The 72,089-nt window shown below is 48.7% G+C and overlaps 1 protein-coding gene across 1 annotated transcript; it reads right to left on the bottom strand.

The window, feature by feature from the left end:
- Positions 1-8,103: 8,103 nt before the first annotated feature.
- cfap161 (cilia and flagella associated protein 161) lies at positions 8,104-56,459 on the bottom strand. The gene is made up of 7 exons (XM_038813831.1): positions 56,112-56,459; positions 40,250-40,339; positions 32,425-32,663; positions 30,231-30,312; positions 29,934-30,092; positions 19,711-19,784; positions 8,104-8,662 (listed from the first exon to the last, which is right to left on the bottom strand). Exons 1-7 carry the CDS (start codon positions 56,178-56,180, stop codon positions 8,443-8,445), a joined length of 933 nt encoding a protein of 310 aa, XP_038669759.1. The 5' UTR covers positions 56,181-56,459; the 3' UTR covers positions 8,104-8,442.
- Positions 56,460-72,089: the final 15,630 nt, after the last annotated feature.

Raw genomic sequence — 72,089 nt, forward strand, 5'->3', positions numbered from 1 at the left:
GGCATCACGTCTGCACCTGCGTTGTTCCAACATGCCATGGATCAAATTCTAAGCAGGCTAGGAGTCCAGTGCAACTTAGATGATACCTTAGTTACTGGAAAGAATGAAGAAGAGCATCTTCAAAATTTAGATGCTGCACTTCAGAGACTGGGAGATTACATACGATGAGTACGAAAGATGGGGCACGACATCGATGCAAAGGTACTGCAAAAATCGCTGTCAAAAACAAAAGCCATAACTGAGACAACTGCATTTCAAAACGTAAATCAACTTTGATAATTTTTGGGCTTATTAAACTTTTACGGAAGATGTATGCCTAATTCAGCAACTATTCTGAAGCCTTTACACAATTTATTGTGTCAAATCAGGAAATGGAAATGTGTGGATCAGTACGAGAAGGCCTTCATACAAGTTAAGGAGACACTACTAAAGTCAGAAGTCCTGACACATTTTGAATCAAGCATTTTTACCAATACCTAAATGAAAGGAAATTTACTTTACTCACGGATCATCAACCACTGACAACGATACTTAGGCCGCTGATGAAGACTGCTGTTGTGTTAATGTATTCTCCGATACACTTAACTAGGCAGAAATTTGCACTACACTTCTCGGGTGCGAAATGAAATTTTATTGGTATCTATTGATTATAAAGAGAGAATATAATCTTCCCGTGTTACAAAATCAAATGTTCTTAATACAGGCCCCTGCAGAAGGCTTTACTTGAGATGATTATACTTAGTAACTTACAGAATTACTTGAATTTAAAATACAATAGCAGTAATGGTTCTTTGCTCAAAGCAAACAGCTGCGCAGGTTAGAAGTGGAAATGGAAAATATGAAACAAAGATAGTAGATAGCTAAGCAAACAGTATAGGATGATTCTAGAATGGAAAATGATAGCCTAAAACGATTACCTTTAAGGAATATGTTATCAGTCTCCTACCCCTGTGTCATGGGAATGTCACTTTAAGAAATGTTTGTCTGCTCAAGTGGCTGCAGTGATGTCAGAGTGTGGGTGGAGCTGAGCTCTGGCTCTGATTTTTAGTTTCGCTTTGAGGAAAAGCTTGGGTGTGTCTGTGTTTTTTAGTTTTGTTTTAGTTTTGGAGAAGCTGCAATCACATCAGGATGTGTGTGAATCTCTGCAAGCTTGAGTGTCCATTTGGTGACTTCAACGTGGTAACTGCTCTCAGTATAGAATTTAAACCTGATGTGCTTCTGTAAAAACAATTTTTGTCTTATGGATGTTAAAAGGACAGTTTAAGGATTACTTAGAGTGTTGTATTCTTTGGCGGTTGTATTTGAATTGATGGTTGCTAAGATGTTCACTGTATGTTTTAAACAGGTTAACTGAGTTCGTAGAATAAACATTGTTTTTCTTTAAAAATTACTTTTAAATTTCTGCTGCACCACACCTGTAGAATGGGCCATGTGCTCCCCATACCACAATCTAGTAAAAGTTGTGGGTCAGGTGAACTCCATGATACAGTTTGAGGTTCTCTAAACCCTGGCCAATAACATGGTCGTCATGATTTATTTCATGGTCGTCATGAGACTTTAATTCCAGATTTCTATTGGATTCAAGTTCCACCATCTACCATGGTGGGATTCAAATGTGGGTACCAGACCAATACCCAGGGTCCAGTGACAATACCACTACACTTCTGCCTCTCTATCCTCCTATAATAGTCTTTTCTAGCCCATGTTGCTTTGCCTCTCTATCATTCTGTCTTCATTTCCGGAATTTTTTGTCCATCAGGTATGCGCACTGCGCAGGTCCAGAAGCGGGTGCAAAACATGCTTCCTGTCACGATTGGCCCTGGAACACAATTAATTTGCTAGCCAGCATGAAACACATGTTGAGAAAAGCTCCGTGTTGCCCAGGAAGGTGGGAAGAGGGCAGGAGCCGCGAAAAGGGAGGGCGCGGGCTGGCGTTTCTAGTGGGCTCCCCCTGGGGGACTGCCGCTGCCAAGCTCTCTCTGGGAGCTGTGGACCTTGATGGAAAAACACTGCACACAGTGTTTTGGCAGCACATTTAAACACAAATCCCAGTCCCCAGACACCTTTTTAAAATTTTACTTCAGTGCAGACATTTTATCCCTCTCTGGATTGAGGTTACAGCCAAAACGTAAAGGCCGCCCTGGCCAATCAACCTGCCTGTCAGCCATAAAAACAGATGGGCCACGTAAGCTAGCTTTCAATTGGCCCCTTAATGAGCTAAATTGACCGCTTGATTGCCAGTGAACGCGTTTCCACCTCTCGTGTGTGCCCGCTGGCCGAAATATCACTAGTGCGTGATGATGTCGGGGCACGGGTCTGATGTATTGTCGCGTATCCAGGTCGGGTGTGTGACATTAAATTCTGACCCTCTCTTATTTTCCCTCTCTGTACCGTTAGTCTCTCACAGTCTCAGGTCCATCTCTAAATCTCGAAAACAAGGAACTGGCAACATCATGTGGTGAGTAGCAGAAAGTGCAGAGAGCGTTCCCTCAGCAATATTTCTTAGTCTATGGTGTAACCTAGCTGTGAGTTATTTTCTTGTTCAGTGCTGGTGCAAAGTGAGTATTTGAGGTGGCCGTGATCATCCATGCATTTCTGGCATCATTAATTACAACACAAGTAAATCCCGCAATTAAACAAATCTTTCATCACTTCCTATTCATTGCAACAGGAAAAAGTCTGGAAGAAGTGTTGGCAATTATTAGCCTAAATGTTGCCACGGTTTCATTACTCAGCTGTCAGCTACGGTAACATTGTCACCTAAGCCAGAAGATCATTGGATCAAGTTCCCCTCCAGAAGCCCAAAAATGATAATCCAGCTGAGATTCTAGTTCAGTACAAAGAGAATATTCCCCCACTTGGGTTGGAGCCCAAATCTTGGCGCCATCAATATAAGATTGTCACTAATAAACCCAATAGTGAAGTCAGGAGAAACATTTTTACCCAGAGAGTAATTAGAATATGAAACTCAGTACCATAGGGTGCGGATGGGGCAAATCTCATTTGAGGAGATGCTGGATAATGCATGATTAGAAATTTATTCAGAAAGAATAAAAGGTTATAGAAGGGTTGGACGAAGAATGAGGCTCATGTGAAACATAAACACTGTAATGAATCTGTGGGGGCAAATGGCCTATTTCAGCATTTGTACATTTTATATAAACAGTGGAGTTTCATGACAGCGTCATCGGGTCCCCAGCTGCAGCGATTCAACCGCTCCCAAGGCCGGATCGTGAAACCCATCACGATATCAACAGACCGGCGGCCAATTCGGCGGTCCCGTGATTGACGCGCCGCCGCCGCAGCACATATTGGATTCTCCCCCTCCCACGCAGAAGAGTTGCAGGCAAGACGGCCGCAAGGAGGGCAGCGCCGCGATTCCAGGACGCCGAACTGGAGACCCTCCTTGACTCCGTGGAGGAAAGGAGGCTGGTGCTGTACCCCAGGCCGCCCCCTCACCCCCATGACCCAGGAGGTCATCAGGTGCCATTGTTCGCCGTGCCTGGGCAGACGTGGCTGCCGCCATCAGCAAGCTGGCCTGGACTGGTGACCAGTGCAGGAAAAAACTGCAGGACCTCTTCAGGGCGGCCAGGTGAGTACCCAGGACTGTGCCCCGGCCACCTACCCCCCACACACGCGATCCACCCCCCCCCCCCCCCCCCAAGGGGGACAGTCACACCCCACCCTGACCCACATGGCTGCCCCCACACATGCCAGCCACAATGGGCATGTGCCCTCGCCACTGATGCCATCAGATACCCAACCCCTCGGCTACATGCGTCGGACCGTCTAACACTGTTGCTGCTTGTGTTTGTGTCCCCCCCCCCCCCCCACCGGACAAGGGTGCGCACAACAGCTGGGAGTGGGAGAAGACTGGAGGGGGAGGGGGAACGTACTCTCACTGTACTTGAGCAGAGGGCACTAGACATTGTCGGCGGGCAGGAGGAGAGATAGGTTGCCGACGTGGAGGTCAGAGGCACGCCACGAAGTGAGACCCCCCCCCGCCTGGTGGCGGGTTCTCACGACAGATGTGTGGCCACCCCAACCACAACCCCCCACACCCCAACTCCCCACACCTCAATCCCCTTACCCCACACCCCTCCATACCCCAACTCCCCCACACCCCAACCCCCTAACCCCACACCCCTCACACCCCAACCCCCCACACCTCCCTTCGCACCCCACGCCCCCTCACCCCCATGCCCCAATCCCCCCAAACACAACCCCCCACGCCCCCCCTCACCCCCACACCCCAACCCCCCTTTACCCCACACCTCTCCTCACCCCAACCCCCCTCACCCCAACCCCCCTCACCCTCAACCCCCACACCTCCCCTCACATCCCTCACCCCAAACCCCTACTCCCCTCACCCCCAATCACCCTTATCCCCAATCCCCACACCACCCCCCTCACCCCAACCCCCCTTACCCCCAACCCCCACACCTCCCCTCACACCACACCCCCTTACCAACACCCCAACCCCCCCTTACCCTACACCCCACCTCACCCAACACCCCCCTCACCCCAAACCCCCCTCACCCCAAACCCCCCTCACCCAACACCCCCCTTACCCCACACACCCCCTACCCCAACTCCACTCACCCCAGGCCTCCACCTCACGCCTCACCCCCATCCGACTGTCTAACCATACATGCTGGGCGCGATTCTCCCAAAACGGGAGAAATCGTAAAGCTGCCGTAAAACCCGGGCGGGTTTTACGGCAGCGCGCCCCTTCCCGACCGGGGACCGATTCTGGTCCCCGGTCGGGGCTAGCAGCCCGATGCCGTAGGCTCCGGCAAGACGGGCTTAACGAAAATCGTTAAGCCCGCTTGCCGGATTTAGCGCCGGCTGACGCGTCATATGACGTCAGCCGCGCATGCGCAGTTTGGAAGACTCCAACCCGCGCATGCGCGGGTGACGTCATCGCGTTTTTGCACGAAACCCGCGCATGCGCGGGCCGGGTTGCCCTTCAGCCGCCCCGCGAATGGATACTGCGGGGCGGCGGAAGGACATGTAGTGCGCGGGCATCGGGCCCGCTGCCCGCGATCGGTGGGCACCGATCGTGGGCCCATGGCACCCTTGGCACGGCCGTGGTACGGCCGTGCCAATCGGTGCCATGGTTATTAATAGCGAGTTTGTGACGCCGTTTTTACGAACGGCAAGACCAGGTGTGTTTGCCGTTCGTAAAAACGGCGGAAAGGGCTGGGACTTCGGCCCATCTAACAGCTGAGAATCGCTGCCGGCCGTAAAAAAACGGCGGCAGCGATTCGGGTCGGGACTTCGGCGGGGGGGGGGGGGGGGGGGAGAATAGCGGGAGGGCGGCAAAAATGTCGGGAAGGCCCTCCCGCTATTCTCCCACCCGTCGTGGGGGGCGGAGAATTTTGCCCGCTGTCTTGTGTCTAACAGGACCAACTGGTGATGGTTCCGGCCCAGCCCCCAGCCAGTGCCCCGCAGAAATCCAAGCACCGACGGGGAAAGCAGCCGGAACACCAGCCCTCTGCCTGAGACGACCCAGGGACCAATACCCAGGAGACCAATACCCAGGGGACTAGTACCCAGAAAACCACCACCCAAGAGACCAATACCCAGGAGACCAATACCCAGGAAACATTACCCAGGAGACCACTACCCAGGAGATCAATACCCAGAAAACATTACCCTGGAGACCACTACCCAGGAGACCAACACCCAGGAAACCATTACCCAGGAGACCACTACACAGCGGACCAATACCCAGGAGACCCCAGAGTTCTGGTCGGGTGAGGACATAGACTTTCCGTCACAGCTGTCTCCAACACCCTCCACCATCTCAGAGACTATCACCTCGGTTGGGCAATTTAGTGAACAGGCTTCTGGGACACTCACTGGTGCGCACCACACAGCTGTCCCGGTACAGCAGGTGGAGGTAGGAGCAGTCGACGGGCCGGATGGCACCCCAGCCCCAGCAACCAGCTGCCACCCAGACGGGTCCCGGGTTCCTGGAAGATCCAGTCCTACCCATAGTTCCGGTGCAGGCAGAGACCCAGGGTCGACGCACAGGGCAGACGCAGGTGGAGGAGTCCATCTGTGTGCAGGAACAGGGTTCGGTGCCGGTCATGCGTGCCACACAGGCCGAAACCGCATGGGTGGCGTACGCGGTGGAGGCAATGGGGGCAACGGTGTCGGGCATGGGTCAGCGTGTACAAGGTCTGGGGCATTCCGTGTAGGCGGGGCCTGTGTCCCAGGAGAGGACTGCCCACTCACAGGCAGCCAAGTGCCAGAGCCAGCTGCAGATTGCAGCGAAGCTCCTCAGTGTGGCCCAGTCACAGCAGGCCATGGCTGAGAGCATTGGCGCCATTGCCCAGGTGCTGGCCGGCGTCGCACAGACCCAGAGGGATGAGGCCCAGTCCCAGAGGGAAGTGGCGCAGTCCCAGATGGAGATGGCCCATTCCCTGTGCTCCATGGCTGCAGCATACAGACCCTTCTCGATACTAGAGCAGGCATCCAGGACTGACAGCGCCAGGTGATGGGGGGTTGGCTCGGGGGTTTGCTCCGCTCGCACCCCCGTCCCATGGAGAAGCTCGGGGATCCTGAGGGAGGAGGTGGTGCTGGGGCCCGTGCCGGTGATTCCTGCAGGGAAAGTCCCAGAACAGTGCAGCACTTCAGACTCCCCCCCCCCCCCCCCCCACCACCCCCTGTCCCTGGTGCATCTGGTGGGCAGCGGGCAGAACTGGGTAGCACCATGCTACCCGGGTCATCCGAAGAGCAGCCGGGCCCATCCATCCAGGCAGGGCCACCCCAGGAGACGAACACCAACGGGGCCCCTCGTCGCGGGCAGGAGTCACAGCAGTCCGCCTCCACTCCTGCTGTACCGTCCAGGGAACCACCTAGGCTTAGTGTTAGGGCCCGCAAGGCCAGAAAACTAGACACCAGTTAATTTGGCACGGGTGCAGGGCACAGTTTAGTTATCGGGGCTAGGAAACAGACTGTATATACCTCTTCACATTCAACACGTTAACACCGTTGAAACCTGCCTCTGTGCCATCATGAACGAGTTATGCACACTGCCCGGGAAAATCGGGTGCAAGGTGTCCTGCCCCACTCCCCTGCGGTGCCAGGTGTGCCATCATATGGCAGATGTATCGGACAGTCTCCCGGCTCATCCGCAGTCTTCTCCTGCAGGCCAGGTCCGGGAGGTCCTCAAAAGACATGAATGCGCTAGACGTGTGGCCTCATCTGGTGCCTCCTTGGCACCACCACCACCTCCTCCTCCTCCTGTCGGGCGGGCGATCCTCCAGCCTGAGCGGCTGCCATGTACCCCTCTGCAGCCCGCCACTCTGCTGCATCCTCCGCCGCCTCTTTGAACCGCCCCCGCTGGCACTGCCACAGGGTTGCATGCCGGGCAGCGGCTGCCGCCACGGTGGCCAACATCACTGGTTGGTGACCAAACATGATAATCTGCAGGGGGTGAGGTGCACAACCGGGTGCCGTGGGCTACATGGTGGCCCTGGTTGTCACCGCGCGTGGCCCAGCCATGCATGTCCCCCACCACCACCCTATCAGTGCCCCCAGTCCTGGTGCCCGTCCCTGCTGCCAGGGCCACCATTTGATGACACTGCAGGCTGCCATCAGTGCAGCCCTGGTTGTTCGCCCGATGGGTGTTGCTGGTTGAGTGGGGCGGCCAGGGGAGGAGGGCGGCACCCACACCCTTATGGTTGTTTTCTCTGCGACCAACCAGGGGCCGATGTGGGTGGACAAGATGTGCGCCGTAATGGCACTCGTTGCGTGGTCACCGTCCCTGTCGTATCAGGGGCTCCCCGGCTGCTCAGACTGTTCCCCCTCCCCCCGCAGAAAGCACGGCCGGTGTCCGATACGGGAGCCCACAGCCCCCCCCACGCCAACTCCTACATCTTCTCGCAGCCGCCTCAGCTAGGAGAGAGAGAGCCGGTTTCAGTTCCTGCGATAGCAATCAGCAGCCAGACGCATAATTATTGGTTTAATCCCAAGAGCCTAATGCACCAAGAATTCTAAGAAATCCTCGTTGACAGCCGTTATTGACAAAAATCAAATCTCACTGTTAACTTAGCAACTCAATTTGTTCAAGGTGCAGAATCCAAAACATAATTTCTCTTGGAAAACTAGCTGATTTATTTAAAGAATAAGCACAATCATACACTTCTACATTGGACAGAATGTAATCTTTGCCTGATATTCCTTATATTTTCTGTCATCTTGATCACATTAGAAAAGTTTAACATTGAAGGTGATGACATTTTGCAGGAATTGGCAGAAGCTTACAGATTTTGCAAATGTTTTGAGATTGATAATATCTCACTGGGTTCAAATGTGGCTCATGTATGGAATTGCCCATGTTATTTACAGACTTTCTGGCTGGCAGAATGGGGAAGATGAAATTATGATGGTTTTCTATATTAGAAGGTGCATTAACTAAAGCTTGGTAAATTAACAATTGGGCTGTTGAGTTGAAAGGTCAGGTGAAGCCCGATGATGCTTATTGGTTGGGTGTTCATCGTCACAAATAGGCGGAGGTGCCTGAAACAAGGTCCCATGTGGGACGCCGGGATTTCCAGTGACAATAACCCAGTGGTTCAAGTCCTCTTCAGCTCGATGGCTGTCATAGTAGGTGTTGGTGGTGATTTCATGCTCTCTTCCAAACGCTGTCCTGCAAAGAGTACATAAAATATTCTGAGCGGTTTAGGTTTGACCATTCAGTCCTTTGTCACATGAACTCAATGATATCAATTTTGCTGAAAAGAAGAAGAGGCAGCTGTCAAAGCTTTTCATCGTGCACTCATCTGGATAGAATCGCAAGTCTACCAAATCTCAAAGGGAACAAACATTTATAATGCATAAGAGGGTGCTGCTTGGTGGGCAACTGGATCCTGATTGGTCAAGGCATTACCATGAGGAATGAACCTGGGAATAGCTGTCACCCTCGGTTTTTGGTTGGTTGCAAAAAGAGCAATGCTCCCATTGATTCTGTCTACACCTCCCGCTGCCTCGGTAAGGCAGACAGCATTGTCAGAGACTCCTCGTAGCCAGGTTTTGCCCCCTTCCAGGCCCTTCCATCAGGCAGAAGATACAGAAGTCGAAGGCCCGCACACCCAGCCATAGGAACAGCTTCTTCCCCACAGCTACTAGACTCAATGATTCTCCCTCGGACTGATCTGTTCGCTGTAAGACACTATTCACGACGCCCTATGCTGTTCTTGCTCATGTCGTATTTGCTTTGTTTGGCCCTTGTTTCGCACTGTAACCAATTACTTATCTGTCAATGTACTTTGTTGATTATTCTTTTTGTCTACTGTGTATGTTCCCTTGGCCGCATGAAAATACTTTTCACTGTTCTTCGGTATATCTGACAATAAATCAATCATTCAATGCGTGGAGATGTTTTTCTGTTTGCAGAGGACAGGGCCCTGTGTGTGACCATATGTAGATTCTGTGCATGGATATATTGGCCTTGGAGGGTGCAGCACAGACTCATTAGGATAATGTTGGGGCTAAAAGGATTAAACTATGAGGACAGGTTTCATTCACTGGACTAGTATTCCATCAAATTTAAAGATTAAAGAATGGTCAGTTGAGGCTTTTAAGATGATTATAGGAGTTGACAGGGTAGTTAGAATGAAACTATTTCTGTACAGACTCAGAGCTGGGGATCTGTTTGCTCCCTGTTTGGTACTCTACTGCCTGGTAGCTTGGTGAGGATTCTCATTTCAGAGTAGGTGTAAGCGAGGTCCTGGGCTCGGGGTGAGAGTGCAGGTTTTGGGAGATGCCCTGGGTTTAAGAGGAGGACTTGGTGATGTTGTTGGGCAGTGGAATTTGCAGGGAGATTCATGTTAATTTAAACCTTATAATTCCAAGATCCAGAGGCAAATCAGACCCACATGACACCAGCCAGTGTGACCAGGTTTTGCTGGAGGTGGAAGAGGTTGCACAGAATTGGAAAAAGGTTAGCCCAAGTTGGATCTGAAAGTGATGATAAGGGAAAAGTCTGCCATTGTTATAAAGGAACTGATTGACCAGAACTGGCCATACTCAGTGCACAGGGCTGTGACTTAATGTATGGATAACTGTGATTGAGGGGTATCCACGCCATCAAGACTGTTGCGAGCTGAGCTGAGGTGGCTCTGCAGAAGTGCGCCATTTTGGTGAAGAGTGCGCGTATGCAATGCAGGTTGGTTGGGAGCTGCTGTCAGATGACAATCAAAGAACAGGAGCTGGAATTCAGGGGCGGCACGGTGACGCAGTGGTTAGCACTGCTGCCTAACGGAGCCAAGGACCCAGGGTGGATCCTGGCCCCGGGTCACTGACTGTGTGGAGTTTGCACATTCTCCCTGAATATGCGTGGGTCTCACCTCCACAACCCAAAGATGTGCAGGTTAGGTGGGTTGGCCATGCTAAATTGCCCCTTAATTGGAAAAAATAATTGGGCACTCTAAATTCATTAAAAAAAACAGGAGAAAGAGCTTCCGATGGCAATCGCGAATGGAGCGGCCGCAGCAAAGAGGCTCCCGCAGATCCACAAAATCACGGCTTTATTCGGGGGTTTTCCCGGTGGGTTTTTAAAAAAAATTAAAGTCCCGCAAAATCGACCCTGCCTCCCTCACCCTGCCCAGGCACCAAAGCTCTGCTCCACGGAGCTGAGGAGAGAAAAAAGAGGAGACTGGTCCCGGTATGCTGCACGTGGAGGAGTGGGGATCGCAACGAGAAACTGCTTGAAAGTTGGAGCACGGAGGGGATAAGACAAAAACAAAATAATAATTTTTTTATTCAACCTCTTTGTTTTCCTCTCCTGAAAATTTAAAAAGCTTTTTTTTTAAAAAAAACTTTCCAAACAAAAAAAGTTCCTTTTTTCGCACCAAAATCCAGGAAAATAAGAGAAAGGCACAGAACAGAAATATGCCTGCAAATAATAATAAATCGGGGGGACGGCGAGATGCAAGAAGGAGCAGCAGCAAAGTAGAAAGAAAAAAGCAGGAGCTGCAGCTGCACAGGCAGACGGCCCCACGGGGCGAGGTGGTTCAGGCGAACCAGGAAGCGGAAAAGCTGGCGAGCCGAGCAGCGGAGCAGGCAGGAACAGGACGCGGCGACCATCCCACCAACCCCCCCCCCCCCCCCCCCCCCCCCGCACGGAGGGAGAAATGGAGAAGCGTGCTCAAAACGGAAATAAACGCTATAAAGGAGGCGATAAAAACGGAGATAAACGCCATGAGGGAGGCACGCAGGACGGAGCTGATTAAGGAGATGCTGCCAGAGACAACGGACAAAATGCAGCGAACCATCGATGGCCTGGAAAGGAAGGTGGAGGCACAGGAGACTGGATAGTAACTCAGGGAACCGAGGTGAAAAGGTTGGTAATGACCCAGGGGAGTCTAAGCGGGAAAGTGGAGGACCATGAAAATAGGTCCAGACAGCAGAATGTTAAAATAGTAGATCTGCCAGAGGGGATGGAGGGCAGAAACCCAACAGGCTACGTCACCCAAATGCTGGGCAAGCTAGTGGGCAGGGAGAAATTTCCAAACCCCCCAAAAATCGACAGGGCGCACAGGTCGCTCTGACCCAGGCCCAAAGCCGGGGAGCAGCCCAGAGCCCAGAGTCTTCACCCATCTAAGAAGCCTAAAAGCAGGCATAATCTACCTACAAGACACGCACCTGAGGGAGAAGGACCGACTGCTGGTAAGAAAGGGCTGGGTAGGACAGACATACCACTCATACTACGGGACGAGGGCTAGGGGGGTAGCAATATTAATTAGCAAGAAGACGAGGTTTACGGAAACCAAGACAGTTGTGGTACCAGGGGGACGGTACGTCATGGTCAGCTGTGTCCTGGAAGGGGCACCAGTCGTACTGGTAAATGTGTACGGTCCCAACTAGGATGACACAGAATTCATAAAGAAGACCATGGCAGAAATCCCCGACCTTGACACACACCGACTGATCATGGGGGGGGCGACTTCAACTGTGTACAGGACCCACTGAACCCCAGAGCAGGGGAAAAGACTGGCATGGCTAGGGAACTAGGAGCATTTATGGAGCAGATGGGGGCGGCGGACCCATGGAGGTTCCTGCACACAGGAGAGAAGGAATTTTCATACTTCTCACAAGTACACAAGGTATACACCCGTATTGACTTTTTTGCAGTGGGGAAATCGGTGCTTTCAGGGATCACGGGAACGGAGTACTCCATGATCGTTATCCCTGACCACGCTCCACACTATATGGATGTGAGGTTGGAGACAGGCCATGCCCAGCTCCCCAAATGGAGGCTGGACACGGACCTCCTGGCCGACAAGGCCTTCTGTCAAAAAACATCGCGGGTCATAGGCGACTACGTTAGTAACAACCAAAATGGAGAGGTCTCACCCTCCATGTTCTGGGAGGCACTGAAGGCCGCAATTAGAGGAGAGATCTTAGCCTACAAGGCAAGTAGAGATAGGGAAGAGAGGGTGGCCAGGCAACAACTGGTGGACTCCATCCTGGAAGTTGACAGAAAATACTCTGAGGCCCCGACCATAGAGCTGCTGGCGGAGAGGAAAAAGCTGCAAATGGACTTTAACCTGCTATCCACTAGGAAAGCAGTGTACCAACTCTGTCAGACACGGGGGACCTTCTATGAACACAGAGACAAGGCTGGCCGCCTATTGGCTCACCAGCTGAGAAAGCAGGCAGCCACAAGGGAAATAGCGCAGGTAAAGGATAGCAGAGGCAGACTGGTAACAGAATTAAAGGAGGTCAATCGGGCATTTGAGATCTTTAACCGGGGACTATACGCCATCAGCTCCATGCAGGCGGGGAAGGCACCGGGACCTGACGGGTTCCCAGCACACTTCTACAAAAAATTTGATACCCAAAAAAGATAAAGGCCTGACGGAATGCGGATCATACAGACCCATTTCACTGCTGAACGTGGATGTGAAAATACTCACAAAGGTCCTGGCCCAAAGGCTGCAGGACTGTGTACCAGAGGTGGTCGCAGAGGACCAAATGGGCTTTGTCAGGGGTAGGCTGCTCACAGCGAACATCAGGCAGCTGCTGAACGTAATAATGATCCCTTCCGGGGAGAGAACACCAGACGTTATCGTCTCCCTGGACGCAGACAAGGCCTTCGACAGAGTCGAATGGAAATACCTCCTCGAGGTACTGGAACGGTTTGGGCTAGGAGCTGGGTTCACCACCTGGGTGAGGCTCCTGTACAACGCTCCCAAAGCGAGCGTCCAAACTAACACCACCAGCTCTGAATACTTCCAACTGCAGGGAGGAACAAGACAGGGCTGCCGCCTGTCCCTACTCTTGTTCGTGCTAGCGATCGAACCCCTGGCGATAGCCCTGCGGGACACAAAAAGCTGGAAGGGAATCGGGAGGGGAGACAGAGAGCAGAGTCTCACACTATGCAGATGACCTGGTCCTCTAAGTCTCAAAGCCATAGGAGGGACTGAAGGCAATACTTTAAATACTGAAAGAGTTTGGAACCTTCTCGGGCTACAAACGTTCACTGGGTTCACTGGGAACCCAAACGGGGAAGGGAGAGAGCTGGAGGGGCTCCCGTTCAAAACAGCCCAGAACAGATTCCGCTACCTGGATATCCAGATACCCAGAGACTGGATACAGATCCACAAGTGGAACCTGACCAGTCTGGTGGAGGAAGTAAGAAGAGACCTTCAAAGGTGGGGCTCACTCCCACTCTCTCTGGCGGGGAGAGTGCAGACGATCAAGATGAACATACTGCCAAGGTTCCTCTTCCTGTTTAGATCCATTCCGATCTGCATCCCCAAGGACTTTTTCCAAAATGTAGACAGTCTGATCAGGGGGGGGGGGGGGGGGGCGGGGGGGTGTGAGAACCCAAGAATTCCCAAACGGACACTGCAAAGAAGGAAAATCAAAGGGGACTTGGCCTTACCAAACCTACAATACTAGCACTGGGCAGCAACGGCAGAAAGAGTGAGGGGATGGGTACAAGAACCCAACACAGATTGGGTACAAATGGAGGGGGCATCCTGTAAAGGAACGACCCTCTGGGCCTTGGCCACAGCACTCCCATCCTCCTGAACAAGATACACGAGCCCAGTGGTAGTGGCCACGCTGAGAACATGGAGCCACAACAGTTTGTGATAGCCAAAATGTCCCCCATGGCTCCCATATGCGCAATCACAGATTCCCCCCAGCCATGCTGGATACCACCTTCAAAAGATGGAGGCGGGAGGGGGGCACATTGACGGTCAGGGACTTCTATGTAGGGCACAGACTGGTGACATTAGATGAACTGACGAGGAAATGGAGGCTAGCAAAAGGACAGGAAATGAGGCACCTTCAAATAAAACACTTCCTCCGCAAAGAGACAGTAGGGTACCCCGGGGCCCTAAGAACCACACTACTAGATGACCTGATAGGCACAAGCAACAAGAAGGGGGGGCTATGTGGGAAAATATATGGACAGCTACTGGACAGAGCCCGGACTCCACTGGACGAGACCAGACAGAAATGGGAGGACAAACTGGGGCAGAGGTCGGGTGGGGACTCTGGAGCGAAGCACTGAGCAGGGTGAACTCCACCTCCTTCTGCGCAAGGCTAAGCCTAATGCAGCTGAAAGTGGTGCACAGAGCGCACCTGACCAGAACCCGAATGAGCAGGTTCTTCCCGGAGATGGAGGACAAATGTGAGCGGTGCCAGAGGGGCCCTGCCAACCACAACCACATGTTTTGGGCTTGCCCCAAGCTGGCTGGGTTCTGGACTGCCTTCTCCGAGGCAATGTCCAAGGTTGTGGGGGTGAGGGCGAAGCCATGCCCAATAGTGACAATCTTTGGGTTATCGGAGCAGCCAGAGCTACACATGGAGAAGGGGGACAACGCCCTCGCTTTCGATTCCCTAATCGCACGGTGGAGAATCCTGCTCGGCTGGCGATCGGCAGTACCACCCAAAGCTGCAGACTGGCTCGCTGACCTCTCGGAATTTCTCCATCTGGAGAAGATTAAGTACGCCATCCGAGGGTCAGAGGAAGGCTTCCTGGATACTTGGGGGCAGTTTGTCGTTCTGTTCCAGAACCTGTTCGAGGTCAGCAACAAGGAGTAACCTAATAAGAATTATTTTAAAACACCAAGATAGATGAGGTACCAAGAGACTGCTCAACCCAGGGGGGGGCACACGGAAGGTGGGAAAACCGCGAGAGATGAGGGGGCTACCGCCCCCCTTTTTTTTCATTCTGTCCGGAAAAGATAAGCACAGCCGAAGCCAAGGGGGGGGGGGGGGGGGGGGGGGGGGGGGGGGGGGGGGGTTGGAGAACAACGGGAAAGGGGGAGAAACCATAGACCGATCCACAGGGCAACGAAATGCACATAGGGTCAGTTAAACAAAGGACAAACTGTATAAGTATAATAAAGAAAGTTAGCGCAGGCGAAAAAAATTTGATGTGTAGAAATACAACTGTTAATAAATATGGGAAATGCCAATAAAAAGGACATTTTAAAAAAAACAGGAGCTGGAATACTACTTGAGGAACTACAGAGCTTTGAAGGACTTTGTGGCTGAAGTATGATCCCGTTAACATAGAACATAGAACGATACAGCGCAGTACAGGCCCTTCGGCCCTCGATGTTGCACCGACATGGAAAAAATCTAAAGGCCATCTAACCTACACTATGCCCTTATCATCCATATGCTTATCCAATAAATTTTTAAATGCCCTCAATGTTGGCGTGTTCACTACTGTTGCAGGTAGGGCATTCCACGGCCTCACCACTCTTTGCGTAAAAAACCCACCTCTGACCTCTGTCCTATATCTATTACCCCTCAATTTAAGGCTATGTCCCCTCGTGCTAGCCACCTCCATCCGCGGGAGAAGGCTCTCGCTGTCCACCCTATCTAACCCTCTGTTCATTTTGTATGCCTCTAGTAAGTCACCTCTTAACCTTCTTCTCTCTAACGAAAACAACCTCAAGTCCATCAGCCTTTCCTCATAAGATTTTCCCTCCATACCAGGCAACATCCTGGTAAATCTCCTCTGCACCCGTTCCAAAGCTTCCACGTCCTTCCTATAATGAGGCGACCAGAACTGTACGCAATACTCCAAATGCGGCCGTACTAGAGTTTTGTACAACTGCAACATGACCTCATGGCTCCGGAACTCAATCCCTCTACCAATAAAGGCCAACACACCATAGGCCTTCTTCACAACCCTATCAACCTGGGTGGCAACTTTCAGGGATCTATGTACATGGACACCGAGATCCCTCTGCTCATCCACACTGCTAAGAATTTTACCATTAGCCAAATATTGCGCAATTCTGTTATTCTTTCCAAAGTGAATCACCTCACACTTCTCCACATTAAACTCCATTTGCCACCTCTCAGCCCAGCTCTGCAGCTTATCTATGTCCCTCTGTAACCTGCAACATCCTTCCGCACTGTCTACAACTCCACCGACTTTAGTGTCGTCTGCAAATTTACTCACCCATCCTTCTGCGCCCTCCTCTAGGTCATTTATAAAAATGACAAACAGCAACGGCCCCAGAACAGATCCTTGTGGTACGCCACTCGTAACTGAACTCCATTCTGAACATTTGCCATCAACCACCACCCTCTGTCTTCTTTCAACTAGCCAATTTCTGATCCACATCTCTAAATCACCCTCAATCCCCAGCCTCCGTATTTTCTGCAATAGCCGACCGTGGGGAACCTTATCAAACGCTTTACTGAAATCCATATACACCACATCAACTGCTCTACCCTCGTCTACCTGTTCAGTCACCTTCTCAAAGAACTCAATAAGGTTTGTGAGGCATGACCTACCCTTCACAATACCATGCTGACTGTCCCTAATCATATTATTCCTATCTAGATGATTATAAATCGTATCTTTTATAATCCTCTCCAAGACTTTACCCACCACAGACGTTAGGCTCACCGGCCTATAGTTACCGGGGTTATCTCTACTCCCCTTCTTGAACAAAGGGACCACATTTGCTATCCTCCAGTCCTCTGGCACTATTCCTGTAGCCAATGATGACCTAAAAATCAAAGCCAAAGGCTCAGCAATCTCTTCCCTGGCTTCCCAGAGAATCCTAGGATAAATCCCATCCGGCCCCGGGGACTTATCTATTTTCACCTTGTCCAGAATTGCCAACACTTCTTACCTACGCACCTCAATGCCATCTATTCTAATAGCCTGGAGCATTCTCCTCCACAATATTATCTTTTTCTTGAGTGAATACTGACGAAAAGTATTCATTTAGTATCTCGCTTATCTCCTCAGCCTCCACAAACAACTTCCCACCACTGTCCTTGACTGGCCCTACTCTTACCCTAGTCATTCTTTTATTCCTGACATACCTATAGAAAGCTTTTGGGTTTTCCTTGATCCTACCTGCCAAAGACTTCTCATGTCCCCTCCTTGCTCGTCTCAGCTCTCTCTTTAGATCCTTCCTCACTTCCTTGTAACTATCAAGCGCCCCAACTGAAACTTCACGCCTCATCTTCACATAGGCCTCCTTCTTCCTCTTAACAAGAGATTCCACTTCTTTGGTAAACCACGGTTCCCTCGCTCGACCCCTTCCTCCCTGCCTGACTGGTACGTACTTATCAAGAACATGCAATAGCTGTTCCTTGAACAAGCTCCACATATCCAGTGTGCCCAACCCTTGCAGCCTACTTCTCCAACCAACACATCCTAAGTCATGTCTAATGGCATCATAATTGCCCTTCCCCCAGCTATAACTCTTGCCCTGCGGGGTATACTTATCCCTTTCCATCACTAACGTAAAGGTCACCGAATTGTGGTCACTGTTTCCAAAGTGCTCACCTACCTCCAGATCTAACACCTGGCCTGGTTCATTACCCAAAACCAAATCCAATGTGGCCTCGCCTCTTGTTGGCCTGTCAACATATTGTGTCAGGAAACCCTCCTGCACACATTGTACAAAGAATGACCCATCTAATGTACTCGAACTATATCTTTTCCAGTCAATATTTGGAAAGTTAAAGTCTCCCATAACAACTACCCTGTTACTTTCGCTCTTTTCCAGAATCATCTTCGCCATCCTTTCCTCTACATCCCTAGAACTATTAGGTGGCCTATAGAAAACTCCCAACAGGGTGACCTTTCCTGTTTCTAACCTCAGCCCATACTACCTCAGAAGAAGTGTCCCCATCTAGCATCCTTTCCGCCACCGTAATACTGTCCTTGACTAGCAGCGCCACACCTCCCCCTCTTTTGCCCCCTTCTCTGAGCTTACTAAAACACCTAAACCCCGGAACCTGCAACAACCAATCCTGTCCCTGCTCTATCCATGTCTCTGAAATGGCCACAACATCGAAGTCCCAGGTACCAACCCATGCTGCCAGTTCCCCTACCTTATTTCATATACTCCTGGCATTGAAGTAGACTCACTTCAAACCACCTACCTGAACACTGGCACCCTCCTGCGAAGTCAAATCTGTGCTCCTGACCTCTATACTCTCAATCTCCCGTACCCCAAAACTACAATCCAGGTTCCCATGCCCCTGCTGAATTAGTTTAAACCCCCCCAAAGAGCACTAACAAATCTCCCCCGCAGGATATTGGTGCCCCTCAGGTTCAGATGTAGACCATCCTGTCTATAGAGGTCCCACCTTCCCCAGAAAGAGCTCCAGTTATCCAGAAATCTGAATCCCTCCCGCCTGCACCATCCCTGTAGCCACGTGTTTAATTGCTCTCTCTCCCTATTCCTCATCTCACTATCACGTGGCACGGGCAACAACCCAGAGATAACAACTCTGTTTGTTCTCGCTCTGAGCTTCCATCCTAGCTCCCTAAAGGGGATAGGTGTCTCTGACAAGGCCAGGATTTTCTGCCCATCCCATACAACCAGGCAACTGAGTAGCTTAGTGACCATTTCAGAGGGCAGAGTCAACCTGACGCTCAGTGGACTGCCTCATAAATCTGTGAGAACTGCCTTTGTTGCATTTGCAATTTAATGTGTAATCTGTAGTTTATATTAATTGCAATTTGCCTGTAATTCAGGGTTAAGTTACAATGATAGTTAAAAGTTATAACTGAAATATTGTTTGTTAGTTGTCTCATTGGGATCGTTCAGTAAATTCTGTTTGTTTGGTTTCTTGGTCTCCACAGGGAATCAAAACTATTTTCAAAACAGAGATTGATAGATTTTTGTTGGGTTAGGGTATTACGGGGAATGGAATCAAGGCAGGTAGGTGGAGTTAACTCTGGATAAAAGCAAATTACTGCGGATGTTGGAATCTCCCCTTTACTTCCCCCTTCCCCTTCTCCCACATCTACATCTGTCACAGTTTACCCTCTGATGTTCGTTTCTCTGCAGTTTGGCCTTTCACACCTTTTGTTCTCTCTGGGGACTGCCATTGGTTTGTGGCTATTCGCATCTCGTTTCCCTGGGTTCCTGTGGCTATGACTCATCTTTCATTCTCACTCCACTGTATAAGTATTTCCCACTTTCTCTGTCTTATAACTTTGACAAAGGGTCATCTGGACTCGAAACGTTAACTCTTTTCTCTCCCTACAGATGCTGCCAGACCTGCTGAGATTTTCCAGCATTCTCTCTAGATGGAGTTAACATTGATTTTCTCATGAAATGGTGGATTAGGCTGAATGGCTTGTTTCTGTGTCATTAATGACACAGCCAGTTAATAGAAGTGAATATATAATGGAATTCTCAAATTATTACTCATCAGTTGGTCTTTTGATAAACTAATCCTTACCAGAAGTAGTACTTCTGCAGTGCGGCTAAAGCCTGGTTTGTACGGGTATGGTTGATAAGTACTTTAATATTTGCCTGGAAAAGTCAAAAGTAATAAAATCACACATGTTAAAAAGGCCATAACAAAAGCATATAAAGCACACTGGTTCATTCCTGGAGAGACAGACTTGGAATGTATAGAAGCTATGTAAAATTAATTAAGAAGCTTGGTTGGACCTAACTTAGAATTATCAGATAGAATGGTAACAACAGCATAGCTTATGGCAGAAGGTGGCCATTCAGTCTCTGCCAATCTCTGCAAGAGCAATTCAGCTCGTCCCACTTGGCACATTGTGTGCCGTTCTGGTCTCCTTATTATAAATATGGGGCGGAATTCTCCGACACCCCGCCAGGTCAGAGAAACGCCGGCGGGCCGCACAAATCGCGTCACGCCGCCCCAATGCCAGGACGCGATTCTCCGCAGAGCGGAGAATCGGCGCCACTGGGGCTGGTGTGGTTGGCGCTGTGCTGGTCGGGGTATGTGCCGACTCTCCGGCCCGGGCTGGCACGCCGAATCTCTGGCCTGGATGGGCCGAGCGGCTGTCAACAAAAAGCCGAGTCCCGCCGGCGCCGTTCTAACATCCTCTGAGCGGCGGGACATCGGCCTTGAAGCGTCCGGGGGTGGCCTGATTGTGGTGGGGGGGGGGGGGTCCAACTCCGGTGGGGGTCTTCTGTCGTGGCCTGGCCCGCGATCGGGACCCACCGATCGGCGGGCCGGCCTCTCTGTCGGGGGGGCCTCCTTTCCTCCGCGCTGGCTCCAGGAGCCCTGCGCCATTTGGCATCGGAGCCAGCGTGGGGAAGAAGGCCATGCACATGCGCTAGTTGGCGCCGGGCCAACTGCGCATGCACAGGCCACATGGCGCCGGGTTCACGCAGGGATCGGCAGCTGGAGCGAACCAGCGCCGTGCTACCCCACTGTGGCCCGGAGAGCCGGGTCTCAGAACGGGCGCTGACGCCGGTGTAAAACACTCCCGTTTTCATGCCGGAGTCGGCACTTAGCCACCCGATGGGAGAATCCCGCCATGACATGGATGCACTGGAGAGGTGCAAAGATTAATAAGGATGATATCCAAACTCGAGAAACGATTCCCATCAGGTACAATTGAACAGGCTGCAACTCTTAAGATTGAAGCGTGATCAGATCAAACATTTATGAAAAGTTTGAAGGCCAAAATTAGAGGCCATAAGTATCAAATAATCACTTGTAAATCCAGTGAGGAGATCAGGAGACATTTCATTAACTCACTGCCACAAGGCACAGTTGACACACTACCTTCGGTGCATTTAAAGGGAAGCTAGATAAACACATTAGGGAGAAATCAACAGAAAGACATCCTGAATTAGCTGAGTGGAGGCAGGCATGGAGCTTAAACACTGGTTTGAATGTGTTGGGCTGAATGGTCTACTTCAAAAGTTCACATACAATAATAAATCTAATTAATATATCTAATTAATATCTTATTGTATTGTATTTGAAGGTTCTTAATGAAATGATGAACTTTTCCCACAATAATAAGTTTCGAATGTTGCTTGTTAATATATATAATGAGACCTTGAAGCTTGAATTTCTTCAAAGGGACACTATTTTTCGTTATTTTAAATGAAAGCAATTTTAATAAATCCCCTCATAAATAGAAAATCATAAAATTAGAATGATTACAACATAGGAAACCATTTGGTCCATTGTGTGTGTGCTGGCCCTCTTAAAGAGCAATCCACTTGGTGCCGTTACTTTATCTCTTTTATTCATTCATGGCATGTAGGCTTCGCTGGCTCGGCCAGCATTTATTGCCCATCTCTAATTGGTACATCTACAGTAATGGGAGGAAGGGAGTTTCAGGATTTTGACCGAGTGACAGTGAAGGAGCAGCAATCAATTTTCAAGTCAGGATGGAGAGTGGCTTGTAGGGGAACTTACAGGTGGTGGTGTCCTTCTCAGTGTTAGAGGTCACAAGTTTGCAAGGTGATGTTGAAAGAGCTTGGTGAGTTCCTACAGTGCATCTTGTAACTGGTACACACTGCTGCCAGTAGAGGGTGTGAATGTTTGAGGTGGTGAATGGGGTGTCAATCAAGCAGGCTATTTCGTTCTGGATGGTGTCGAGCTTCGACAGCAGGCTTGTCCAAACTATGGCCCACAGGTCAAATACCTTCCATCATGGTTCTGTCGCCAGTCCTGGAGTCAGTGTTCAAGTCACCAGTAAGTGAAATGGAGCTGCTCCTCCAATCACCAGGCTGTTTCTCTCCCATGTTTGCTGGTGATAGGCTCACTATCTCTGACTGGAGGAACAGTGAAAAGTGTGCTTTGTTCAACCGGAGGCCTGAACACTGGTGGTGGTTAATCTACTGGGGAGGAAAAGATGCTTTCGGGGAGGAGGGGGAAAGAGAGAGAGAAAGACTGCGCACCCAGGGCTTATGTAAGGATGGGGGGTGCAGATAAAGGGTTGACCCACCCCATAGACATACTGCGCAGTGGGGGCGGACGACTGAGGGCTGAGGTATTGGGCTGAGGAATCGTGGGAGTGGCGTCGGACCCGATCGCGGGTCTGACGCCCATTCTCTGCCCGCACACGAGCGCGATTTCAGCACGGAGGCTCAGAGAATCCCGCCCATTATGTCCACTTGTATAGGAAGGCAGGGGAGGTCTTTCAAGGCAGTGGGTAGCGACCCTCCCTCGGAGCCACGAGCTCTGGTTTCAAGTCCCACTCCAGGACATGATGGCTACGGAAAGTACGTTCACAACACAGTCAAATGGGTTGATTATCAACCTGTAAATCCTTTCTATATGATAGGCAGTAAGAGTGGGAGAGTCTTCTGGTCATGCTTGATGTGGTGTGGCACCCTCAAGCTATAGTTTCTGTCGACACGCGAGCGACCTGCTCCAGGAAAAAAAATGGCTTTGTCAGCCTCATCCATCATTAGACATGGGAAAGCCTCTGAAGTCCACCAGGTAAAACAGCACTAATGTCTCATCTGATAGCTAACACTGCCATTGCTGTCGCACTCTGCTGTACTGAAGTAGCAGCTTAACTAATACATTCATATTGCCAAAAGTGTGCAGAATTTGTAGTATTGCATACATATTTTTATTGCTTTATTTTCACAAGGTTTTTTTCATCAAATTATTGAGCATGAGGAAAAGTAGCCACAGTGTAAGAAAGCAAGAGGAGTGGGAACACCATAGTGTGTGGGCAGATGGTTTGTGGAAGGAGAAAAACACAGGTTATAGGTGTTTACATAATTCAGGATGTGTTTAAATCCACTGCTGGGTACATCTAGGATCCCACTCCAGACCTGAGCCAGACCAGACCTGCTACTATTTTAAAAACAGAAAATGCTGGAAAAACCCAGCAGGTCTGGCAGCATCTATGGCGAGAGGATCAAGAGTTAATATTACACCTCTGTGTGATTCTTCATCAGAGCTACTGAGCTTCCTCAGTCTCTTCTGCCACTATTCATCTTCTCCAGCTTCCCTTGGGTTCTGGTGCCATTTCCGCTCCTCTTCCCCTTGCCCAGCTATGCCATCTTTTATTTTTTTTTAACAAACAATTGTATTGAGGTAGTTTTTTTGGCATTGTAAACAGTTACAGACATCAACAGAAAGAAAACAAAAAAAGGCAAAAATGTGCAAACATCCACGTACATTCAATACTTCAATTGTAACATACTGCACAAGCCCGCTCCTCTTCCACCGGCACTACCCACCAATTTATCCCTCCTACTGTACTCTACTCTAACCTCCCCGCCCCCCCCCCCCACCCCCCCGACCCACCCACTACCCCCCCTCTGCTGACGCTCACTCTCCCACAAAGAGGTAAATGAATGGTTGCCACCTTCGGGCGAACCCCTGTACAGGTCCCCTCAAGGCGAACTTAATTTTTTCCATACCCAGGAAACTCGACATGTCCGTAAGCCACAACTCAGTCTTCGGGGGCTTTGAGTCCCTCCATGCCAATAATATTCGTCGCCGGGCTATCAGGGAAGCAAAGGCCAAAACATCGGCCTCTTTCTCACCCTGGACTCCCGGGTCTTCCGAAACCCCAAAAATTGCCACCCCGACCCATCGCCACCCTTGTTTTTAGCACCCGGGACATGATCCCCGCAAATCTCCCCTACATGCCTCCTCCACTGGCCCCATATCCGCAGGGTCGCCACCACTACCGGGCTGGTGGAGCACCTGGCCGGCGGCAGCGGTAGAGGAGCCGTGACCAGGGCTGCCAAGCTGGAGCCCCTGCACGAAGCCGCCTCTACTCGCTCCCAGATAGACCCAGTACCCACCATCCACTTCCTTATCATAGCGATATTAGCCACCCAGTAATAGTTAATCAGACTCGGCAAAGCCAGCTCTCCCTCGCTGCGGCTCCTCTCAAGCATCGCCTTCTTCACCCGCGGGGATTTTCCCACCCAGACAAAGCTCATGATCATCTTGTTAACCCTTTTGAAGAAGGACTGTGGGATAAAGATCGGGAGGCACTGAAAAATAAACAGGAATCTAGGGAGGATTGTCATCTTTACAGTCTGCACCCTCCCTGCCAGCGACAGCGGGAGTGCATCCCATCTCCGAAACTCTCCCTTCATTTGCTCCACCATCCTGGCCAAATTTAATTTGTGCAGCCTGCCCCAGTCACGTGCCACCTGGATCCCCAAGTACTGGAAATTTTCCTCAACAGCCTAAATGGTAGCCCTCTCAATCTGTTCTCCTGGCCCCTTGCCTGTACCACAAACATTTCACTCATGGCCGTATTTAATTTGTATCCTGAGAACTGGCCGAACTTCCTCAACATTTCCAGTATACTTCCCATCCCGGCCACTGGGTCCGACACGTACAGGAGCAGGGCATCCGCATAAAGAGAGACCCTATGTTCCACCCCGCCCCTAACCATCCCCTACCATCCCTTTGCGGCTCTCAGCGCAATCGCCAGCGGCTCTATGGCCAGCGCAAACAGCAGCGGGGAGAGCGGGCAGCCCTGTCTGGTCCCTCGGTACAACCTAAAGTACTCCGACACTTCTCTGTTAGTCCTGACGCTGGCCTTCGGGGCCTGATATAATAACTTGATCCAATTCACCAGTCCCTCCCCAAACCATCCAAGCACCTCCCATAGATAGCCCCACTCCACCCGGTCAAAGGCCTTCTCGGCATCCATCGCCACCACTACCTCCACCTCCCTGCCCGTCGGGGGCATCATTATCACATTAAGTAACCTTCTCAAGTTGGCCGACAGCTGCCTGCCTTTCACGAACCCAGTTTGGTCATCCCCAATCACCTCCGGTACGCAGTCCTCAATTCTGATCGCCAGTACCTTTGCCAAGAGCTTGGCATCTACATTGATCAGGGAGATTGGCCTGTAGGACCCGCAGGCTTCCAGATCTTTACCCCGCTTCAATATCAGTGATATAGTGGCTTGCGACATCGGCAGCGGCAGGGTCCCTCTGCCCCTTGCCTCATTAAAAACCCTCGCCAAAACCGGGCCCACTAACTCAGAGAACATCCTATAAAACTCGACTGGGTATCCATCCGGCCCCGGAGCTTTCCCCGACTGCATGGCCTTTAGGCCCCCAAATACCCCCAATACCCCCTCCACTCTAATCGGGGCCCCCAGCTCATCCCCTCGCCCCCCACCTACTGTTGGGAATGTTAACCCGTCCAGAAACCTTTTCATCTCCTCCGGTTCTTCCGGAGGCTCCGAAGTGTATAGCTTTCTGTAGAAGTCCCGGAATACCTTATTCAATCCTGCTGGGTCCTCCAGTCTGCACCCATCCCCATCCATCACTCTACTGAATGGGGACTGAATAGGCCGGTTAAGAGTACGTGGGTGTTCGCGCACTTGCGGGCTCTAAGGGCGGACGTAATTATGTTGCAGGAGACACATCTGAAAGTGTCTGACCAGACTAGAACATAGAGTAGAACATAGAACAGTACAGCACAGAACAGGCCCTTCGGCCCTCGATGTTGTGCCGAGCAATGATCACCCTACTCAAACCCACGTATCCACCCTATACCCGTAACCCAACAACCCCCCCTTAACCTTACTTTTTGGGACACTACGGGCAATTTAGCATGGCCAATCCACCTAACCTGCACATCTTTGGACTGTGGGAGGAAACCGGAGCACCCGGAGGAAACCCACGCACACACGGGGAGGACGTGCAGACTCCGCACAGACAGTGACCCAGCCGGGAATCGAACCTGGGACCCTGGAGCTGTGAAGCATTTATGCTAACCACCATGCTACCGTGCTGCCCCTACTAGGCTAGGCTAGAAGTCCAGGGGGGTGGTCTTCCTGGACCACCTCTCTTCCTGAGTTCCTGAGTTCCCTCTTCCTAAGTTGCTGCACTAACAATCTGCTAGCCTTTTCCCCATGCTCGTACACCACACCCCTCGCCTTCCTAAGCTGTTTCACGGCCCTACTCGTGGATAGCGCCCCCAGTTCCGCCTGTAGTCTCTGCCACTCCCCGAGTAAAGCCTCCTCCGGGGACTCCGCATGTTCCTCATCTATCCGACACATTTCCCTAACCAATCTGTCCATCTGTGCCCTGTCCGCCTTGGCCCTGTGGGCCCCAATTGAGATCAACTCTCCCCGCACTACTGCCTTTAGCGCCTCCCACAGGATCGCCGCTGAGACCTCCCCCGTATCATTCACCTGCAAATAATTTTGCATACACCTCCGAAGCCTCACAGATCCCCTCCTCCGACAGCAGTCCCGCATCTAGCCTCTATTGTGGGCGTTGGTGCTTCGCCCCTCTGACCTGCAGGTCTACCCAGTGCGGGGCATGGTCCGAGATAGTGATTACCGAATATTCCATGTTCTTTACCTCCCCTATACATAGAGTCCCTGCTTATGACAAAGAAGTCTATCCTAGAATATACTTTATGGACGTGCGACTAAAACGAGTAGCCCGTTCCCGTCGGCTGTCTGGCTCTCCAGGGGTCCACTGCCCCCATTTGCTCCATAAACCCTTTTAGCTCCCTTGCCATTGCCGGGAGTCTACCCGTTCTGGGACACGACCGATCCAGCACCGGATCAAGGACCATGTTAAAGTCCCCCCCCCCCCCCCATTATTAGCCTACGAGAGTCCAGGTCCGGGATCTTCCCCAGCACTCTTTTAATTAAGTCCACGTCATCCCAGTTCGGGGTATATATATATTCACCAGCACCACTCTTCTCCCCTCCAGTCTGCCCCTTACCATCAGGTATCTGCCCCCCCTGTCTGCGGCTATGCCCTCCGCCTCAAATTGCACCAGCTTGTTGATCATGATTGCCACCCCCCTGGACTTCGAGTCCAAGTCCGAGTGGAAGACGTGGCTAATCCAGCCCTTCCTTAGCCTAGTCTGGTCAGACACTTTCAGATGTGTCTCCTGCAACATAATTACGTCCGCCCTTAGAGCCCGCAAGTGCGCGAACACCCACGTACTCTTAACCGGCCCATTCAGTCCCCTAACATTCCAGATGATCAGCCCGGTTGGGGGGCACAACCCCCCCCCCCCGCCGGTCAGCCATAGCCTTTATCGGGCTGGCCCCCGGCCCGCGCGTCGCGCCATTCTTGGCCTGCCGCTTGGCCTCCTCCATCCTCGATCTCCTTCCCACTGTTTACTTTAAATCCCACCCACGGCAGCAGAACAACCCCCCCCCCCCCCCTCCCCTCCCTAGCAACATCCCCCGGTAACCCCACCCCTGCCCTCCACTGGCTGTATTCGCCCCCCCCCCCCCCCCATCTGACTCCCTTGACTAGCCTATCTGCTAGCCCGGTGACTCATCACTGTCTCATTTCCATTGATTCCCCGTTCTCCTCCCCGGCGCCCCGTCCCACTCTCCAACCCACTGGAGCAAACTCACTGGCACAGGAAGGCATAAACATCCGTAAAACAAAAACCCCCAATCCACGTCCTTAACCCCCCTTGCTGACCAGCCACCCTTAGTTACAATACCTGCTCCAGTGCCCTCAGCGAGCCCAACAAAAAGTAAAAACCCACACGAAAAGGAAAAAATAGAAAAAAAGAGGAAGAAAATAACAACAAAACAAAAAAAACAGTAACCAAAAACAAAGGGAAGCGTCCCGAATGTCCCTCTTGGCACCTTTAACCCAGCAAACCGTTGAACAGCGGTCCAGGCACATTCGGCGTCCCTTCATACGGTAGTTCTCAGGACCTCTTTTCAGGAGTAGCCCCTGATCCCTCGTAAAGTCCATCACTTCTTCAGGCCCGGAGAAGTAGTGGTGTTGACCCTGAAGCGTGACCCAAAGACGGGCCGGGAACAGCAGACCAAACTTCACGTGCTTCTTGAACAGCACCTCCTTGACTTGTTTAAAGGCTGCTCGCCGCCGAGCCATCTCCTGGCTTAGATCATGGTATATGCGGAGAACACTGTTGTTCCACGTGCTGCTCTTGGCTCTCTTCGCCCACCGCAGCACCCGCTCCTTGTCCACGAACCTGTGGAACCTGATCACCATTGGACGGGGGGGGGGGGGGGGGCGCTCCTGCCTCGCCTGCACTCTGTATGCCCCCTTCAGCTCCGGCAGTCGCAGAAAGGCTTCAGCCCCCATCAGCTGCATCAACAGGTCTGCTACAAACACTACAGCATCAGCTCCCTCAGCCCCCTCCGGGAGGCCGATGATCCTCAGATTGTTCCTGCGGGCTCTATTCTCCAACTACTCCACTCTGTCCAGCAATCTTCTTTGCCGCTCCTTCAGCCCGTCAACTTCTAACGCCGCAATCGTCTGCGCATCCGCCTGCTCCTCCACCGCCTCTCCCAGCTCCTTAACATTTGCATCTTGAGCATCCAGCCACTGGTTCAGCTGATCCACCGCTTTCTGGAGTGGGTCCAAGCTGTCCCGCTTCAGCGACTCAAAACTGCCTTTCATCACCTGGAGCATGTTATCTAGCGCCTGCTGGATTGCTGAGTCCGAGGTCCATGCGTCCGCCATCTTAAGTTCCAGGTCAGTTTGTCCTGCTCCTTGCTTCTGTCCCTTTCTCTCTCTCTTCCTCTGCTTCCTGGACTCCCACGGTTCCATAGGTTGCAGCCCGCTCTCCAGCACTTTCGCGGCCGCCTGTCTGCCGCTCCGTGGTCCCGCTATCGCGGGAAATCAGCCCCTAAAGTCCCGCCAGAGTGAGAGCCCGCCGAATATGCGGCTCACTCGAACATCGCCGCCACCTGAAGTCGCCATCTTTTATCTTGCCACACCCCCAGCCCCAGATCATATTTCCCAATCTTACATTACTTCTCTGCCTACCTTCACTATGGCACTGTGTCAGGCTCGATTCACATGTAAGTGCTGCTAAGTGCTGTATTTGTCGCTCCTGTGGCATCTAAGGCTGAACTCATTATGGCTCCCACCATTTGCCTTGAATTAACCACCTAGCCATCCTCTCTAAAACATTTTCTTCCTTATAAGCTCTCGTCAATATTCATGGCCACACATGACTTTGCCAGCTTTCCTGACCTCTCTACCCCTGTGATCTTGGTCATCAGTAAAAGTACATTCATTGTGTAATTGTATCCTACCTGTAGCCTCTTTCAATCCCACTTTCTTCTGCATTGACTCATGGAGGAAGTTCTCTGCCAAGCCGCAAATCACTGCCTCTCAACTGCCTACAGTTTGATGCTCAATATGCCAAAATACGTCTGCAGCTGATATGTGCAACAAATATGGCCCAGCAAAGTAAAGGAATGATGATATATTTCCAAGTCAGGATGGTGAGTGGATTTGAGGGTAGATTCCCCATGCATCTGCTGCCTTTGTCCTTCTAGGCAATAGAGGTCATAAGCTTGCAAGGTGCTGACTTAGAAACCGTAAACAGTTGTTGCAATTAATCTTATAATGGTGTACACTGCTGCCACTGTGTGCCAGTGATGGAGAGACTGTCTGGCACTTGTATGTCATGAATATTATTCAAGTCTTGGAGCATATGGACCCAGACTGCTTCAGTATCTGAAGAATCTGAAGAAAAATCCCCATTCTGACCTTATAATGGATGGAAGGTCATTGATTAAGCAGCTGAAGATAGTTGGGCCTATAACGGTCGATTACCTATTATTCGAGCACTTTATAGAATATCCTTCTGGGGAATCCTAAAATATAAATTGGAAATCTCAGAAAATATTTACTCGTTATAGTATTAGAAGGAATCACAAAGATTAGTTTAAAGAACAGCCCCTAATGAAACACAGCACAATTTTAAAATGTCCATACTTGCACTGGGTATCCATCATATTCAAGGCGCATCTGTGGATCAAAGTATAAGACCTGCCAACAACTCAGGAATGAAAGCTCATCCAGCAAATTCACTAGCTGCAACCGAGATTTTTTGGCAAACTTCAGAAATAGTTTGATATCACTTGTCAGATACAGCTGTAAAAGAAAGTTGTTTGTGGTTTAATAATAAAGCAAACATTCACATCTGGATTTTCAGTTTGTTCTTATAGAACAAATTTGTTATACAAATTATATTATATTTTGGAAGCATATAAAAAAATCTACTGCAAGCACCTGACCAGCAACTCCTTCCAGTGTTCTCAGGGCAAAGCTTTGACCGTATCGGAGAGGATCACCAACACAACTGCCATCAACACTAACAAAAAGAAAGACCAGAATCAGTATTAAATGTAAACATTGTGCAAAATACTTCATAATGGCAATTACAGTATAATGCTGCCATGACCAGTGTTACGTTTTTTAAAAAAAACTTAGCGTACCCAATTAATTTTTTCCAATTAAGGGGCAATTTAGCGTGGGCAATCCACCAACCCTGCACATCTTTGGGTTGTGGGGGCGAAACCCACACAAACAGGGGAGAATGTGCAAACTCCACACGGACAGTGACCCAGAGCCGGGATTGAACCTGGGGCCTCGGCGACATGAGGCTGCAGGGTTAACCCACTGCACCACCGTTCTGCCCCGTGTTACACTTTTTTTATTAATCCACTAATTTGGGGATATCCAAAATTCTGCTGCATCTCTGGAGCATCCCAGATTTAAATTTTTTCACGCCCATTAATGCCTGTGCCTTCTGCTGCTAAGGCCCTATGCTTTAAAATTCATTCCCTAAACCTCAAGACATTCCTTATGACATGCGTCTCTGACCAAGTTTTTGGTCATCTGCTCCAATATTTCCTTATAGAACATAGAACATAGAACAGTACAGCACAGAACAGGCCCTTCGGCCCTCAATGTTGTGCCGAGCCATGATCACCCTACTCAAACCCACGTATCCACCCTATACCCGTAACCCAACAACCCCCCCCCCTTAACCTTACTTTTATTAGGACACTACGGGCAATTTAGCATGGCCAATCCACCTAACCCGCACATCTTTGGAATGTGGGAGGAAACCGGAGCACCCGGAGGAAACCCACGCACACAGGGGGAGGACGTGCAGACTCCACACAGACAGTGACCCAGCCGGGAATCGAACCTGGGACCCTGGAGCTGTGAAGCATTTATGCTAACCACCATGCTACCCTGCTGCCCCGTGTGGCTCAGTGTCAGGTTTGGTCCGGTTTTACTTCTGTAAAGGGCCTTGGGATGTTTTACAATGTTAAAGGGTCCATGCAAATGAAAGTTGTTGTCAATGTTTAGCAATCATTTTAGGATTTTATTTCAAGCTGTTACAAACTAAGCTATATTATTATCCAATCTAGAATTTTTCCACCTATTTGATACACCATAAATATGTTGTAATTTTAAATATTTATAATGCAACACGGAATGGACTGATCAATATTGGTCTCACATTAACTTTTTCCAATGACTGGTGTACACAAGAAATGTAATGCAATGCAATATCAACATCAGTAATCCATAGAATTCCTACAGTGCAGAAAGAGGCTAATTGACCCATCGGGTCTGTGCCCATCCTCCAAAAGAGCTGCCTCCCGAGCCCCCCCCCCCCCCCCCCCCCCCCCCGCCCCGCCCCCCGCCCTATCCCCAAACCTCACCTAACTTGCATATTTTTGGATGGTGGGAGGAAACCAGAGCACCCAGAGAAAACCCACGTAGACACGAGAACGTGCAAAATCCACAAGTCACCCAAGGCTGGAATTGAACCCGGGTCCCTGGTGCTGTGAGGCAGCAGTGTTCACCACCGTTCCACCATTTATAATGATAAATCCCATAGGAAAAGAGAATAATTTAAAGAGGGAGCAGCTAATACATTCACAAATTGTCTGCCTTCACAGTTTCCATTATGTTGTGCTACACTTGTCCAAATAACATTGGGCTGAGGGTAATACATTAAATGCTGTCCAAAATCTCTGTTCACCAACTGCAGTCTTTTTTAAATTCATTCTAAGGACGCCGATGTTGCTGGCTACACTAGCATTTGTTATCTAATTGCCCTCAAGAAAGTGGTGGTGAGCTGCCTTTTCTTGAACCTGCAGTCTATGTGACTGTCAGAGCCCGACACCCCATTCAGTCTTAAAGTTTAAAAAACCATCGAGCTGAAACCAATAAAGTGTCAATGACGTCTAACGCATAGGATATGAACTGGCTTGCCTGGTTTACAAAGTGTTGTATGTCTCCAAATATTTATATGCACACACACACACACACATATATATATCTTCAATTTAAAGAAAAAAAGTTGAAAAGATTGAGTTAGTAAAATACCAACTTTTAATATTGAACAATCGTATCAGACATTGAAGAAAAGCTCTTAAACCAAATTTAAAACTGGTCTCCTTACCTTGTAATAACAAAAGTATTTCTAATAGTGGGGCCTAACTCCATGCTGGCACTCACTTCACACGGTGAATCAACTTTTGTACTTGTCAGGAATCTGCTTTGATCAACATTCATAGTCAATGACATGGGACGACGAATTGGATGGACGTTGGCTGCATATTTGTCTACAGTACCAGGATTAATAAGTAACACATTGTCGCCAAAATGAACATATCCATCGCGGCTTTTGGCAAGTTCAGTCTAAAGAAGTTAAATGAAAACTATTTGTTAATTTAAGCAATGATATCCAAATCTAAAATAATGGCTGCCTGGAACATATCTCAAATATTTACTATCACATGATGTTATAAATTGTAGGGGTGTAACGTGGATTATTATTTTGTTCTGTCAAATATAAGTTTCAGGGGCCAATTGATTTACTTTTAAATCATTTGTTTTCTTAATTCCAGTCAGAATTTAGAAAGAGATGGCTCAATGGCTTGTACTGTTGGTGCACGGTATTGTCATTGTGAAGGATTAATAATTGTAATCATGGCAAGTTTATTTAATCATATCATTAGTGGTCAATTACCTGTTAATGTTACTACAGCACAAATAATTTGCAATGCATTCCAAAGGTAGACATAAAACAGAAAAGAATCCAATTCGGAGATATTGGGCGGCATTCTCCCCTACCCGGCGTGACGGAGGGTCCCGGAGTAGGGGAGTGGTGCCAACCACTCAGGGGTCGCACCTCCCCAAAGGTGGGGAATTCTCCCCACCTTTGGGGGCCAGCCCCGCGCCGGAGCGGTTGCCACCAGAAGACCGGCGCAAAACACCGGCACCCCCGGCAGCGAGGCTGGCCGAAAGGCTTTCGCCGGTCCGCGTATGCGCCGGCAGTGACGTCAGCGGCAGCTGGCCGCTGAGGTCACTGCCGGCGCATGCGCGATGTGGGGTTCTCTTCCGCCTCCGCCATGGCGGAGGCCGTGGCGGTCGCGGAAGAACATAGTGCAGCCAAGGCACTGGCCCGCAGTTTGAGCGGTGGCCCCGATCGCGGGCCAGGCCACCGTGGGGGCACCCCCCGGGGTTCGATCGCCCCCCGCCCCCCCCCCCCCCCAGGACCCCGGGGGCCTGCTCGCGCCGCTGAGCCCGCCGTTCCAGAGGTGGTTTAAACCTCGGCGGCGGGAGAGGCCTCCCAGCGGCGGGACTTCGGCCCATTCGGGCCAGAGAATCACCGCAGGGGCCTCTCCGATCAGAGTGGCGAGATTCCTGCCCCTGCCACTTCCCGGGTGGCGGAGAATCTCTGCCACAGCGGGGGCGGGATTTTAGGCACCCCCAGGCGATTCTCCGACCCTGCTGGGGGTCAGAAAATTTCGCCCATCATAAGTAATTGGCCTTCCACAAAAACTCTAATAATCTGAGGTTTGGAACGTGATTGCAAGGCTTAACGATTAATCCTTTAATATAATACTTAGGTAGTCCCCATGTGCCAAGTCAATTGCAGAATATCCAGCTTCTGATCTGCTTGAATATCCAGGGGATTTATGTGGCTGGTCCAGTTCAATTTCTGGTGAATGTTGACCCACAGGTTGTTTTAGTTCAAGGAGGGAAGTAGGGGAGTCAATGATAATAAAGCCATAAAATATTAAAGGCAAGCGATTAAGCTTTCTCTTGTTTACTACGATGTCTTGATACCACACACTTGATTAAATGCTGCCTTTATATCAAGGGCAGTAATTCACACCACACTAGCTGATGTCAGACAATGATGAGACAACCATTACAATTAGCTTCAGAAACAAAAGGGTAAAATGTGGGTTAGCCCTGTTGCCTCACGGTGCCAATGTCCCAGGTTCGATCCCGGCTCTGGGTCACTGTCCATGTGGAGTTTGCATATTCTCGCCGTGTTTGTGTGGGTTTCACCCCCACAACCCAAAACGATGTGCAGACTAGGTGGATTGGCCACGCTAAATTGCCCCTTAAATTGAAAAAAATTTATTGGGTACTCTAAATTTATTTAAAAAAAGAAAAGGGTAAAATATCCAGTTTACCATTTATGATTAGTCATCTAAAAATGCCTGTATGTGGATTTTGAGCAGGATCAGGACGAAAATTAGTTCTAATGTTTGACTAGTATACTGACTTTCGTCATTTAAGCAAGGTGCAATGGTCACAGAACCATATCAAAACATGTCATAAAGGACAAGGAGATGCAATTCTATTAGCTTATCACCATAATGTTCTAGTTTGGCTCGTGCTTAAATGTTTACGCTCTTCAAGCTTTCACAATGCACCACTATCCTTATGCAGACAGGCTTCCCAAAGAAAAGCATTACCATGGTGCAAATAAGTTAACTCATCTCTTTAATGTTTTATATCTGTCAGTCGGCAGTGATTGCTCAATGTGCTACATCTGTAGATCAGCTGAGATTTTTCAATATTCAATATCTGTAGGCCAGCAGAGGTTTATCAATATTCAATATCTGAATGTCAGCAGAGGTTTCTCAATGTTCTGTATCAGTAGGTCAGCAGAGGTTCTCAATGTTCTAGATCTGTATGCCAGCAGAGGTTCCCCAATGTTCTAGATCTGTAGGCCAGCAGCAGTTTCTTAGTGTTCTAGATCTGTAAGCCAGCAGATGTTTATCAATTTTCTCTGTCTGTAGGCCAGAAGACGTTTATCAATGTTCTATATCTGTAGGCCAGCAGAGATTTCTCAATTTTCTAGATCTGTATGTCAGCAGAGGTTTCTCTCTGTTCAATATGTGTAGGCCAGCAGAGGTTTCCCAATGTTCTACATATGTAGGCCAGCAGAGGTTTCTCAATGTTCTGGATCTGTAGGCCAGCAGAGGTTTCTCAATACTCTGGATCTGTAGGTCAGCAGAGGTTTATCAATGTTCCATATCTGTCGGCCAGGAGAGGTTTCTCAATGTTCTAGATCTGTAGGCCAGCAGAGATTTCTCAGTGTTCTATATCTGTAGGCCTCCAGAGGTTTCTCACTGTTCTATATATGTAGACTAGCAGAGATTGCTCAATGTTCTAGATATGTAATTCAGCAGGTTTCTCAATGTTCTAGATCCGTAGGCCAGAAGAGGTTTCTCGATGTTCAATATCTGTAGGCCTGCAGAGGTTTCTCAATGTTCTATATCCGTAGGCCAGCAATTTCCTCAATGTTCTAGATCTGTAGACCAGCAGAGGTTTTTTAATGTTCTAGATCTGCAAGCTAGCAGAGGTTTCTAAATGTTCCATATTGGCAGGCTAGCAGAGGTTTCTCAATGTTCTAAATCTGTAGGCCAGCAGAGGTTTCTCAATGATCTATATCTGTAGGTCAGCAGAGGTTCTTCAATGTTGTTTATCTGTAGTCAGCAAAGTTGCCCAATGTTCTATATCTTTAGCCAGCAGAGATTGCTCAAGAGTTTCCAAAGTGCTTTGCAACCAATTGATTCATTTTAAACCGCAGTCACTGTTGTTACCTAGGCAAGTTTGGCAGTCAATTTTTTCATAGATACATTCCACAAACAGCAATTATTTATAGATCTGCTTTTGACCATGTTCGTGAAAGCATTAAGTTTACCAGCGCAGTGGGACAACCCTCCCCCACATGCTTTCCTTTGCAATCTGTTACATCCATTTAATTAAGTAGACAGGGACTCAGTTTAAGCTGTCATCCGAAAGACCACGGTGGCTAAATCAGGATTTACGCTGCAATTATTATGTCATCCTTGTTCACAGTGAAGCAGTGAGCATGTCCAAGGTTTTCAAATGCTGTGATGGAGGTCGACAAAAGGGGAGTGGTTCTCTTCTCCGCATAGGCATAGAGAGTTGGAGAAAACACTCCAGTCAAGTGTTGAGAAGGCAGTGGGTGAAGGTAGCTGTAGTGATGAATGCCAGTGGTCCAAACCTAAGGAACTGGAATACAGTGATGAGAGTAGCTTAGTGGCCTCACCCGAGCAGTCAGGATTGATGAATATTCTCATAAGTAATCCTTCCACTACTCCATTCACCTATCAACCTCAATTGGTGCCTCAAATTCGATGCTTCATCTCACCCTCACCCTCTTCAGTGCTTGTGAGAATAAGACAGAAAGCTAGTGGGTAAGTCTCCCATTCCATTTTTACTGTCTGTCCCATCTGTTTTCCATTCTATGAAGGATTAACATTCTCCCTGACACATGCCATCCCACTTGAAGAGGGAGGCATAGCTAATGTATTCCTAAGGATGAAACATCCAGTTTCAGCACTTTTATTTCATTCTTTCATGCAATGTGGGCGTCACTGGCAAGGTCAGCAGTTGTTGCCCATCCCTAATTGTCCTTGAACTGAGTGGCTTGCTAGGCCATTTCAGAGGGCAGTTAAGAGTCAACCATATTGCTCTGGGTCTGGAGTCATGTGTAGACCAGACTAGGTAGAGACGGCAGATTTCCTTCCTTAAATTACATTAGTCAAACAGATGGGGTTTTTACACCAATTGATAGTTTCTCTGAGAGTGAGCTAGAGGCCTTCCAGGCTGTGTAGCATAGTTGCTCACAATCTTTAAACAGTTGAACCATTGAGGAGCTTGGAGTGAACTTTTTGGCGTAAATACAAACACTTTCATCATCACTTTAATGAATACTGTCCTATCTATGAAAGATTATAGGAAATATCACATCCTTTTATGGTGTGTTATGTGTTTCAATTACTCCTTTCTTCTCTACTCCCTCATAAAGTATATTTTAACTTCAAAAAAACGAAGCTAGATCCAGATGTAAGATGTCATTTGTTGAAAACTTGGAGATCCTTTACATGATATAAGCAAATTCTAAAGGATAGATTTAAGACACAGATTGTTGAGTTCAGTATAAAGTAAATGAATTGATAATAAATTTTCTTGTTACATCTGTTATTAAATAATAGGAAGGGGAAAGTTTGAAACCAAAATTGTTGTAAACATTCCAAAAACATCTGAAATTATTTTAAAAATAGACTGTCCAACACTTGACCCCCTCCCCCCGCCCCCTTACTAACCTCATTGCTTACTCGCCCCAAATTGACACATGGCACCTAATTTTCCTCCTACATCAGATAAGGAATATTTCTGTATATTTGCTTTAACCTCATGAGAACTGATTCAGTTTTTGTTATTTTCTTTAAAAATTTAATCATTAGTGACTTTCTGGAACCAAAACCCTTTGGCCCCACCAGGAAATTCCTGGTAGAAGTTAGACACCAGAAGCCCAATGGGGACAAAATTTAAAATGACAGGTTTCCACCATAAATATATTGCGCCGGTAATTCCATGTGGGTAAATAGTAATCTTTATTGTCGTAAGTAGACTTACATTAATACTGCAATGAAGTTATTGTGAAAAGCCCCAAGACGGAACATTCCAGCACCTGTTCAGGTACACAGAGGGAGAATTCAGAATGTCCAAATTACCTAATACACCCTTCAGCTGTGCCAAACATTGGTCTTTAATATTGGAGAAAGCAGGAGGAAGGTTGAAGGATTCCCTCATGATGGATTTCCTTGGCCTTGGCCTTCCAGCTGCCAAGTGATCTGAACAATGAGATGAACCCAGCATGGTGGGAAGCTCAATTACAGAGGTGGGACCCACTGCCTAATCTTGGGGAGTGGCCCACAATGTTGGCACCATGAACCATTTCACTTTTGCCCTTTATCATTCTCTGAACCAGTGGCATCAGCTGATAAATGAGTGGCTAGCCAGGGCTGCTTTTCCTGAAGGACACTGAAAGCCAATGTCAGTCCATTATTTACACCTTTAAACATAGGTAGCAGAAGAAGGACAGTTTGGGCGATCGAGTATGGTTGCGGCGCCTGGGGGCCGTTTGTAGCAGCGGATCCGGGGCTACAGTTGGGGGAGACAGGATGACAGGTAATCAACGAGAGCTTGCTCGTCAGAAAAATGCACAAAAATCAAGTGAACAAAGTAAACGGAAAAGAAAGGATGATAGTTTATCTGCTGCCACCAGAAAGCAGAGGGATGCTGAAATAATGCAGCAGAAACAAAAAGGAACTAACGATTCTGCAGCACCGGCGGGAGATAATGCAGGAACATCGAACTAAGGCCCACACCCGTGGTACTCTGCCTAACTTTCCTGGATGGGTACATCTAACGAGCAACGTGGCTTTGTCTTCAAAATATTAAACATATTTAAAACATTGGGTTCTGATACTTCAGAAAATTGCATTGTTGTGTCTTTCCTATGGGACTATGCCATGTTTAATGCAAAGGAAGGTGTCTTGCTTGTAGAATTGGTACTGATGTAGTATTAGACCTTGTACTGTAAAGGTGCATTTCCTGCATGAGCATAATTCACTAGGTATGTCCAGTACAAGCAGAAAATTAGCTTGCATTTAGATTTATGTGACCAGCCTTATATTTTTGTATCAACGCTAACCCTTCAAATTCCATTCTAATAAAGACAGCATTTAAGTTGAAAAAAAAAACGTAGGTAGCAGAAGAGGAAGTATCCCACATGGCCTTTGGTACATTCTACTGCAATTTAACGGTACACTTTAATCATAAGAGGGTATATTTTTCATGGCATAGTTTCAGCGCATGGGTCCTATGCCATGTAGGAGTGATATAGTCTGATATTAAACATTTTAAAAATACTGGCACTGATTCTGGTCCTGCCAAACTGCAATACCAAACAATGGCCAGCTGACATATAACTGCCCATTTTAACACGTCTGAAATTAAATAGCATCTTGTTTTAGTGGATAATACTGAACGCTACTAAACTGTGGTAATACAAAGTATGATATAGATCAACATTGGCCAAAATACAACTCGAGTCATGTGCAACTCTTTTACATATAGATGCAGCTCCTTGCATGGACAAAAGCAAATGATTTCTCTCTCTGAAACTGTAAGATTCTGTTTAAGTTTCATAGCTGAGGTAAGTTATTCTAATCACTCTATTCAAATCTGATGTTTCGCAGACTCTTTCTGAATATTCTAAGGTCTATTTCCTGGTTCGATATGTCATGCAATTAGCTTGCACTTTGGATGGAATTTTTCCAGCCAGGTGGAGGTGGGATCAGGGCTGGAACAATAGTGGAAATTGCCATTGGGTCGGCAATCCTGAAATCTTCCAACTATATGGTGCCTTTTCAGGGGGGGTGGTGGGAGGGAAGTTGGAAAGCGCTGTGACTGAGATGGGGAACATTCACGCAGTCAAAATGGCATTCTGGAGCCTTTTTACATTTGCAATGCCTCTTTGCCAACCGCACACTGGTCACTTTGTCAGCAACTTGACAGGTCAGAGAAGGTGAATGCACTTTAACGTCATTCAGTTCCTTTTAATGTCATCTCCCACTGATCTAATATATGGCCGCGTTACCCGATCAGCATCTCTACTACTCCCTAACCCTCCCCCCTCACTGCTGACCCGCTGGCTTGTGGCCTCTCCTGCTCCCTACCTAACCCATCCTCTTGCTGCTGACCCTCTGACCTGCAGCCTGTTACTCCCTCACTTTCAAAGGCTTTATATCCAAGAATGTAGACTCACAAGGCCTTTATCTCTAGCACAATTAGCCCTGATAACTGTGTCTTCATACTTAAGGGATAATACTATTTCAATAGTTTTACAAGGTGGAATTTATTTTAAGCAAACAGTCACATTGAATAAATCAAAACGTTGTACATATCATGCTGCACTTGAATGTCTGATGAATACTGTATATGACTCTGAGGTTCAGGTTTGGCCACCCCGATTTTGATTATTTATACTGTCTTTGATAGAGGTACCATGACACAATTCTACAGCAACTGTTGTCAGTAACTGCTGCAAAATTCTTGCATTTGGAAGAAAAAAATCTTAATGTTTGAAACAGATAATTCACCTTGTCTATTAGTACTTCTTTGTAAGATCCCATCTTTTGTATCATAAGCTCCCCACGTTCTTTCTTTGCAATGAAGTCTTTAATAACATCCTGTAAAATACAAAAAGTGTTATGCAATTTTGAGCCCATACATACCACACCTCTTACATTGGTGCACAATTTTGCACCCCATGCCTGGATCTCTCTCCTATTGGTAGATTTACACCAGGACTTATTGCCTGCTCATTTGAAACTCCCAAATCTTGGGGTGGAGGAGTGAGGAGCTGAGGTGTGAAAGAATTAGCAGGCTGCCTTTATAGATCTGTGTAGCCAGTTTAAGAGAAACATCGCTTCTCACCAAACAGTGGATTAAAAATTGCTTGCATTTATATAGCCCCTTTCACAGCCATGGGATATTCCAAAGTACTCTACAGTCAGTGGAGTACTTCAGCAATGTTTTTTTTGCATTTTTCCAATTAAGGGGCAACTTAGCATGACCAGTCCACCTACCCTGCACATCTTTGGCTTGTGGGAGTGAGACCCACGCAGACTGGGGAGAATATACATATTCCACACGGACAGTGACCCAGGGCTGGGATCAAACTCGGGTCCTCAGTGCCGTGAGGCAGCAGTGCTAACCACTGTGCCACCGTACTTCAGCAATGTTGACTAAGGGATAAATATTGACCAGGAGAGCACTTCTTCTCTTCTTCAAAATAGCGCTCTAGGCTCTTCTTCTTCCACCTGAAAGGGCAGGTGGATCCTTTGACATCTCATCTAAAAGACAGCACCTCTGACCATGCAGCACTCCCTCAGTACTGCACTGGAGTGTCAACTTTCATTCTGTGGCTCAAGTCAAGTGTGACTTAAACCTATAGACGTTCTGACTCAGGTGAAAGTTCTCTCCGCGGACTGAGTCATGGACAAAGAAGCTGCAGCTCAGGACTGTGAGCAGCTGGAAGAACCTCCAGATTTTTTGATATATTTGAAAAGTACCAGCAGCCCCCATAGCAGATAGGTGCAGGCTGTCTGGAGGAAGGTAGCAGAGACAGTTAGTGAAACCTCAACCATCCCTAGAACAATTTAGGAAAAGGTTTAATGACCTTACAGGGAGAAACCAAAAGATAGATCAAGACTCGAATGTCAATACACATCTCCTACCACACAAAAAGCTTCACTCATCCTCTTGCACCTTTCTCTATCAGCACATGGGTGTCGCGGAACTCAATCTGCCAAAAGGCAATCTCTCCAAACAGTCAAAATCGTCCTTATTCAAAACCATTCTTTCTATTCACTTTCACAAGGACTGCATGTACTCAAGGATACAGTTTTTAAAAGGAGAAGGCAACTTGATCTCATTATTATGGCAAGCCTGCTGTCACATGAGACAAGTCTGCATGACACTCACAGACCTATAAAAGTAGCTTCTGTCCCTCCAAATAAATAATTGCACATATCAAGCTGAGAAAGACAACTGTTGGGAGTACCACCATCATTGAAACCCCAATGACTGAAATTGGACATTAGTAGCAACTCAAATCGAGTGGAATCACTTTAGTTACTAATACTGAAATTCAGTTCAATAAAATTCAATGAGGTGAAATATTGGGTAGCTAATGGGTGACCGACGCAATACCACTTGTTTATCTGCCTACCACGTCCAAATTCAACTCCTGAGTCCAGAGAAAGAGAAGACAATTCTTTATAGAAAGGTGAGAGACTAAGAAAAGGTATAAGATCAAGTAAATTGTTTTAGATTATGAGGTTTATATATTTAACAGGAAGGCAGACAGGTGAGAATGCAGGAGAGAGTGAAGTTGGTGGTGAGCTGACAAGAGAAGGCTTGACAAAGCTCAGCATTCGTTGCTTCAGCCTCTGATGTTTTCAGGAAGCATTGCAATGCCTTTACTAACACTCCTAAACAAGCTCTTGTGTTTTTCATACTATTTCATATTACTTGGAGTAAGAGGTGAGCAACTCCAATGACTTACCGGCTACTTCCAGATTAACAGTAACTGCCATGTTCTTCCCGACTCTTAATCCTGGTGTCTTACCTGTGTTACCACCAGCAAAGGGACATCCATTTTGCGAGGAATTTGTTAGACAATTGGGAATGCTCACTAGGGTTTGAACGAGAGGGAATGTCATTCCAATGGGATGCGCTGTGCAGAAACAAACAGCCTTGGGGAGGACCCTGGAGACTCGGCTCATATACAGCCCAGTCTTCAAAATAACAGTAAGGAGCCTGACAACACCAGGTTAAAGTCCAACAGGTTTGTTTCGAATCACTAGCTTTCGGAGCGCAGCTCCTTTCTCAGGTGAATGAAGAGCGTCTAAATAACAATTGAGCTGTACGAATCTCTTTTGCGGATAACGGAGATGTCTTCCATTCAAATGGTTGAGATGATGAAAAGTGCAAATGAAACACATTGCAAGAAAATGTTCATGATTTGCAGAGCACTCAGAGACTATGGGTAGGGTTATCCATTGCTTGAACGGACAAATGGATACAGCAGATGCTCAGGGGGGTTTAAGATTCTCTGAAGCTGCATTGGAAATCCTGATGCAAAAGTGGCGAGGAGAGAGGAGATATCCTTGCACACCCAAGCACACACCTACCCCCAGCCAAGGAACACCAGTAGAAGTGCAAGCCTCAAGTTGTAGTTGACTGCAGGTGACACAGCTTGGTGAAACAAAGGCACTTTGTAGCTAAAAGCAAAACACTGAAGATGCTGGAAATTTGAAATTAAAGCAGAAAATGCTGGACAAACACAGCAGGTCTGGCACCATCAATGGGGGTTTCTATAGAACCTGAACCTTAAAGATTGTTCCTCGTTGCATTTAACGTGGGAGAGGGGTTTCCTGATTACCTGCTGTAGAATAGCCTTCTGTGCAGTGCCCCTTCCTTTCTGTGGCAGCTCCTCCTGCTCTCTTCCTTCCTGCTTTCCCTACTTTTCCAGCCTGAAGAGAGTTCTACCAGACCTTCGAGCAATGGAATCCAGCAACTTGGACATCAGTAAACCTTGTGAATCAACCAATCTTATTGAGATTGTCTTCCTCACAAGGGACTCCAAACTTTTCACTATTGAGGGACAAACCTCTAAATTCGCTCAAAAACCAGTCTAACTGTGTCAAGGACTACATGCCTCCCAGGGTTTCAATCCCGTCTCCTGAGACTCTCTTCATCTGGATTTCCAAGTCGGCACTCCAGCTTCTGCTTACTGGTACAATTTCAGCTCTTTAATAGCCGGTTAGCTTCCCCAGGCTGGCATTGCCCTGGATTTCACCAAGCTCCCCAGCTACACCAAGCTTTGAATAGCTCCCAGGGCATCTTCTAAGTCCTGGGAGCCAGTTACCTATACGGCATTGAGCCAGTGGCCTTCTTCAACCTTCTCAGCTCCCACGACTTTGTCTGAGTCCTAATGTAGTGAGCCATCAAACAGCTCCTGGGACTCCACTCATCTCAATGAACCTGTAACCTTCCAGGGTTCACTGAATAGTCTTAAAATTAATTGTAGCTCTAATCCTAAAACAAAACTTTCCAAGCTGTATTTCTTTGCAAGAGGCGTAGACATCTCGGGCGGGATTCTTCCGTACCCGGCGGGGCGGTGGGGTCCCGGCAGGATGGAGTGGCGTGAACCACTCCCGCGTCGGGCCGCCCCGGAGTGGTTGGCGCCCCGCCGGCCGGCGGGACAGGGCTTCCGCCGGCCGGCGCGAGCGCGTGTTTGCGTCATCCCCGCGCATGCGCACAGGGATTCACTTCCGCATCGGCCATCGCGGAGGACCACAACGGCCGATGCGGAAGGAATAGAGTGCCCCCCACAGCACAGGCCCGCCCGCGGATTGGTGGGCCCCAACCGTGGGCCAGGTCATCGTGGGGACACCTCCCGGGGCAAGATCCCCCCGCGCCCCCCCCAGGATCCCCGGAGCCCGCACGTGCCGCCAGGTCCCACCGGTAACGGACCTACTCTAATTTACCCCGGCAGGACCAGCTACAGGCGGGCGGGACTTTGGCCCATCACGGCCCAGAGAATTCAGGTGGCCCCAGCGGCCATTGAGTCGCGCCGGACCCCGCCATTCTCCGAGGCGGGCGGCGTGACTCACGCCGGGCTGGTTTTTGGCCGGGCGGGAGAATTGGGAGGATGGCAGGGGCGGGATTCACGCCGACCCCCGGCGATTCTCTCACCCGGCGGAGGGGTCGGAGAATCCCACCCCTCATCTTGAATTCTCCAGCTAAATAAGCCCACCCGCTGTTTTATGATCTTATCTTTCTAACTGTTAACTCATTAAGTCGACATGGCCCCTCATTTTAAGCTGAATAGTCTTCAAGCTGCTTCAGTTGCATTTATCCCATTTTCTACAGTGAAATTTTAATTTTCACAAAACTAAAAATTCCCTCTGAAGTATTAGGAACCATGAACTGCGTATTTATAACAAGGTTAATGACAGGAATTGGGGTTTCCACTCACACCGCCTATCTGTATTTAAATCTAGCAGATTAGACTTTAAGGTAAGCTAAAAAGGGACTTCCTTTTGGCAGAAATATTCAAGTCTAGTCTTTTGTGATGGATTTTACCTGGCACTTTTAGGAATCCAGTTTCTCTCTTTACTGCTTAAAATAACGGGTATTTCAGAGCAAAATATAGTGGGTGGAAAATCCCTCTCATATATATTATTAAATTTAATCATGGTGAGTGGGCATTGCTGGCTCGGCCAATATTTATTTCCTAGCCTTAATTGCCCTCGAGGTGTTGGTGGTGAGCTGCCTTCTTGAACTGCTGCCGTCCATGTGGTTTTGAAACACCCACAGTGCTGTTGGGAAGGGAATTCCAGGATTTTTACCCAGCAACACTGAAGGAACGGTGGTATAGTTCCAACTCAGGATGGTGTGGGTGGCTTGGAGATGAATGTGCTGGTAGATGGAAGTGTTCCCATGCATCTTCTGCTCTTGTTCTGCTAAGATAGTTCACCAAACCTTTCCAAACACGGAACTCTTTTGAACACCCAAAAGCATTGATGGAACACCAAAGAAACATTTGTATTAAATTAAAGACTTAAACCTTAAAAAAAGGATTATTATTGCACAATTGGTACAAATATACAAAACAAAATATACAAAAACAAATTCTTTAAAGTTTCTTTTCTATTTCTGCTATGTATCGTTTATTTTAATTAAAATGTTATCTTATTCAACAAATGCTTCCAAGTCTTACCTTTTTGTCATCTTTAATGGATGGAGTGATGCTGATCCATTGCTCACAAATTCATTTAATACTGGTAGTGTTGCTGGATAGTAGTTGGATTCTCATTTCAAACAGAGACGCACACACAAAAGAACCACAAGCACACACACATGCACCTCTCTCTCTCACACCCACACTCACTTCTCACACCCACACTAACTTCTCTCTCACACACACTCACTTCTCTCTCTCACACACACTCACTTCTCTCACACACACACACTCACTTCTCTCACACACACACACTCACCTCTCTCTCATACACACAACTCACATCTCTGTCGCACACTCATCTGTGTCACAAACACACATTCATACATCTCTCTCTGTTCTCAGTTAACTCAAGATATCACTCCAAGACAAATCAAGCCAATGGGGCCTCCAAGGGCATAAAAAAAAAATGTCTTTGGTGTCAGCTTGTTTCATTGGTTGTGTTTTTACCTTTAAGTTACATGGTTTTAGGTTTAATCCCCAGTTTAGGAATAGAGCATGTAGCCTCACTTGGCTGCAGTAATTAAAGAGTGCTATATTATCCAAGCAGCATTCTTTGCGATGAGTTGTTAAACTGAGACCCTATCTGCTTGTTTTAGTGATGGTAAAATGCACCCCCCCCCCCCCCCCCCCCGCCCAGAAAAAAAAGGGCAGCACGGTAGCATAGTGGTTAGCACAATTGCTTCACAAGTCCAGGGTCCCAGGTTCGATTTCTGGCTTGGGTCACTTTTTGTGCGGAGTCTGCACATTCTCCCCGTGTCTGCGTGGGTTTCTTCCGGGTGCTCCGGTTTCCTCCCACAGTCCAAAGATGAGCAGGTTAGGTGGATTGGCCACGCTAAATTGCCCTGAGTGTCCAAAATTGCCCTAAATGTTGGGTGGGGTTACTGGGTTATGGAGATAGGGTGGAGGCGTGGGCTCGGGTAGGGTGCTCTTTCCAAGAGCCGGTGCAGACTCAATAGGCCGAATGGCCTCCTTCTGCACTGTAAATTCTATGATCTATGATCTAAAATACGTCATGTCCATTTTCAAAGAAGAACAGGAAACTGCTCATGTTCTTACGGCATCCTCCAATTAATCAACACCACCAACAGAAATGAACTTATCGTCTTTCCCACTTTGCTTTATGGAGCCTTGCAATATTCAAGGTAGCTGCTGCATTTGCCACGATGACCGGGAGGAACAGAAAGATATTTTATAAAAGCAAGTTCAGTATTCTGCTTAGCCAAAAATACTCTGCCAGATAAATCAGTGGCGTCAAATATATTTGAGGTGTTCAAAATGGAACTGAATGCTAAGCTAGGTGAAGTGCAAAAGGGTGAGTTTAAGTAGGAAAAAAGGTATTTTCTTCGCCAAATGGTTAATAATTTAGTTAAGCTATCGCTTGAGCTATTGTCTGCAGCTCAGCACATTAATTGATAAAGAGAAGTTCAGCAGTTTGTTCAGAATTTCAGTAACAGTCCCCAAACAGTTCAAGTACTAAGCATGAAGGGTATATCAAACCTCACCCGAATATAGTAGCTCACAAAGCTGTGACAATGTCATCAAAATCCATCACACAAGATGGTCAATTTGACTTTGTGTAATAGTGTAAAATAGGTGACACTGAACTGAATTTTCACCGAATCAGGATGACTAAGGAGACCTTAAACAATGGCAGGAGGGCACAGTTCCAGGATTCCTGGCCCCATTCTCAGGCTGTCTGATTTCAAGGAGTGTCTTTAAAGAAGATATGCTTGTTCTATCCATTGCGAAGATAGGCTTGTTCTATTTCTCTGCAATTTTCATGGAGACGGGCCAGGCATGGAGTCATAGCCCCTCAGAGGAGTCTGCATAAGGGAACCTTTAAAAAAGTGAATTCAAAAAGTCTTCCTCATGCCCCCAAAGCCAGATAATAACACCATCTCCCCCAACATCATCCACCCCTCATGCCTCCATAACAATTGATGCCCCTCACCCTCCCCCATGCCTCCTTTGCCATGCTATGGGAATTCTGTGCCTATTCACTCACTATACACTATATAGAACCAATGAAACCTATAATGACAGTAGAATGTACAAAAAAGCTTCTAAAAATGTAATTCATTCATAACTTTTCACTTTATTGAAAAAATCATTTCGCCACAAGGCAGTAAAAGTGTCAATCATCTAGATCCTTCAAAATATCAATAACAAAAAGCACAAATACTTTAAACCACTCAATCTTGTTGAAATAAATATTGTGAAATTGACAGTAGAGATCAGAGAGCCAGAGCTGTTAATCAAGCAATGTTTTCTCTGTTCAACTGCTACAACCCAGAGAAAACAACATTTGATTGACAGCTCTGGATCCCTGATCTCTGTATTAATTTCATAATGTTTATTTCCACAAGGTTAGGTGATTTCAAATGTTTGTTGGTTTTGTTATTGATACTTTAAAGAGTCTGGATGATGGACTCATTTATTACCTCATAGCAAAATTACTTTTTTTCCATATTGGAAAGTTATAAATGATTTTTTAAAAGCTTGTTTTGACACATCCTACTATCACTATACAGTTAATTGGTTTACCACAATGTATAGTGGGTCAATGGGACTGGAGTTCCTATCGCTCGGCATGGGAGGATTGAAGGGGCTTGGGGGATCAGTGGAGGGATATAGAACATAGAACATAGAACAGTACAGCACAGAACAGGCCCTTCGGCCCTCAATGTTGTGCCGAGCCATGATCACCCTACTCAAACCCACGTATCCACCCTATACCCGTAACCCAAAAACCCCCCCCTTAACCTTACTTTTATTAGGACACTACGGGCAATTTAGCATGGCCAATCCACCTAACACGCACATCTTTGGACTGTGGGAGGAAACCGGAGCACCCGGAGGAAACCCACGCACACAGGGGGAGGACGTGCAGACTCCACACAGACAGTGACCCAGCCGGGAATCGAACCTGGGACCCTGGAGCTGTGAAGCATTTATGCTAACCACCATGCTACCCTGCTGCCCCCTACTACCCTGCTGCCCCACATGACTTGGCATTGGGGCCTTGGGGGGCATCGGAGGAGGAGCACAGCTTGTCACTATTGGAGTATAAGGGCCATGGGGGAAGGTGGGTAGAGGAGCAGAGCCTGGCATTGGCGATGCGAAAGGCCATAGGAGGTGAGGGGGCCATGAGGTGGCTTGGATGCGGGAAGGGGAGTGTGTGGGGGGAGGGTCGGAGGGCCGTTGTGATTTTATTTTAATTGGGATGAAGTCCCACAGCATCGAGGTGGACCTTTTAAAAAACCCGCCAACGAGCCCAGCAGCACCTGTGGCTGCCTCTGACCTCTTTCCCGGCTGGCCTGACGCCAGCCCACACCTACCTTCCAGCAATGAAGATAATAATAATCTTTATTTTCACAAGTAGGCTTATATTAACACTGCAATGAAGCCCCTTTCTCGCCTTTACAGACACCTTCTCTAGAGGTGGGCAGGCAGGTTAAGCCTGGAGTTTTCCCAACGCCATTACCCATCTCGGTGATGAAAATTCAGGCCACTGAGTCAGCAGCCCATTCTGTAACACTGTCAATGGACTTGTGCTTTCGGTCACCTGGTGTAAAATGGCAACCTCTCATCTCTGCATATTTGATAACTGACCTTCTGTATATTGTGATTTGGAGATGCTGGTGGCGGACTGGGGTGGGCACAGTAAGAAGTCTTACAACATCAGGTAAAAGTCAACAGGTTTGTTTGGAATCACTAGCTTTCAGAGCATAGCTGCTGTATATTGTCAGCATTGTCAAATTCATTTGACAGAATTCTATCATTCACAGGTCTGACTTTTGCTTTTCTTTTATGAACAAAGTATAAAACAGGCCATATTTAAAGATAGTATTCCATCTCAAGAGTATTTATTCAGTTCAAAGGCAGTAGTGCATTAGTCACATTAAGGGATTAATTGTGAGCATAAGGGAGGTAGCAAGCATAAACACTTGGTGGGGGGAGTGTGTGAAAAAGTTCAAAGGATCATTTTGAAGTGATCAATTTGCCCATAATTATTCAAGCAACCTAGCTAGTTCACAATGGTAGCCTTTCTTCCTCCCACCATACTTGAATTATGCATATCCTCATATTGTGTTTTAAGAATGCAAAGAAGTACCATTGTTAACAGATGCAGGAAGAGGCTGTAGTTAAAGAGCATGTCCCATTTGGTTCTGCAAATATAAGGCTGTTCTCAAATTAAATAATAGCAGCACACCTACATTTAAAAGGCTGCATGTCTATCCAGACTCGGATGAATGGCTTGCATGTTTTTCCTAAAAGGAAGAAACTAAGCACTCAATAACCAGAGCATTTTTAATGTTCACAAATTTAGATCGAATAGTGAACAGAGACTAGCCCAGGTTGGTATTTTTACAGGGTCTCAGTTTCATCAGGCCATATAATTTTACATCTCAAAAAAAGAGATTCCAACTATTCCAAAAAAATGACCCACTTTTCAAGAAGGGTGGGAGAGATAAACCAGGGCGTTACAGACCAGTGAGTCTCACATCAGTAGTAGGGAAGCTATTGGAGAAAATCCTGAGGGAGAGAATTAATCTCCATTTGAAGAGGCAAGGTTTGATCAGGGATAATCAGCATGGCTTTGTCAGAAGGAGGTCATGCTTAACAACTTTGACCCAGAGGCAAAGGTGAGACCCTTGATATTAACGTCCTGGTGGGAAATGCGAGGGAAAACACTTAAAAAACAGAATAAAGATATCTGACCAGAAGAAAATTTCTAAATGGAATTCTTTGAGGGAAATTAGTAAAATGTACAGGAACAAATGAAGGCCTTGGAGGAATAAGCAACTGCCTTCACAGTGATCACTGAGTAGGAGCCACAGATGTAAAATGATTGTTAGCAAGGTGAAAAGGGAGATGAGGAAAATAGTTTTCACCCAGATGGTTCTGGGGGTCTAGAACTTGCTGTCTGAAAGGGTAGAAGAGGCAAACAACCATCAAAAAGTTTAAAAGGTATCTAGATATGGGCTGGGATTCTCCCCTACCCGGCGGGGCGGGGGGTCCCGACATGTCGGAGTGGGGTGAACCACTCCGGCGTCGGGCCGCCCCAAAGGTGCAGAATTCTCCGCACCTTTAGGGTCCAAGCCCTCACATTGAGGGGTTAGTAGTTCCTTTGGCGCCACGCCAGCCGAAGCCGAAAGGACTTCGCCGGCCGCGTAAGTCCGCGCATGCGCCGGTGCGTCAGCGGCTGCTGACGTCATTCCGGCGCGGGGGGGGGTCTCTTTCGCCTCCGCCATGGTGAAGGCCTTGGCAGGGGCAGAAGAAAAAGAGTGCCCCCGCGGCACAGGCCCACCCGCCGATCGGTGGGCCCCGATTGTAGGCCAGGTACCGTGGGGACACCCCCCGGGGTCAGATCGCCCCGCGGGCCCCCCCCCCAGGACCCCGGTGCGCCGCCAATCCCGCCGGTCAGGTAGGTGGTTGAAACCACGCCGGCGGGAGAGGCCTGTCAGCGGTGGGACTTCGGCCCATCGCGGGCCAGAGAATCGCCGCGGGGGGCCCGCTGACCGGGTGACTGACTGTGGAATATGCACGTTCTCCTCATGTCTGTGTCGGTTTCCTCCCAAGATGTGCAGGTTAGGTGGATTGGCCGTGCTAACATTGCCCCTTCGTGTCCAACGGTTAGGTGGTGTTACGTGGATAGGGTAGGGGAGTGGTGTGCTCTTTCAGAGGGCCGGTGCAGACTCCTTCTGCATTGTAGGTATTCTATTATTTTATCTATTTCCATCAGTAAACTCCAATAGTATTCTTCAAAACATACTTTCCTACCAGTGCAGGACTCGTCACACACTGCCAATAAGACTAAGATCCATTTATGCATGTTCTTTGTTTTCTCCCAGCCAGCCAATCTTCAATCCAGGCTAATACGTTACTCCCTACACAATGAGCTTTTAGATTTTGCATCCCTGCCTCTGAGCCAGAAGCTCTGAGTTCAGTTCCCACTCCAGGACTTGATGGCCTTAGAAAGTCCATGGGCGCAACTCTCCCAACGGGAGACTAAGTGCCGACGCCGGAGTGAAAACCGGAGTGTTTCACTCTGGCGTCGGAGGCCGCTCTTCACCCCCTATTCACCCACCCCCAGGGGGCTAGGAGCGGCGCTGCGTCAATTTCGCGTGCCGGGCCTTGGCGCCCACGTCAAAGCGGCGCTGCCTACATGACGCGGCCGGCGGCGCTTAAATGACGTCACCCACGCATGCGCAGGTTGGCCGGTGCCAACCCGCACATGCACGGTTGCCGTCCTCCCCGAAGGCGCCCCACAAGACATGGAGGATTGACCTTGCGGGGCGGCGGAGGGAAAAGAGTGCGTCTTTTAGACACGCCGGCCTGTCGATCGGTGGACACCGATCGCTGGCCAGACCCCCACTGAGCACCCCCCTGGTGCTCGATCCTTCCTCTCCCCCCCCGCCCCCCCCCCACAGGCCGCACACGCAGCGTTCGTACGCTGTTCATGCCAGCAGCAACCAGGTGTGGTTGGCGCCGGTGTGAACCGGTCGTATTGGGCAGGCCGCTCGACCCATCCGGGCTGGAGAATCGCCGCTCGACCGTTAGAAACGGCGAGCAGCGATTCTCCGAGCGGCCTGTCGTAAAACGCGGCACGCCGTTTTGGGGGGGCCTGGCACTCCCGCGATTTTCCCACCCGGCGTGGGGGGTCAGAGAATCGCGCCCATAACTCAGCCAAATATAATCACAGAAATATTATAGCACCAAGAGGGGCCATTTAGCCTATCATGTTTACATTGGCTCTCACAAAGAGCAATTCATGTAGTGCCATTCTCCCCATAACACTGCACATTCTTCCTGTTTCGGTAATAGTCTAATTCCCTTTTGAACGCTTCAATTGAACCTGCCTCCATCACAGTCTCAGGCAGTGCATTGCATTGCTGCGTAAAAAGGTTTTCCTCTTGTTCATTTGCTTATTTTACCAATTACTCTAAATGTGTGGCATCTCATTCTCGATCCTGTCATGAATGGGAACAATTTTTCCCCTACCTACTCCTTCAAGACTTGAAGACCTCCATCAAATCTCCTATCAGCTTTCTTTCCTCCAAGGAAAACAGTCCAAACTAACAGGTTGAGTCTCAATCTGCAAATCGTTCCAACATATGGCAACAACAGGCAGCGAAAGCAGGAGCAATTCCTGTTCAGCCATGTGACAGAAAGAAAATTGGAGCTTCTACTATCACTACCCATAGCTCCAGACAGCACTAAGCATGTTGCCACTGCAACTCGGATTCCTTGGAAGGCTGGTTGGCTCGGTTGGTTGGACGGCCGGTGTGGATCAGATTTGGTGCCTACAGCACGGGGTAGATTCGGGGTCTGTCACCTTGCCCTTCCCATGGCGGAGATCACAGCCCTGTGATCTGCCTTCATTCAAAGAACTGAAGAAAAAAATTAAAACTGGGTGAGAGCAGTCAATTCCAAGGGATGCCCTGCTCTGGGAAACTTCAGTGGCAATAATTGGCACTCTTTGGGATGGACTTTATGCATTGTGGAGATGCATAAACAGAGCAAATCATTGAGACAGGAAGTTTGAAATTACCTCCAGCCTTAAAAATTCCAAGGGCGTTTAAATGAGTGTGGAGCAGGAGGCAGCAGCTGAAATTCTTTCAGCTGCAAAAATATGAAAATGTTAGTAATTAGCTAAAGGTTTACAGTAAACTGTTTCCAATGTAACCAAAGTCTTCCACTGGTTTTCATGTTGCATCTCTTGATAATCTTCCTCTGCTGGGTACTGTCATTGTTCTTGCTCAGTTCCAGATAGCACCAATGTCCTCAAGGATGGTGATGCTAAATGGAAAGTGGGGAGGCACTGGTGCTTTGTGCTGGTTACGTATGCAGAGTTAACTGGCTAAATCCCAACAATACCCATACATGCTTTTAAGGGTCCCTCAGCCTTGACTTTTCCCAATCAGCACCTCTGGGCTTGTGTTGGTTAAACAGTGTTCCACTGAATTGACAACGGGCTTCACAATGAACAAACAGGAACTCTACCTGTGGAGACTTCACAGTTAGTTGCTTTGGCGATGCTGTGCTGAAACACAGCTGAGCAAAACAAATTATGATGTGGAGATGCCGGCGTTGGACAGGGGTGGGCACAGTGAGAAGTCTTACAATACCAGGTTAAAGTTCAACAGGTTTGTTTGGAATCACTAGCTTTTGGAGCGTAGCTCCTTCCTGATGAAGGAGCTACGCTCCAAAAGCTAGTGATTGCAAACAAACCTGTTGAACTTTGATGTGGTGTTGTGAAACAAATTATGATTAAAGAATTGCTATGTTTGAATTTTCTAACCCCATAGGTCTTCTCTCACTTAAATCAAAATGGTAGTAGATTTAGACCACCAAAAGTATCTGACAGGAAGTAAGTAGACAGACATCAGTCTAAATGTTATAATAATCTTTATTAGTGTCACAAGTCGGCTTACATTAACACTGCAATGAAGTTACTGTGAAAATCCCCTAGGCACCACACTCTGGCTCCCTCCAAATCATGTTTCATTATGTCACAATGTTAAATATTAACCGCCACCAGATGGAGTCTGTGTTCAAGTACAGAGTTAAATCTGGTACCAGCGCCACATATAAAAAGGTTTTAAATAACTTAAAGGCTGCACAAACATTAGCACTTTTAAGTTTTGTGCATAAGAAAAGTTGGAATCGATAACATTTGTACAGTTGAGAATATCTGTTAGTTAAAATTAGCCAGTAAACTGGGAGTAAGGCTTAGCTCAACAGCTGTATTCCCATCTTCAATTGATTCAAATGCACACAGAAACCAGAGTCCCAGCCTCTAAATACCGGGGTGATATCGAGTGGAGCTTAATGTCCAATTGGAATGGCGTGTTCACTCCCCCATGACACCTAGCTGGATCCTCCGGTGGCACAATCATAGAATCTTAGAATGCCTACAGTGCAGAATGAGGCCATTCGGCCCATCGAGTCTGCACAGACCCTCCAAAAGAGCACCCTACCTAATCCCAATCTCCCACCTATCTCCATAAACCCCCCTCCCCCCCCCCCCCCCCTAACCTTTGGACACTTAGCGGTTGGATTTGGAGGCTACTTTTCTCTGTCTGTTGCCTCTGTTTAATTTTTGAACAGCTGACCATTTCGTGCCACATCCAATGGGAGGATCTGTGGCCTGAAAAGTTCTGATCAATACCATGGAGCAACTGTGCATCTTAAATCATCCTTTGTGCAATAGGTTTAGTGTTGGTACCGGCACGGTGGCAGAGTAGTCAGCACTGCTGCCTCATAGCACCAGAGTTCAATTCTGACCTTTGGTGACAGACTGTGTGGAGTTTGCATGTTCTCCCCGTGTCTGCATGGGTTTCCTCCGGTGCTCTTTCCTTCCTCAGTACAAAAATGTGAAGATTAGGTGGGGTTTTGTGGATAGGGCGGGGGAGTGGGCCTGGGTAAGGTGCTCTTCCGGAGGGTCAGTGCAATCTCAATGGGCTGAGTGACCTCCTTCTGCACTGTAGGAATTCAATGGATTCTATCACCTCTCAGTCTTCTAAACTCCAATGGATAACAGGCCTAACCTGTCCAACCTTTCTTCACCTGCTGGGTCTACAACTATCTCTGCAGCTATTTCTTTTCAGAACGTAGAGTGTAGACCAGGTCCGGGGGACTTGTCACCCTTTACATACATAGAATTTACAGTGCAGAAGGAGGCCATTCGGCCCATCGAGTCTGCACCGGCTCCCAGAAAGAGCACCCTACCCAAGGTTAACACCGCCACCCTATCCCCATAACCCAGCAACCCGACCCAACACTAAGGGCAATTTTGGACACTAAAGGGAATTTATCATGGCCAATCCACCTAACCTACACATCTTTGGACTGTGAGAGGAAACCGGAGCACCCGGAGGAAACCCACGCACACACGGGGGGATATGCAGACTCCGCACAGACAGTGACCCAAGCCGGAATCGAACCTGGGACCCTGGAGCTGTGAAGCATTTGTGCTATCCACAATGCTACAGTGCTGCCCCTTTAACTTCACTGAAATGGGTCGGGATTTGGGGGATGGGGTAGGGGGTTTGGGGGATGGGATCGGGGATTTGCGGGATGGGGTCGGGGATTTGGAGGGATGGGGTCTAGGATTTGGGGGATGGGGTTTCGGGGTCGGCATTTGGGGATGGGGTAGGGGATTTGGGGGATGGGGTCGGGGATTTGGGGGATGGGGTCGGGGATTTGGGGGATGGGGTCGGGGATTTGGGGGATGGGGTCGGGGATTTGGGGGATGGGGTCGGGGATTTGGGGATGGGGTCGGGGATTTGGGGATGGGGTCGGGGATTTGGGGGATGGGGTCGGGGATTTGGGGGATGGGGTTTGGGGTTCGGGGATTTGGGGGATGGGTCGGGGATTTGGGGGAATGGGGTCGGGGATTTGGGGGAATGGGGTCGGGGATTTGGGGGAATGGGGTCGGGGATTTGGGGGAATGGGGTCGGGGATTTGGGGGAATGGGGTCGGGGATTTGGGGGAATGGGGTCGGGGATTTGGGGGAATGGGGACGGGGATTTGGGGGATGGGGTCGGGGATTTGGGGGAATGGGGTCAGGGATTTGGGGGAATGGGGTCGGGGATTTGGGGGATGGGGTCGGGGATCCGCCACCCGCTCGGTTTCCTCACCTGGTCCAAGGTGAGATCTTCAAACCAGTTGTGCAGCAGCACCGAGGAGCTGTAAGTCTTCTCGCCCATTTTCAGTCTCTCTCCGCCCGCCGCACTTCACAAAATGCCGAGGCCGCAGCGTCGCAGCAACAGCCCCGTTCCCATCGCAACCGCCGCCCTCTGACCCTGCGCCGGGGGACTACCGTCTGTCTCGTTACCAACGGCAACAGGGGAGGGTGACCCCGAAGGAGGGGGATTGGGAGGAGGGGCGAGGATGAGTAAAGAGGAAATGGGAATGAGGGCGGAATGGGAGGAAGGGAGAATGAGGGTAGAATGGAAGAGGGAATAAGAATGGGATAGAGATGGGGAAATGGATGGGGGAGACAAAGGAGTGGAGGGATTGGGGAGGAATTGGAGAGAGGAAAGGATGGAGGAGGGAAATAGAGAGGAATGGGAGAGAGGGGGGGGCAATGGGAAGGAGGGAATAGGGGAATTAGAAAGGGGAGGAAAGGAGTGGGGTAGATGAGCGAGATTGGGAGAAGAGGTAATCACGGAGAGGGAGGGAAATGGGGGAGGGCATTCAGCCCCTCGAGTCTACACTCGAGGAGAGAGGGAATGGGGCAGGAGGCATGGGGAGTGTGGGGAATAGGGGAGGTGGGCATGAGGGATTGTGCAGGGGAAATGGAGGAGGTGGGGAAAATGTGGGAAGGAGGAATTGTGGAGGGGGAGAATGGGGAGGAAATGGGATGGGGCGGGGTGAAATTGTGGGTCATGTGGAGGGGTTGCATGGTGGAGGGGGTTTAATGGTTGGATTGAGGAGGCGGGGAATGGGAAGAATGGATGAGAGGGAAATGGGAGAAGTGGGAAATGGGGGAAGGGGAGGGGTAATTGGGAGGGAGAAAGGGTAATGGGAGAGGGTGGTGGTGGTTGGGAATGGGGGTGAATGGAGAGCAGAGTGAATGGCGGTGAGGAGGAATGAGGTGAGGGGGAGGAGGCTGGTGGCGGGAGTGGGGAAATGGGGAGGGGGAGAGGGGGAGGGGGAATGGCTAAGCGGGAGAAATGGAGAAGGAGAGGGTGAATAGTTAGGATAGTGTAGCAGGGGAATGAAGAAGATAGGTGAAGGGAATGGGGAAGGGGAATGGAAGAGAGAGAGGATGGAATGGACAGGTGGCTGAACTTGGGAGGGGGAATGGGAGAGAGAGGGGAATAGCGGAGAGGTGGGAATTTTGGGGGCAAATTTGCGATGTGGGGAATGGGGAGAGGATGGTACGGATTGGGGAGAGGGAACTGGGAATGGGCTGTTGGGAGAAATGGGGCAAAGGGGAGAGGGGAAATGGGAGAGAGGAGGGAATGGAGGTGGGTGAAATTGGGAGGGCAGGAATGGGGGAGTGGGAGGAATGGGAGGGGATGCACCAAGAGAATGGGGAGAGAGAATGAGGAGAGGGGAATGGGGGAGTGGGGTAGAATGAGGATGGGGTGGGGGAATAGGAGAGGGTGGCATGGGGGAGGGGGAAATATGGAGGGGTTGAATGGTTGGAATAGGGATGAGGCGTGTAAATTGGCGAGAGATGGAATGGGTTAGGAGAAAATGGGAGAGGGGTGAAATTGGGAAGTGGGAATGGGGGAGCAGGGGGAATAGGGGAGAAAGATGGAATAAGGGAGGGTGGGGAAATAGGGCAAAGGTCAAATGAGGAAAGTGAATGGGAGAGGTGAGGATGGGTAAATGGAGGAGGGGTGGAATGGGGTGAAATGGGAAAGCGGGGAATAGGGCAGTTGTTGCATGGGGAGAGGGGGAAGGGGAGCAGGATGGAATGGGGGAAGGGTGAAATGGGAGAGGGTGGGGGAATAGGTCAGTTGTTACATGGGGATTGGAGGAGCGGGGTGGATTGGCGAAGGTGGGGGAATAGGGCAGTTGTTACGTGGGGAGAGGGGGAATGGGGGAGCGGGGTGGAATGGAGAAGGTGGAGGAATAGGGCAGTTGTCGAATAGGGAGAGAGAGAAAGGGGGAGTGGGGTGGAATGGGGGAGCATGGTGGGATAGAATAGGAGGGCAGGGAATAGAGTGGGAAAATGGGGAGGAGTGGAATGGGGAGGGGGGATGGGGAAGAGGGGTGAAGGTGGAAGGAAATGAAAAGGGTGAATGGTTGGAATGAGGGAGGGGGAACTGGGGTGGAGGTATTGGGAGGGGGAATGCGATAGGTGGGTGAAATTGGAAGGGGGCTGGGCTGGTGGAAATTGCGGTGGCGGAATGGGCGGGGAGAATGAAAGGGTTGAGTGAATGGAGTCGGGTAGGGAATGGTGGTGAGGGAATGGGAGAGAGGGGGGAAATGATAGAGGTAGTTGAAATTGGGAGGGAGGAATGGGAGTGGGTACTGGAGATGGGGACATGGAGGCTGGGAATGGGAGAGGTGGGATGATGAGGCAGAAAGGGGAAAATGGGAGAGGTGGGTGAAATTGGAATGGGGAGGATGGGGGAAACGGAGAGTGCGGAATGGGGGAACAGGAGAAATCCGGGAGAGGGGTGAAATAGGGGAGGGTGGAGGAATGTGGGCGTGGAAAGAGATGGGGAATGGGTAAGGAAGGAATGGGGAGAGGGGATTGGGAGAGTGTGGGGGAAATAGGGGTGTTGGAATGGGGAGGGATGAACTGGAGTGCAGAAAATGGGGAATTGGGAGAGATAGGGTGGAATGGACAGAGGGATGAGGAATATGTAATGAGTTGGGGGGAAATGGGAAGAGGGGACTGAGGGGAGGGGAAATGGGGAGATAGAGAGAGGGATGGGGAAGAGAGGGGCAGATGGGGATGTGAGGAGGGGAGAGGGACTTGGGGGAAGAGCTGGTGGGAGAGAGGAGAATAGGGGAGGGAAGGTGTGTAGAGAAGGTAATAGGAGGGAGAGGGAAATGGGGAGAGTGGGTGAAATGCTGAGAGAAAGAGAAATAGGTTAGAGAGGTATGGAGTACAGGGACTGGGGGAGAGGAGATAGAGTAATAAAGGAGATGGGGGGAAATGGGTTAGAGAGAGGGAAGGAGTGGGGGTGAGATGGGGGCAGAATGGGGTATAGAGTTAGAGTAATGGGGAGAGAGGGGGCAATGGGGTAGTGTTGGGGAGTGAGAGAGAGGGGGATTAGGGGAATGGAGAAGAGGGGAAAGGGGGGGAAGGAGACTAATAGTGGCGAGAGGAAGGAATGGAGCGAGATGGAAGAAGGAGTATGGGGGACACAGAGATGGGGAAATGGTAGGGAGCGAGAGGGAATTGGCTGGAAGCAGGCTGAAGGTTTAATGTGCAAATTAATGGAAGGAAGATAGGGAGAGATGTTCAGAGAATGTATTGCAGCTCTTCAGGCCCAAGCTGCTGACTGCACAGCCACCAATGATAAAATTTGAATTCAACTTAATGAATCACTCTGGAATTGAAAACCAGGAGAAAACTGGAACATTGGGCTAAAATGGAAAGCACCTTAAAAGATCCAGACCAGGCCAAACCTTCTGTGAGAATCTATGGAAATCTGCAGTACACAGTACACTCGGGGAGGTGGTGGCGTTGTATTGTCAGTGGACTGGTAACCCAGAGTAATGCTCTGGGGACCCAGATTCAAATCCCACCGCTGCAGATGGTGAAATTTGAATTCAATAAATATTTGGAATTAAAAGTCTAATTGTTGGTTAGCCCTGCTGCCTCACGGCGCTGAGGTCCCAGGTTCGATCCCGGCGAACTCCATCCTGTCCGTGTGGAGTTTGCACAGCCTTACTATGTTTGCGTGGGTTTCGCCCCCACAACCCAAAGATGTGCAGGGTAGGTGGATTGGCCACGCTCAATTGCCCCTTAATTGGAAAAAATGAATTAGGTACTCTAAATTTTTATTAAAAAACAGTCAAATTGTTGTAAAAACCCATCTGGTTCACAAAAGTCCTTTTGGGAAGGAAATCTGCCATCCTTACCTCGTCTGGCCTACATGTGACTCCAGATCCACAGGAATGTGGTTGAGTGCCCCTCAAGGGCAATTAGGGATGGGCAATAAATGCTGACACAGCCTGCAACGCACACATGAACACATTTAAAAAAAAAATTATTTTCATATAATGATGCCCTTAGATGTAGGTATTTTGATATGCTTGCATTGGAGTAATCTCTCATTCGGCATTATAAGCATAACTAGAACAAACCAGCTTGATGGCTTTTTCATCATGTTTCCCAGTCCCTTTCAGAAATGATCAGGGCGATCAGTTTCAAAACCATCCACAACTTTCAAAAGACTGCATACCTGAGGTAACTCAAGAAAATAAACACTCCTAACAACAGTGATAAGCAATCAACAAGGAGGAAAATAGCATTCCTTCAAAAATAAATTCATTGAATAGTCTTTGCATTTCTACTTGCAATTAGAAAGTGCAGTAAATTGTTTTGGAGGAGGTAGGGGAAAAGGACACAGCTAGCAAGTAACTGAAAAATGTTAGTATTAATCCTCATTGTTATCAGAACCGGATCATGATTACACTGGAAACTTTGTGCTATAATTACCAACGCCTATTACAGTCTGAACTCTGTGACCACTGTATTAATTTTTAATGGTGACCTAGACTAATATGCCTGATTCCTGGGGTAGTATTGAATACCTTGAAGATCTGTTCAAAAAAGGGCAGAGAAATAAACCATGTAACGCCAGCCTAACCTCTAGAGACCATAATGCAGGGCAAAATTCATTGTCACTCATATAAATAGGGGTTAATAAATGACAGCTAGCATGGATTTATTAAAGTCAAATTGTGTTTAACTAACTTAATTGAGCTCTTCGATAGAGTCCATAATGTAGCAGGGTTGACCAATCGAGTCTGCAATGACCCTCTGAAAGAGCACCCTACCCAGGTCCATTTCCCAGTGCTTCTCTGTAACCCACCTAACCTGCACATCTTTGGACACTAAGGGGCAATTTAGCATGTACAAATGTGATGGTTACTGTTTTAATAATCCGAGTATCCCACCCCCCCCCCTCTCTGTACGTTGGTACAGAGGGGAGGGTACCCTGTTTCTCCAATGTAAAATTAGTGTTTGTACCATTGTACCATTTGTACCATTGGGGCCTCACGGTAGCATGGTGGTTAGCATCAATGCTTCACAGCTCCAGGGTCCCAGGTTCGATTCCCGGCTGGGTCACTGTCTGTGTGGAGTCTGCACGTCCTCCCCGTGTGTGCGTGGGTTTCCTCCGGGTGCTCCGGTTTCCTCCCACAGTCCAAAGATGTGCGGGTTAGGTGGATTGGCCATGCTAAATTGCCCGTAGTGTAAGGTTAATGGGGGGATTGTTGGGATACGGGTTACGTGGGTTTAAGTGGGGTGATCATTGCTCGGCACAACATCGAGGGCCGAAGGGCCTGTTCTGTGCTGTACTGTTCTATGTTCTATGTTCTATTTGGCCTCATATAAGTTTTTTTTAACTGTTTTAATAAAAAGATATGGCCAATCTACCTAATCTGCACATCTTTGGACTGTGGGAGGAAACCGGAGCACCTGGAGGAAACCCATGCAGACATGGGGAGAAAGAGGGCTATTGAGGATATGTGCTTGATGCATATATGGACCTTCCAAAGATGCTTGATAAAGAGCTTCAACGGCGCCGATGACCTTGGTTCGATCCTGGCCCGGAATCATTGTCCGTGTGGAGTTTTCGTATTCTCCCTGTGTCTGCGTGGATCTCACCCCCACAACCCAAAGATGTGCAGGACAGATGGATTGGGCACGCTAAATTGCCCTTTAATTGGGGAAAAAAAAATTGGGTACCTTAAATTTAAAAAAACATTGAGCAAAATGATTGGAACTAGTTTTGAGCACGATTAAGTTGGATATTTTAAATAAAAGAATTGGGCACTTTAAATCAAACTGCAGTCAAACCTCAGGGTTTGCTGTGAATTCAGACTTGACCAAAGTCAAATACGTGTCTGGACCTGCCCCGTCAATCATCCATCAGGAGATCATCACACCCTGTTGGTATGCAAGTAGCTCAGATCAAGCCAGACTTTCGGGCACCCAGAGTTCCTCTCATTACCTTATGCGGCAACAGGTTATGTGCGAGCAGCACCACCAGAGATGCACTCATCCTAACTCACTCGTCGGGTTCCAACACCTTTGTGGTGCTCCTTCAAGTGAGGAGTATTTCCCTCTCCCTGAGTCCTTCCACCCCTTCCCTCTCCCTCAGTCCGTCACTCCACTTTCACCCTAGCCTTTCACTCCTTTCCAATAATGCAGCTCCCCTACCCCCTTCGAGGATCATACCAGCATCACCACAGGGTGTTGGCTCTGTATTGGAACCATCAGCAGGATAGTCCACAGGATGCAGGACGATGACGAATTTCTGTGAATGAACTCTGGTGCTCCTCGTTGACTCCAGTCTTGAAGATAACATGCCATTGTTCGCCTCGGCGATCCTTACATGTGTGCTGGCGATTCTTTCTCACGGGCCCGTATTTCTTGGGGGTGCAGTGGTGGTTGTGGGAGATGGTGAATGGTTAGGGCTCACTTCTAGGGGATGCTGTCATACAAGGTAGGCTCACACTACTACCCCCAGGCCATGCCACCTCTCAGTGAGGGTGTAACCATTTGGGACATTCATGTGGCATGGGCCCATGCATCCCCTGCACCCCCCCCCCCCCCCCACCTCCACCCACCACCTGGCAACCGCACAGCACCCAGAACATGCCCATCCTTCACACCCGTGAGACAGTGGTTAGCGGCAGATCTGACTGGTGGTGCAAAAAAGTGTGTATGTACAATAGGTATTCCCTTCCCCCTTACTATCTTCTATCTTCTACTTAAGTGTCATCTATCTTCCTATTCTTTGTGGACTGCCGCTTCTTGGAGGTGTTACCCCAGACAGAACATCTGAAGTGGAAGCGGCCTGCTGCTTGCCTCGCCCTCTGCCCTCTGATGCCCTTGGCAGTCATCCTCTGGAGGGCCTGGGCGGGCCCGGTCGATTTCGGGGGTCACAGGTGATGACATGTCAACCTGTTCTGCCTGCTGCACAGATGCACCAGTGTCAGGTGACAGTGTTCGGAAGCGCTGAGGTGTTCCAGCACCTCCCCTGTGGAATGCATCTGCATGAGCCCCATCACTTCCTCCCCTCTTGGAGCACTCACTGGCCACCGGGCTACTCCATGGGATGGAGGTGGAGTCGGAGTGAACTCCGGAGGTGCCTCCGTCACCTGGTGCTGCCACCCTCACCTGAACCATGGTGTCGGTGCCCTCAGCCATGTGCACTGAGACTGGGACATGTCCCTCAGTGAGTGAACCCTGTTCCTCATTGCCTTGGTCATGTCCCTGTATGCCTGTGACATGGCCAAGGTCAGTCAGCGCCTGGCCAATGCTCTCGATGCCCTCAGCCATGACCCTTTGTGAATGGGCCAAGCTCTGCAGCAATGTCCATGTGCACCTGGGACATAGCCACCTGTGACTGGGCTCTCCTGTGCTGCGCCATGGACAGCACAGTGTGCCCCAAGCCTTGGACATCCAGATACATGGCCTTGACATATTTCCCTATGCCTTCCACTGCAGATGCCACCCGTTCAGTGCTGGCCTGGGTGCCACGCATAGTTGGCACCATCTCCTGTGCCTGAAGGCAGCTGGACTCCTCCAGTTGTCCTTGGAGGCACTGGAAAGTTGCTGACACCCCCTCCTGTAGATTCTGGCTCTGCTTCGACACAAGTGATGCGATCATACTTTCCAGAACGCAACATCTGTCCGGGCGACAGCTATTTTCTGACATCAGACACAGTTCTCCAATTTATCCACTCCCTAGGGATATCCTGCCTCGACCTGATGTGCTGCAGCATGTGTGTGGTGCTCACCAGAGGGTGACCCAGGAGCCTGACTGATAACATGTCCCACCGAGGTGATAGTCTCTGTGATGGTGGATGGTGCTGGTGAAAGCAGTTGTGAAACATCAGTGTCTCCCCCGGAGGGGTGCTTCGGGGTGTGCTGAGGCACCAGCTGGGGGGCAGCGACCCCAGACGGTCCAACCTCGTCTGATGGTGATCCTGCAAGACAAAAGACAAGGGGTGAGATCTGGGGAAGGACTGGTCTGTGGGAAAGGGTGACTCACTTGCTATGGGAACATCTGCGTTGCATTTCTTTGCTTCATGCCGATCTCCATCACAATCACTGCCCTCTCCCCGGCCTCCCCTGGAAGCTGCAGGACCCTCTCCTCTGTTGGGGTGTGGACACAAATGTTTGAGTTTCCCTCTCCCATCCTCTCCCAGTGATTATGGACCACCTTATCCTTGGGGGACACAGAAAGGACACAGTGAGATGCTGGGAGGCGTGTTCTACAGGGGGTTTGTAGCTGGTGACATGTGAGTGCAAAGCTCCTAACCAAAGAGGACAATACATGTGTTGGGGTTTTGTGGAGGGTGTGCTGCAAGGCAGGTGGGGTGTGGTTGGTCTCTAAGGGATTGGGGCATGAGGCCAGGGGCACAGGGGTGGTGACTCACCCAAGCTGCTCTCAGGAGGTTGTTCATCTTCTTCCTACATTGCGTGCCGGTCTTCCTAGTGAGGCTGACAGCCTCTGCCACCTCATCCCAGGCACTATTGAGAAGGGCAGGCTTGAGTCTTCGGCCCACCTTAGGGAAGAGGGTGCCCCACCTCTCCTCAATGGCATCCAGCATTCGGTCAATCTCCAACTCTTGGAATCTGGGGGCTGGTCTGCGTGCAGCCATCTCCTTGGCTAGAATGACAGTCTGTGGTGTTTGGAGCGCTTAAAAGCTATTAACGCGAATCCTAACCCCAGCGAATCAGACGCCTGAGAGGCCGGGAATCGGTCGGGCTGCAGGGGGGCAGTGTGCTGACCCATTTCCATCAACTGAATTTTACCTGCCCGGTGCGATTCAAATGCGGCGGGAGAACGTGGTCTCCCAAACGGAAAATTTTGTCCCTGAGCTCAGGCTGTGTCAGAAAATTCCGGGGTTACAATACATTCAATAAAAGTTTAATGTTGTCATGAAGCAGTTTGAACTTCACACCAAAGTTAAACCGGTACAGTGTAAATCAGCTCCAAGGCTCAAAATGCTGTTGGCACCTGCAGCTCAGATGCTAAGAAGCTTCCTATTTGATGGACAAGAAAACTACGCTCATTTACAAGCCAGGCGTCCACCGCCTTATATTGATATAGGCATAAAGAAAGGTGTCCAGGGAACAGGCCTGAAACAGGCCTGGGAAGATGCAGATTTTAGCCCATATCCAGAGCTCAGCTGTGCAATAGCCACATCTAGAGAGCTGACAGCAGGAAATATCATACTGCTGCCTGGCTCTGCCTTTGTGTGGTATACATGCCTGGAGAAACTTGTAGGTGTTTTAAAAGAATTGAGAATAAAAGGGAAAATCTAAACGTGAAAGAATCGAGGGAATTCAAAGCAATCACCAAACTTCTCTCTTCTCTTTAATAAAAACCCTGCTCTGTCTTTTCTACAGGAAGTAACGTCGCACTGAACTCAAATGCTTGCCACCGTCTGCCGAGGGAAGTCAGAACCCTCTGAGATGGAGGCTGCAAATGGTACTGTGCAAAGAAGCTGATTCCAAGAGACCTCTTTCCCCTTAATGGGTGTCCCAAGGTGACTGATGTGTGGCAGTTCCTTGACATTAGCTAATCATTGTGCATTGGGAGAAAGATGCGTGGCTTAAATTCACAAGGATCCATGTTCAGGCGACAGCCAAACCTAAGGAGGCAGCAGAGAGTTACAGAATTTGTAAGTTAGCATAAAAATGATGGATGAAGTTAAACTGAATCACTGTAAAATATTGAAGTTCTAGTCAGAGAAGTGTGAGCGACATGAAGACAAACTACACCTGTGGTGTTGAAAAAGCTCTATTGAACCTCCCCGTCATCTTCTCCATTCTCATACGGGCGGCACGGTGGCACAGTGGTTAGCACTGCTGCCTCATGGCGCCGAGGACCCAGATTTAATCCCGGCCCCATGTCACTGTCCGTGTGGAGTTTGCACATTCTCCCCATGTCTGCGTGGGCCTCAACCCCACAACCCAAAAGATGTGCAGGTAGGCGGATTGGCCACGCTAAATAACCCCTTGATTGGGAAAATAAAGAATTGGGCACTTTAAATTTAAAGAAAGAAATCTTCTCTGTTCTCAGGACAACATATCACAGCTTTCCAAACCTCTCCACATAAATGTCCCTCGTCACTGCGGTTCCCATTCTAGTAAATCCCCTTTCCACCCTCCCCAAGGCCACAACATCCTTCCTAAAATACAGCGCCCATGATTGACCACAATAGTCCAACTGAGGCCTAACCAGTGATTTATAAAGGCTTAGAATAGCTTCGCTCCTAATTACTTTACGCCTCTGTTGATAAAACTCCAGGATCCCATGCGCTTTGTGTTTGGAACTTTTATTAACTTTAAAGAGTTGTGTGAAAAGACCCTGCTATAATTCGGTTGAGGTAATGGGGCTGGATTAATGGAAGATGTATACGTTACACTGCGTTACATAGAATTACATGAAGTACAGAGAAATATATGAAACTACAGGCCATTTGACTGAACGATTGTTTTTACTTGACACAAGCCTCTCCTATAACCCCACGTCATCTAAACCTGTCAAAAAATATTCTATTTATTTTTCCCTCAAGTACCTATCTGGTTTTTCCCTTAAATTTGTTTATTCTATTTGTATCGTGTCCTCCATGTGGTAGAAAGCTACATTCTCACAACTCTCTGGGTTAAAGTATTTCTCCTGAGTCTTCTATTGGATTTATTAGTGACGATTTTACATTCATGACCCCCTGGTTTAGACCCGCCTACAAATGGAAATGTCTTCTCGACATCTACCTCTTCATGACTTCTTTTAAATTTCAATATTGATTGAAACAAAAGACAAAAATAATAAGATTGTAATTGGATGGAATTTAAGGTGGGTGATGGGGGTCTTGCCTGCCAGATGGAGGGCTGGGAACAGCTGCACGTCACCTCATCGGGGGAAGGCCAACTGCATTTTGTGCAAATCAGTCATTTAACAGGGTGATGGAGGGCATTCCCCAGGATCAAGGACACTGGGAGGTGGGGGTTGTGGGTTGGCGGGGGGCAGGGTCAGGCCCATTGTAAACTCCCAGCCAATCAGATGCTGACAGCTTTGATGAAGAGTCATTCAGACTCGAAACATTAGCTCTCTTCTCTCTCCACAGGCGCTGTCAGGCCTGCTGAGATTTTCCAGCATTTTCTGTTTGTGTTTCAGATTTCAGGATCTGCATTAATTTGCTCTTACATAGAGGCTGACAGCTGTTTATTGCTTAGCAGCACCACTAGAGTGGCAGTGGTTGCTACCAGTATTGCATCCACTTATATATAATAATCTTTGTTATTGTCACAAGTAGGCTTACATTAACACTGCAATGAAGTTACTGTGAAAATCCCCTAGTCACCACAGTCCGCCGCCTGTTTAGGTACACTGAGGGAGAATTCAGAATGTCCAATTCACCTTCCAGCACATCTTTCGGGACTTGTGGGAGGAAACCCATGTAGACAGGGGGAGAACGTGCAGACTCCGCTCAGACAGCGACCCAAGTTCCATCTGCCTCAAGTGGTAGTGGGGTGAGAAAGATGTCCACAAATCTTCACTACAGCCTTAATCGGGGAAAGAGGAAGGAAGGCATTCTCCAGCCAGATTAAATGTCCCCCACCATCAAAATCACCACGGGCAGGGCATCAAATTCCAACCATTTAAGTGTCAAAGTGGTTCCTAATTTCACTTCGAATAGGCTTGCTTCTCATTTTTAGGCTGTGCCTCCCAGTTCCCAACTCCTCATAGGCCTCCTTCTTGTGGTGTCTCGGATCGTGTTTTCCGGGTCCTTAAGGGGGAGGGGGAGCAGCCCCAAGTCGTAGTCCACATTGGCACTAACGACATAGGTAGGAAAGGGGACAAGGATGTCAGGCAGGCCTTTAGGGAGCTAGGATGGAAGCTCAGAGCGAGAACAAACAGAGTTGTTATCTCTGGGTTGTTGCCCGTGCCACGTGATAGTGAGATGAGGAATAGGGAGAGAGAGCAATTAAACACGTGGCTACAGGGATGGTGCAGGCGGGAGGGATTCAGATTTCTGGATAACTGGGGCTCTTTCTGGGGAAGGTGGGACCTCTATAGACAGGGTGGTCTACATCTGAACCTGAGGGGCACCAATATCCTGGGGGGGAGATTTGTTAGTGCTCTTTGGGGGGGGTTTAAACTAATTCAGCAGGGGCATGGGAACCTGGATTGTAGTTTTGGGGTACGGGAGATTGAGAGTATAGAGGTCAGGAGCACAGATTTGACTTCGCAGGAGGGTGCCAGTGTTCAGGTAGGTGGTTTGAAGTGTGTCTACTTCAATGCCAGGAGTATACGAAATAAGGTAGGGGAACTGGCAGCATGGGTTGGTACCTTGGACTTCGATCTTGTGGCCATTTCAGAGACATGGATAGAGCAGGGACAGGAATGGTTGTTGCAGGTTCTGGGGTTTAGGTGTTTTAGTAAGCTCAGAGAAGGGGGCAAAAGAGGGGGAGGTGTGGCGCTGCTAGTCAAGGACAGTATTACGGTGGCAGAAAGGATGCTAGATGGGGACTCTTCTTCCGAGGTAGTATGGGCTGAGGTTAGAAACAGGAAAAGGGAGGTCACCCTGTTGGGAGTTTTCTATAGGTCACCTAATAGTTCTAGGGATGTAGAGGAAAGGATGGCGAAGATGATTCTGGAAAAGAGCGAAAGTAACAGGGTAGTTGTTATGGGAGACTTTAACTTTCCAAATATTGACTGGAAAAGATATAGTTCGAGTACATTAGATGGGTCGTTCTTTGTACAATGTGTGCAGGAGGGTTTCCTGACACAATATGTTGACAGGCCAACAAGAGGCGAGGCCACATTGGATTTTTTTTTGGGTAATGAACCAGGCCAGGTGTTAGATCTGGAGGTAGGTGAGCACTTTGGAAACAGTGACCACAATTCAGTGACCTTTACATTAGTGATGGAAAGGGATAAGTATACCCCGCAGGGCAAGAGTTATAGCTGGGGGAAGGGCAATTATGATGCCATTAGACATGACTTAGGATGTGTAGGTTGGAGAAGTCGGCTGCAAGGGTTGGGCACACTGGATATGTGGAGCTTGTTCAAGGAACAGCTATTGCATGTTCTTGATAAGTACGTACCAGTCAGGCAGGGAGGAAGGGGTAGAGCAAAGGAACCGTGGTTTACCAAAGAAGTGGAATCTCTTGTTAAGAGGAAGAAGGAGGCCTATGTGAAGATGAGGCGTGAAGTTTCAGTTGGGGCGCTTGATAGTTACAAGGAAGCGAGGAAGGATCTAAAGAGAGAGCTAAGACGAGCAAGGAGGGGACATGAGAAGTCTTTGGCAGGTAGGATCAAGGAAAACCCAAAAGCTTTCTATAGGTATGTCAGGAATAAAAGAATGACTAGGGTAGGAGTAGGGCCAGTCAAGGACAGTGGTGGGAAGTTGTGTGTGGAGGCTGAGGAGATAAGCGAGATACTAAATCAATACTTTTCGTCAGTATTCACTCAGGAAAAAGATAATGTTGTGGAGGAGAATGCTGAGACCCAGGCTATTAGAATAGATGGCATTGAGGTGCGTAGGGAAGAAGTGTTGGCAATTCTGTACAAGGTGAAAATAGATAAGTCCCCGGGGCCTGATGGGATTTATCCTAGGATTCTCTGGGAAGACAGGGAAGAGATTGCTGAGCCTTTGGCTTTGATTTTTATGTCATCATTGGCTACAGGAATAGTGCCAGAGGACTGGAGGATAGCAAACGTGGTCCCTTTGTTCAAGAAGGGGAGTAGAGATAACCCCGGTAACTATAGGCCGGTGAGCCTAACGTATGTGGTGGGTAAAGTCTTGGAGAGGATTATAAAAGATACGATTTATAATCATCTAGATAGGAATAATATGATTAGGGATAGTCAGCATGGTTTTGTGAAGGGTAGGTCATGCCTCACAAACCTTATCGAGTTCTTTGAGAAGGTGACTGAACAGGTAGACGAGGGTAGAGCAGTTGATGTGGTGTATATGGATTTCAGTAAAGCATTTGATAAGGTTCCCCATGGTCGTCTATTGCAGAAAATACGGAGGCTGGGGATTGAGGGTGATTTAGAGATGTGGATCAGAAATTGGCTAGTTGAAAGAAGACAGAGGGTGGTGGTTGATGGCAAATGTTCAGAATGGAGTTCAGTTACGAGTGGCGTACCACAAGGATCTGTTCTGGGGCCGTTGCTGTTTGTCATTTTTATAAATGACCTAGAGGAGGGCACAGAAGGTTGGGTGAGTAAATTTGCAGACGACACTAAAGTCGGTGGAGTTGTAGACAGTGTGGAAGGATGTTGCAGGTTACAGAGGGACATAGATAAGCTGCAGAGCTGGGCTGAGAGGTGGCAAATGGAGTTTAATGTAGAGAAGTGTGAGGTGATTCACTTTGGAAAGAATAACAGGAATGCGTAATATTTGGCTAATGGTAAAATTCTTAGCAGTGTGGATGAGCAGAGGGATCTCGGTGTCTATGTACATAGATCCCTGAAAGTTGCCACCCAGGTTGATAGGGTTGTGAAGAAGGCCTATGGTGTGTTGGCCTTTATTGGTAGAGGGATTGAGTTCCGGAGCCATGAGGTCATGTTGCAACTGTACAAAACTCTGGTACGACCGCATTTGGAGTATTGCGTACAGTTCTGGTCGCCTCATTATAGGAAGGACGTGGAAGTTTTGGAACAGGTGCAGAGGAGATTTACCAGGATGTTGCCTGGTATGGAGGGAAAATCTTATGAGGAAAGGCTGATGGACTTGAGGTTGTTTTTGTTAGAGAGAAGAAGGTTAAGAGGTGACTTAATAGAGGCATACAAAATGATCAGAAGGTTAGATAGGGTGGACAGTGAGAGCCTTCTCCCGCTGATGGAGGTGGCTAGCACGAGGGGACATAGCCTTAAATTGAGGGGTAATAGATATAGGACAGACGTCAGAGGTAGGTTTTTTACGCAGAGTGGTGAGGCCGTGGAATGCCCTACCTGCAACAGTAGTGAACTCGCCAACATTGAGGGCATTTAAAAGTTTATTGGATAAGCATATGGATGATAATGGCATAGTGTAGGTTAGATGGCCTTTAGTTTTTGACTTCCGATGTCGATGCAACATCGTGGGCCGAAGGGCCTGTACTGCGCTGTATCGTTCTATGTTCTATGTTCTATATTCAACCAGTGGAAATGGTTTATCGTAATCTACTTGATTATCCTTTAAAAATCTTGAAAATGTAGATAAAAATCACCCCTTAACCTTCCCAAATCTAGGGAATATAACCCTAGTTTACATAATCTCGCACAATTTACCACTTGGAATCTGTGTATCATTCAAAACTGCACTCCCTCCAAGACCAATATCTCATTCCTTAGGCATGGCACCCAGAACTGCTCACAATAATTGCAGTGTGGCCTAACCAGGGTTTTGTACATCTGTAGCAAAACTTCTACCCTTTATAATCTAATAAAGACCATAGTTAGAGTTTAGTACTTGGTTGATTTCCCCATGTTTTAGGGAAGGGTGAATAGTGTTGATAAAGTGCAGATTGACTGTCCAATGTGAGGACATAAAATGCAAAGAAAAATTAGATAAAATTGAGGCTGCTTTGGTTAGATTGCAGGAGATTACAGAGAAAATTGATAAGAATGTTTGAAATAATGAAAGGATGTTTTTCTTTTTTCTTTCACGGGATGTGGACATCACCGGCTGGGCCAGCATTTGTTGCCCATCCCTAATGGCCCTTGAAATGAGTGGCCTGCTCAGCCATTTCAGAAGGCAACCACGTTGCTGCAGTCACATATATGCCAGACCAGGTACGGACAGCAGATTTCCTTCCCTAAAGAGCATTGGTGAACCAGATGGGTTTTTATGACAATCTATGTAAATTTCAATGAGATGGAACGGGCCATGTTAGTTAGTATTAGGCAGCTTCCAGTGATGAAACCATCCAAAATGAGGTTAATTAAGGCTGTGGAATC

This window comes from Scyliorhinus canicula, chromosome 12 (assembly GCF_902713615.1).
Source record: "Scyliorhinus canicula chromosome 12, sScyCan1.1, whole genome shotgun sequence".
In the NCBI taxonomy this organism is placed as follows: domain Eukaryota; kingdom Metazoa; phylum Chordata; class Chondrichthyes; order Carcharhiniformes; family Scyliorhinidae; genus Scyliorhinus; species Scyliorhinus canicula.

What these genes read in the sequence shown, in the direction of transcription:
- cfap161 (XM_038813831.1), bottom strand. Translation starts at nt 56,180, where the DNA reads ATGGGCGAGAAGACTTACAGCTCCTCGGTGCTGCTGCACAACTGGTTT. An exon ending in TGGAAGGAGTTGCTGGTCAG is followed by an intron (nt 30,093 to 30,230) that starts GTGCTTGCAGTA and finishes TTTCTTTTACAG; the next exon opens with CTGTATCTGACAAGTGATAT. An exon ending in CTGCAGAAGTACTACTTCTG is followed by an intron (nt 8,663 to 19,710) that starts GTAAGGATTAGT and finishes TACTCTTTGCAG; the next exon opens with GACAGCGTTTGGAAGAGAGC.